Source organism: Bos javanicus, chromosome 11 (genome assembly GCF_032452875.1).
Source record: "Bos javanicus breed banteng chromosome 11, ARS-OSU_banteng_1.0, whole genome shotgun sequence".
Lineage (NCBI taxonomy): Eukaryota > Metazoa > Chordata > Mammalia > Artiodactyla > Bovidae > Bos > Bos javanicus.
This window is the reverse complement of record NC_083878.1, coordinates 87,378,087-87,450,175: the sequence shown is the minus strand read 5'-3', so window position 1 is coordinate 87,450,175 and position 72,089 is coordinate 87,378,087. Positions and strand designations below refer to the sequence as shown.

Sequence of the window (72,089 nt, the reverse complement as noted above, 5' to 3'; positions counted from 1 at the left end):
GATGTTTGTCTTTACTAGATGAAATTTTAAAACTCTTCGTATTCTAAGATTGTTTGTTTCAGGAAACCAGATCTCCATGGCTACCTTATTGATTTGTCTTATTTTTGGTGCTCCTAAGATGTCCCACCAATCTGTTTTTAAGACCTTTTAAAAAAAAAGATCTTTTCTTCCCTACTCTGGAATCAGTGGCCACAGGCAGGGCTGGCTTCGTGGGTGGGCAGTCTGTGCAGTCACAGGGGACCCCATACACAGAAGGGACCCAGGCTCAGTTTAGCACTCTGATGTCACCGTCTTGAAATTCTTATTAGTTTTCAATCCACATTTCCAGTTTGTGCTGTGACCCATGAACTATGTAGCAATACTGGCCATGGGAGGGTCACAAGCCAGGACTCATCCTTCAAGGACTTTAGGGCCCGTGACCAGAGATACGAACACCAGTGTTCTGTTAACTCTGCTTCCTGGGAGGGAGGGAGGAGCAAGACATATTTGCCTGAAGATTAGAAATAGAGAAACCAGCCCCCAGCAGGTTCTGCAACTTGGCTGAGATCTTATCACTCGAGAGCTTGAAAACTCCTGACTTATTTAAGCCACACTCTGAGCGCCTCACATGAATCTTACAAGGCTGTTTTGCTTCTGTTTAATTGGGGCTGTGCCTTCTGGCTGTTGATGTCCTCTGACAAGGCAGCTGTGAATCCAGAGGACTTTATTCAATCATCCACTTACTCATTCACTACGAAAACCTTTATGAAGCACCTACTCTGTCAGCAGAAAGAGTGGGCCCTTTGAAGAAGGGAGAAATGAATGACAAGGTACCCCCTCTGATTCTTGCTGGCCATGTGACCTGGTTTGACCTCCTGGGCCTCAATTTCCCTTCCCCTCTGATGAGAAGAGATGATGACCTCCCAGCCCAGTGATGAGATAACCTGAGTAATGGGCCTTTTACAGGCCCATCGAGTATTCATTTCTTTACCCTTCTCCCCAGCTCTGTGAAAACCAAGGCAGTCTTAGCCTCAGTGATGGACAGATCAGAGTGAAGCAGGCCTTGGAGCCCTCGGTGGTCCACATTTGATTTCCTCTTCCTCCAGCAGAAATATCAATGGAGCCCAGGGGAGAGGGGAGGCTCATGCATATGATAGGTGTCAAGGATGGCGTTTGCTCTTTAGACTAGCCCGGTGCTTTGTTATTAGCATTTAATAGGTCCCCAGAAAGCTTTGAAGATAATAATAGGTCTCCCCTCCCTTTCAACTGATGATCTTGACGTGATATACTTATGTCTGTAATAAAATTCAAAGGTTCTCACAAGGAGCCAAGACTTGCTCTTATCTTAAAAAAAAAAAAAAACTTAAAAGTCTAGTTATGAAAATTAAACTCACAGAGAGGAATGACCCAGGAATGTGTGCAAAGAAATGCCTCCTCTGTGAGCTGTGCCTGTTTTGTGAGATGAATGGGGGGAAGATGCAGTGAATGAAGCCTCAGGACAGCTTATGGCATTTGTATCTCATGAACCAGTTTACAGAGCATTTTTTAAAAATTATTTGTTTTCATGTGTTTATTTGGCTGTGCTGGGTCTTATTTGTGGCATACAGGATTTTTCAGTTGTGGCAAGTGGGATCTAGTTCCCCGACCTGAGATGGAACCCCGGGCCCCCTGAATTGGGAGTCTTAACCGTTAAGCCAGACCACCAGGAAAGTCCCCAGCGTCCTGTTTTCACCTCACAGTCTCAGTAGGTGTCTTGGTAGAGTCATCGTCTCCACATGCAGACGAGAGACCTGAGACTCAGAGAAGTGACTCGTGTAGGTCACACGGCTGGCAGGTAAGTTTCAGGGCCAAGATTCAGATCTGCACTCCTGATTGCAGAGTCTCTCTGCTCTGTTGCCTCCTAGAAACAGTACTTAGCTATTCCCACACTCAGCAGATCCTCTTAACTAAAATCTAGCTGAGCTGTCCTGGGCTCTAAGCCCTGGGATATTGAGCGCATCCGGGGGCGCGGGGGGTGTCAGGAGGAGGTGGTGGAACCAGCTTGGATGCTCAACTGTGGCCACACCCAGCAGATTGGGGGCCCCAGCCTGGCTGAGTGGTGGTCACATTCCAGAGATTTCCATGGCCAGGTCAGGTGGGAATAATGCAGCCCCTCAGGGTGGCCTCGTGGGGGACCAGTCTGCCCCTCTCATCCACTCTTGGAATTCTCTGCAGCCCACTCTCCTCCTAGTCAATACTTCATTTCCATTCACATGAAAACATGCTGCCATAGTTTACATTTTTACCCCTCTGCACCTTCCTACTCTTCCTTATAGGTCTTTACTGACTGTCAATCCTATTCCTCCGGCTCAACCTTGACCCCACTCCAACTCCACTGTCATCCTTAATGCATTACTAAAGTCTTGTCAACGCTGTTTTGCATCTGGTGAAGCCCTATGCTAAGCTCAGCTCTACACTGAACTCAATGTTGTTCAGTCACTCTTTTGTCCAACTCTTTGACCCCATGGACTGGAGCATGCCAGGCCTCCCTGTCCCTCACCAGCTCCCGGAGCTTTCCTCAAACTCATGTCCATCCAGTCGGTAATGCCATCCAACCATCTCATCCTCAGTCATCCCCTTCTCCTCCTACCTTCAATCTTTCCCAGCATCAGGGTTTTTTCTTTGCATCAGGTGGCCAGAGTGTTGGAGCTTCAGCTTCAGCATCAGTCCTTCCTATGAATATTCAGGGTTGATTTCCTTTAGGATGCACTGGCTTGATCTTCTTGCTGTCCAAGGGACCCACAAGAGTCTCTTAATAGCATTTGGCATTTCCTCTTTCTTGAAACTCTTCACATGACCCTGGTCACCACACTTCGCCCGTTTTCCTCCTTCACATCAGCTGCTCCTCCTCTACCCCTTTACTAGGCTGTTCTGCTCTTCCAACCTCCAAATGTCACAGGGCGCACGTCTCAGCCAGGGCTCTCACCTCTCACTCACTCGCTGATCTCACTCCCCAGGAGCTCTCATTTAGACCCAGGGTTTTAAATCTCATTTTTACACAATGATGCCCAAATCCAGGTCTCCAGTCAGAACATCTCTGAATTCCAGATTCATCTAGCTGTCATATTTCCTCCTGTATTTTTAATAGACATATTAAACTTAGCATGTCCCCATCTTGATTTTCACCCCAAAGCTGCTCATAACCATCTCCGCTTCACCATTCACCTCACGGTGTCATCCTTGATTCCTCCCTTTCTCACAACTACATCCGATCCATTGTTGCTCCACTTTCAAAGTGTATCTACATCCCACTGTCCACTGTGGCACTCTTAACCAAGTACAGCCCTCTCTGGCCTGGATTCCTGAAACAGCCTCCTGTGGACAGAGACTGTTGCCTGCCATACCAGTAAACAGAGGACGTTGTGGCCACAAAGTCATCAGGACCCCCTCTCCCCATGGTGCACCCTGAGGAGGTTCAGAATGGAGAGAACAGGATACTGGTGCTAGGTAGCTAAGGTACACATCAAAGGAAAGAGGTCAGTGAGCCCAGACTCTTGCATCTTTCCATACATCATAAAAAAATAAAGTGCTAAATTCATTAACTTCAGTTCAGTTCAGCCACTCAGTCATGTCTGACTCTTTGCAACCCCATGGACTACAGCATGCCAGGCCTCCCTGTCCATCACCAACTGCTGGAGCTTACTCAAACTCACGTCCATCGAGTCAGTGATGACATCCAACCATCTCCTTCCCTGTCGTCCCCTTCTCCTCCCACTTTCAATCTTTCCCAGCATCAGGATCTTTTCCAATGAGTCAGTTCTTCACATAAGGTGGCCAAAGTATTGGCATTTCAGCTTCAGCATCAGTCCTTCCAGTGAATATTCAGGACTGATTTTCTTTAGGATGGACTGGTTGGATCTCTTTGCAGTCCAAGGGACTCTCAAGAGTCTTCTCCAACACCACAGTTCAAAAGCATCAATTCTTCAGCACTCATTAACTTCAGATTCTGGTTTTTCTTTAGTGGAAGTGTTGGTTGCTCAATCATGCCCAATTCTGTATGACACCATGGATCACAGCACGCCAGCCTCCTCTGTCCATGGGATTCTCCAGGCAAGAATACTGGAGTGGGGAGCCAGCTTTGATGTCCTGACTACCTGGGATTTTTGTTTGTTTGTTTGTTTGTTTTTGCAAAAACTCCTGTATATCCTAGCTCCTCCCTTACCTCTTTGGAGAAGTCCCTCAGAGCTATGTGAGAGGCCATCTCCCAAGCTTATGTCTTCAGTATGTCTGCTGAATCAAGCATAGTTCTCAACTTGTAGGTTGTGCATTTTTTCAGTTGACACTCCCCAGTAGCCATCTTCATAACACGCTTATGCTCTGTGGCAGTTCCCTATACAGAGACTTGAATAACAGCTTATAGCACAAATTAGACCATGTCACTCTTCTGTTCAAAATCCTTCAATGACTTCTCGGCACATTTAGAATTAAATTGAAATACCTTCCATGGCCTCAGAAGAAATATTCAAAATACCCATATTTAACAACTGGTAGGGAAATAAATAGTCATATATATGTTTCTATGCAAATCACAATTTTAAAATACATTCTCTTCTATTTTCTAAATAAACCAAACCATATCTGTTTATATAATCAAACTGCCTACAGATGAGGTAAGTTGAAACACAGAGCATTTGTCAAATCAGTCTGACAATTTCCAAGTCATTTCTGGTTTTCATGTGATCTTTGGCTTAACATGTTCTCACTAATTAGATAATGCCCCTGTCGGAGCTATGATTTGACAGAGTGAGATGCCTCAAACTCTTCCAATAACTTCTCCATTAAATCAGTAGACAAGACACTATGTAACTTGTGGTCTCAAAATAGAGAATTTCTCTTAATAGGACGATATTGTTTGTGCTACTGAATTGTCCCTCAGCTTCTGTCGAACGCAGAGTAATTATATTCAGACATCTTCTGAATATCATCTGAGGTTTACATATCATCTGAGGTTCTTACATAGTCAACATCTTATTCCTGGCTAAACCACTGGAATCTACTCTACAGTATTTTATTGTATTTCATGAGGCTGACCTTTTAGAGAGGGTATGTCATGGTGGCCAAAACTGGGTTCTCCACCAAGCTGATGGGTTTTGACTCCTGGCTTGGCTGCTTACAAAAATTTTTATTTTTAAAGATATTTATTTATCTGAACAGAACATTTTACACTTCATTGCATTTTAATTTACAAAGCCATATGTGGCTGCTACCACTCTGGCAACCCAGCATCAAACTCTGAGCCTCTGTTTGCCAATCTATAAAATGAGACCTTCAATCCTTACCTCTCAGGAAGTTTGAGGGCTGAAATGAAGTAGATGGAGAGGAAGGAACCGAATGAACTAAAAAACTGATGAAGAGAAGCAAACGATCCCAGTCAGAAACTTTGGTTCATTTCTTTCTCCCTCACTGGTAAGTCCTGGTGATGAACTTACTGGGCTGAACTTTCAGTGTAGTGCTGTGTACAGAAATTTTACATCTCTTTGTTTTAGTTTTCTTGTCTGTAAAATGGGGCTGATGGTGATGATAATGTTCAAATGAGTTAAAGTGTTTAGATTGGTTCCTGGCCAAGAAAATGCTAGCTATGCCCTGGCTGTCACTCTCTAAGGAAACCAGGGCTGTCGGTGCCCTTGACCAGAAGGCTCCTGGAAGGTTTTTAACAAATGCTTGCCCCCAAATGAAAGTCAAGTTCAGTAAGGATGGTGAGAAGAGGGGCTGCACCCTGGTGTCCTCAAGCCCCTCCTTCCTCCACAGCCCACCCACCCTCCTGTGCAGCCCCAATGTCTGGTTGGTGCCTGTGTGGGGCCCCATTTTTCTGCTCCCCCCAGCTCTCCCTGCTCTCTTTAAGCCAAAGTCTCATGAAGACTGTAAACCCCCCAGACAGGCCCAGGTTCAGTGGGCACTCAGGACCAGGGGTCATAGCTGGCTGGCCAGCCTAGAGCTGATCCACCCAGAGTCCCATCCCCCTCCCTGGCGGGAGCCAAAGTTGGTGGTCAAGATGTTGGAACCACCAGGGATGCCTGGTATAACATGTGGAAGGGGCTGCATGGGTGCCCTGGCTGTATGTTAGCCCTGTGAGTCCACAAGAGCTTTAGCAATTGGCAGTCTAGACTTGCCCAGCTCCTGACCCCGATGCAAATAACTCGACCTTTCACCTATTAACCTCCAGCCACACAGGCTTCCTTTTGTTCCTCAAACACACCAAGTTCGGTGGCTTCAGGCCTTGTCACTCTCCCTGGGACACAGATTCCTGCAGGGGTGCTCACTGTGTTCCCATCTTGACTCGTCTGGCCCTTCTTCTGAGAGGTTTCCCTTGTGACCCCCAGCTGGGTCACCATAGACACCTACCTGGCTATATTTTCTAAAGCAGCCGTCCTCTCCCTAAAGTTATATTTTGTATTTGTCAGCTTTCTATCACTCTGCTGTAATACATATGGCTGAAACAATAGGCAACAAATAATCTTGGAAGATAGAGAGAATGCTGAAAATTTAGAAGAAACAAGAATGAGAACAAATCATACAGGCTTGCAATTTAGGCAGTTGAATAAAATATAGATGTTTCTAACAAGTCCCTGATTATGGCAGTCCCTAGACTGTTTCAAAAATGAAATGTGGGGGCTTCGCTGGTGGCTCAGTGGTAAAGAATTCACCTGCCAGAGCAGGAGACATAGGTTCAATCCTTATCTGGGAAGATCGCACACGGGGTAGAGCAGCTGAGCTCACACTTAACTACTGAGTCTGTAACTCACGAGCCTCAACTACTGAAGCCCAAGCACCTAGAGCCATGCTCTTCAATAAGAGAAGCCACCACAATGAGAAGCCCTCACACGGCACCTAGAGAGCAGCTCCTGCTCAAGGCAGCTAGAGAAAAGCCCACACGACAATGAAGATTCAGCACAGTCAAAAATAAACAAATATATAAAATTATTTTTAAAAATAAAAGTCCCTTGGACAGCAGGGAGAACAAACCAGTCCATCCTAAAGGAAATCAACCCTGAATATTCATTGGAAGGATTCATGCTGAAGCTGAAGCTCCAATACTTTGACCACTTGATGCAAAGAGATGACTCATTGAAAAAGACCCTGATGCTGGGAAAGATTGTGGGCAGGAGAAGAAGAGGGCGGCAGAGGATGAGATGGCTAGATAGCATCACTGACTCAATGCATGTAAATTTGAACAAAGGAGATAGTGAAGAACAGGGAAGCCTGGTGTGCTCCAGTCCATGGGATCACAAAGAGTTGGACACGAGTTAGTGACTGAACAACAAAATTTTTTAAAAATGAAGTGTGAAAAGAATTATTGAACTTCTGACGAGCTGAAAATAGGAAAAGGAGTACATCAAGACTGTATATTGTCACCCTGCTTATTTAACTTCTATGCATAGTACATCATGAGAAACGCTGGGCTGGAAGAAGCACAAGCTGGAATCAAGATTGCCGGGAAAAATATCAATAACTTCAAATATGCAGATGACACCACCCTTATGGCAGAAAGTGAAGAGGAACTAAAAAGCCTCTTGATGAAAGTGAAAGTGGAGAGTGAAAATGTTGGCTTAAAGCTCAACATTCAGAAAACGAAGTTCATGGCATCTGGTCCCATCACTTCATGGGAAATAGATGGGGAAACAGTGGAAACAGTGTCAGACTTTATTTTTCTGGGCTCCAAAATCACTGCAGATGGTGACTGCAGCCATGAAATTAGAAGACGCTTACTCCTTGGAAGGAAAGTTATGACCAACCTAGATAGCATATTCAAAAGCAGAGACATTACTTTGCCAACAAAGGTCCGTCGAGTCAAGGCTATGGTTTTTCCAGTGGTCATGTATGCATGTGAGAGTTGGACTGTGAAGAAAGCTGAGCACCGAAGAATTGACGCTTTTGAACTGTGGTGTTGGAGAAGACTCTTGAGAGTCCCTTGGACTGCAAGGAGATCCAACCAGTCCATTCTGAAGGAGATAAGCCCTGGGATTTCTTTGGAAGGAATGATGCCAAAGCTGAAACTCCAGTACTTTGGCCACCTCATGCGAAGAGTTGACTCATTGGAAAAGACTCTGATGCTGGGAGGGATTGAGGGCAGGAGAAGGGGACGACAGAGGATGAGATGGCTGGATGGCATCACTGACTCGATGGACGTGAGTCTGAGTGAACTCCGGGAGTTGGTGATGGACAGGGAGGCCTGGCGTGCTGTGATTCATGGGGTCTAGAAGAGTCGGACACGACTGAGCGACTGAACTGAACTGAGGAGCTGCTAACAAGAAGATGCACCAGGGAGCATATATTCTCAACAGTAAATAATTTTTGTTATGAAAGCAATATTTTTGGTAAAATTGTATCCATACAACAAGTGAAGGAGTGGCTGCTGTGACTAGAATGATAAAAAGACTGAGATTAGATTGCCTTCAGTGCTGTGGGCATAACCCATCCGTGGCCTCATCCACCAGCAGGAAGTGGCAGCAAATGCTGAAGGCAGGAGTGTGCCCGTCACTGCAGGATGCCATGTGTGTGTTAAGCCACTCAGACGTGTGCGACTCTTTGTGACCCCCATGGACTATAGCCCACCAGGCTCCTCTATCCATGGGATTCTCCAGGCAAGAATACTGGAGTGGGTTGTCATCTCCTCTAGAGGGGATCTTCCTGACCCATGGATTGAACCCACTTCTCTTTTTTGTTCTGCACTGGGAGGTGGGTTCTTTACCTCTAGTGCCACCTGAGAAGCCCAAGGTAGGTTAATGGATCTAGTTAATTTTTTAAACACAAAACTGTTCAGCCGTCACAGGATCACTACTGTAACCTGTAATGGGCTGAATCTCCGTGGAAGTCCTTCATTCCACAGTGATGGTTGTGGATATCTTGTGGCAAAATGCTTAAAAAACCTATCAGACTTACAGATAAGTTATCTTTTTTCCTTTTCACACCAAAATACAAGTGTCAGATTTGGACACGGGATGACAAATGGCTGTCAGTGGTATATTGCCCAGGAGACATTTTTGAAATTGTCAATACACCTAATGGAGTAAATGGGATGTTTTAACCAAATAAGTAGCTGAGTGACTGGGTGTGTTGAGTGGCCTTATCTTTATATTTAAGATCACAGACATCCAGGGGCCCCTAATGCTGCCTGATAATTTATTAGATTTCTGGTTTAATTCTCCCATTTCCAAGAGATAGTACCTCTGATTCCTCCTCAGACCTTCCATACCCCCGCTCCCTAACCTCACACTCAGCTGATGATGTCCCCTCTCACCAGAAATGATCAGAAAAGCCTTTCTGGGTATTCCCATAGTGAGTGTCTGAGTTGGCTCACACACTCTCAGTTCACAGAAGAATTGTCAATGAGGCCAATCCTTCTGCTTGGCCATCTCTCAGCTCAGGGAGAGCCCCCTGAAATTGTGCCCTCTCTCTTCTGCATCAGCACTTTTCTCTCCCTGAGAGTTCATTTCCATGAGCTTATAAATGTCTTAAAAAAGTGGGCTCTTTGCAATCCCATGGACTGCAGCACGCCAGGCTCCTCTGTCTTTCACTGTCTCCTGGAGTTCAAACTCATGTCCATTAAGTTGGTGATGCTATCTAACCATCTCATCCTCTACCACCCCCTTCTCCTTTTGCTTTCCAGCTTTTCCAGCATCAGGGTCTTTTCCAGTGAGTTGGCTCTTCCCATCAGGTGGTATCGGAATTTCAGCTTCAGCATCAGTCCTGGTTTGATCTCCTTGCAGTCCAAGGGGCTCTCAAGAGTCTTCTCCAGCACAGTTCAAAAGCATCAATTCTTCAGCACTCAGCTTTCTTATGGTCCAACTCTCACATCCATACATGACTCCTGGAAAAACCATAGCTTTGACTATCCAGACCTTCGTTGGCAAAGTGGTGTCCCTGCTTTTTGATATGCTGTCTAGGTTTGTCATGGGGCTTCCCAGGTGGTCCTAGTGGTACAGAACCCATCTACCTAATGCAGGAGACACAGATTCAATCCCTGGGTCAGAAAGATCCTCTAGAGGAGGGCACTACAACCTACTCTAGTATTCTTGCCTGGAGAATCCCGTGGACAGAGGATCTGGGCAGGCTTCAATTTATAGGGTCACAAAGAGTCAGATACAGCTGAAGTGATTTAGCAGGCACACACTAGCTTTGTCATAGCTTTCCTTCCAAGGAACAAGTGTCTTTTAATTTCATGGCTACAGTCACCATCTGCAGTGATTCTGGAACCCAAGAGAATAAAATCTGTCACTGTTTTCACTTTTTCCACTTCTATTGTCATAAAGTGATGAGACTGGATGCCATGATCTTAGTTTTTTTAAATGTTGAGTTTCAAGCCAGGCTGGGTCTTTAGCCATAAACAAAAAGACAAAAGTCCCCAATGCCATGGTGCTCATAGTCTAGTTCAATTACTTAAGAGTCGCTCAGTCGTGTCTGACTCTATGTGGACCCCATGAACTGTAGCCTACCAGGCTCCTCCATTCATGGGATTTTCCAGGCAAGAGTACTGGAGGGGGTTGCCATTTCCTCCTCCAGGGGATCTTCCTGACCCAGGGATTGAACCCGGGTCTCCTGCATTTCGGGCAGACGCTTTACCATCTGAGCCACCAGGGAAGCCCCTGGTGAACTTTTAGTTCAATACACAACTGCTGTTTAGTTGGATATTCGATTCTGTCCCCTCCCCATTATAATATTTCAACATTTGATATCAGGGCCATAATTAGAGGCTTATAATCAAGCTGTTCATATGACCAGTCTTGGTGCTTTGAACATAGATAAGAGTCTGAAGTTTCAGAGCCAAGACTGGTAAATGACAGCTGGAGAAGAGCATTTAACTAGCACCATGATAAAATAATAAGACTGAATACCCCACTGCACTGGGTGCCTCTTGAAGGCAGGAACTTGGTCCTGTTTATCTGTCCTTTCCCAATTCCTGGCACAATGCCCTGACACAGTGGTGTTTAATGACTTTGGGAAAGAAATGAATTGACAAGTGAAGAAGGAGTGAGCGAATACAGAGCTACTCCCTTGGTGATCTTAACTACTCTCATGACTTTAAATACCATCTAGGCAGAAAGCACACCCAAGAATATATCTTCAGACCAGAACTTGCCTCTGAATGCTAGACTCCTACATCCAATTGCCTTCTTATCCGACCTGCACGTCTTATAAGCATCTCTAACTTCATATGCCAAAGATCAAATTCCCGATTCCTCCTCTACCTCCTCCCAAACTCTTCCAACCATAGCCTGCCCCTACCCTGTCAAATATATCTTCACTCTTCCAGGTGCTCAGGACAAAAATCTTGAAGTCATACTTGACTCCCTTCTTCCTCTATAGCTGCTTGATGGACTTTTTGTCCATCAAGTTATCCTTATGGTTCCACCTTCAAAATACACATTTCCATGTCTACTTCTCACTGTCTCCCCTGCTTTCACCTGGTTCAAGCAACTAGGATTATTTTAATAGTCTCCTGACTTGCCTCCCAGCTTCTGCCTTTACCCCGGCAGTCCATTCTCCTCACAATAGCCAGTGTCAGTTACTTAGTTGTGTCCGACTCTTTGTGACCCCGTGGACTGGAGCCTGGCAGGCTCCTCTGTTCATGGAATTTTCCAGGCAAGAATACTGGAGTGGGTTTCCACTTCCTCCTCCAGGGGATCTTCCTGACCCAGGGATTGAATCCGTGTCTCCTGCATTGCAGGAAGATTCTTTACTGTCTGAGCCACTAGGGAAGCCCCACAATAGACAGACTGATCTTTTAAACACGTCAGATTGTGTAAATCCTCCACCTGCTTATACAGTTTCTCTAAGCCCTTATAACTCGATTTTGCCCCCACCTCATTTTCTACTCTCCCTTTAGTTCACCATTCCAGCCACTGGCTGACCTCCTTGCTGATCCTGAAATGATACCCGGGACTAGGGCCCTGGTCCTCACTGTTCCCTCTGCTGGGAATGATATTCCCAGCATGGTTCTTACTCCCTTGCCTCATAGGTCACCTTCTCAGTGAGACCTTTCTTGACCACTTCACTTATTTTTTTTAATTAACTTTTACTGGTATGGTTGCTTTACAGTGTTGTGTTACTTTCTATTGCACAGTGAAGTGAATTAGCTATAGGTATACCACATACGTGTATCCCATCCCTCTTTTTTTTTGGATTTCCTTCCCAATTTTGGATTCAGGTCACCACAGAGCACTGAGTAAGGTTCCCTGATCTATACAGTAGGTTCTCATTAGTTATCTATTTACACTTAGACTTAGTATCAATAGTGTATCAATACGTCAACCCCAATCTCCCAATTTGTCCCATCCCTCTTTGTCCCACCCCTTGGTGTTCATACTGTTGACTACTCCATTCATACTGTTGACCACTCCATTTAAAATTGAAACCACATTATGGCTCCCATTCTCCTTTATCTGTTTTATTTTTCCCTCCTTGGCAATCATGCCCATTTAATATACCATATATTTTCCTTATTTATTTTTTCTCTCCCCACTAGATTATAATCTCCATAAAAGAAGGAATTTTTCTTTACTGGGCTCACTACTGAATCCCAAGACTTAAAACAGCACCTGTTTAATGAAATGAATGTGTTCAATGAAGGGAAAACAATGAAACTAAATTTAATAAGTATTTACCATGCGAGGATCCCTTGCAAGGGACTCATGGGTAGTAGCTAATTTTTACAGAGGAGGCACAGAAAAGCTGTTATAAGAAACCCAGGTCTAATTCAACAATGTGTTCTTTCCTCCAGAACCTGGCAACTCTCCTGTGCTGTGAAAAGCCAGAAATAGGTGGAGAGTCCAGAGGGGTCAGGGTCCAAGCCATGGCACCCCTCCCAGCCCACATACTTAAGAGTGGCCAGGAGAGATCAGCTGTCAGTTCAGTTCAGTTCAGTCACTCAGTCGTGTCTGACTCCTTGCGAACCCATGGACTGCAGCACACCAGGCTTCCCTGTCCATCAACAGTTCCCAGAGCTTACTCAAACTCATGTCCATCGAGTCGGTGATACCATCCAACTATCTCATCCTCTGTCGTCCCCTTCTCCTCCTGCCTTCTATCTTTCCCAGCATCAGGGTCTTTTCCAGTGAGTCAGCTCTTCACATCAGGTGGCCAAAGTATTGGAGTTTCAGCTTCAACATCAGTCTTTCCAATGAATATTCGGACTGATTTCCTTTAAGATTGATTGGTTGGATCTCCTTGCAGTCCAGGGGACTCTCAAGAGTCTTCTCTAACACCACAGTTTAAAAGCATCAATTCTTTAGCGCTTAGCTTTCTTTATACTCCAACTCTCACATCCATACATGACTACTGGAAAAACCATAACTTTGACTAGATGGACCTTTGTTGGCAAAGTAATGTCTCTGCTTTTTAATATGCTGTCTAGAGTGGTCAAAACTTTTCTTCCAAGGAGCAAGTATCTTTTAATTTTAAGGTTGCAGTCACCATCTGCAGTGATTTTAGAGACCCCCAAAATAAAGTCTCCCACTGTTTCCATTGTTTCCCCATCTATTTGCCATGAAGTGATTGAATTGCATGCCATGATCCTAGTTTTCTGAATGCTAAGTTTTAAGTCAACTTTTTCACTCTCCTCTTCCACTTTCATCAAGAGGCACTTTAGTTCTTCACTTTCTGCCATAAGGATGGTGTCATCTGCATATCTGAGTTTATTGATATTTCTCCCCGCAATCTTGATTCCAGCTTGTGCTTCTTCCAGCCTGGTATTTTGCATGATGTACTCTGAACATCAGTTACATAAGTAGGGTGACAATATACAGCCTTGATGTACTCCTTTCCCAATTTGGAACCAGTTTGTTGTTCCATGTCCAGTTCTAACTGTTGCTTCCTGACCTGCATACAGATTTCTCAAGAGCCAGGTCAGGTGGTCTGGTATTCCCATCTCTTTCAGAATTTTCCACAGTTTGTTGTGGTCCACACAGTTAAAGGCCTTGGCATAGTCAATAAAGCAGAAGCAGATGTTTTTCTGGAACTCTCTTGCTTTTTCGATAATCCAGATGATGTTGGCAATTTGATCTCTGGTTCCTTTGCCTTTTCTAAAATCAGTTTCAACATCTGGAAATTGACAGTTCACCTATTGCTGAAGCCTGGTTTGGAGAATTTTGAGCATTACTTTGCTAGCGTGTGAGATGAGTGCAATTATGCGGTAGTTTGAACATTCTTTGGCATTGCCTTTCTTTGGGATTGGAATGAAAACTGACCTTTTCCAGTCCTGTGGCCACTGCTTAGTTTTCCAAACTTGCTGGCATATTGAGTGCAGCACTTTCACAGTGTCATCATTTAGGATTTGAAATAGCTCAACTGGAATTCCATCACCTCCACTAGCTTTGTAGTTATGCTTCCTAGGGCCCACTTGACTTCACATTCCAGGATGTCTGGCTCTAGGTGAGTGATCATACCATCGTGATTATCTGAGTCATGAAGATCTTTTTTGTATAGTTCTTCTGTGTATTCTTGTCACCTCTTCTTAATATCTTCTGCTTCTGTTAGCTCCATACTATTTCTGTCCTTTATTGTGTCCATCTTTGCATGAAATTTTCCCTTGGTATCTCTAATTTTCTTGAAGAGATCGCTATCTTTCCCATTCTATTGTTTTCCTGTATTTGCACTGACCACTGAGGAAGGCTTTCTTACGTCTCCTTGCTATTCTTTGGAACTCTGCATTCAGATGGGTACAGCTTTCCTTTTCTCCTTTGCCTTTAGTTTCTCTTCTTTTCTCAGCTATTTGTAAGGAAGGCCTCCTCAGACAACTGTTTCGCCTTTTCTCATTTCTTTTCATTTTTCGCATTTCCCACCGGCTATCGGAAGAGACTGAATCCGCTCAGCAGTAGGCGCCGCCCACCTTTTTTTTTTTTTTACTGTTTGGCTTCGGTTCCTAGAGCAGGAACGGGATGCTTTCTGGGAGGGGTGCCGGATTAGCGGAGCTTCCTTCCACCGCTCGCAGAGGCTTCCCTGCGGCTGTAGGAGACGGAAATCTAGAGTCAAGAGTCTGGGTTTCCGCCCGGAGGGCTCTTCCCGCCGCTCCCGGAAGCTGCGCTCGCTGCCTGGGTAACGGGTCCCGGGGCTGGAGCGGCTGAGGCGCCGTTATGGACCTGGAGGAGGCGGTAAGAAGTCCGGCTGCTGCGCGACCATGCGACGGGGCGGGAGGGCCATGAGGCTGAGGAGAAGGCGCCGGAGGACGCCAGCTGGCTGTGGAGGCGCTCTGGTCTCGAAGTGGGGCGGGTCAGAAAGGGATGGAGCTGGCGGGCCGTGGGTACCGGCGTGATGGGGGAGACAGGCTGGAGCTGCTGGCTGGGTGAGGTTGTGAGTGGAGACGGGGTGAGGTGTTGATCGAGGAGGGTGTGTTTTAGGGGTAGGATGAACTTGTCGGTTTTGTGAGGTGGCCGCCCTCGTGGCTCACCTGCTCTAGACTGGACAACCCGCAAGTTCCCTTTGATGCTGGAGGTAGGGCGAGGGAGGCCGGGGGCTGGAACCCGAATGCCCCCCAAGTAACCCCTGTAACCCCAAGTAAGGTAACATCTTCCAGCACCTAGTCTTTGGGAATCCTCGTCTCGGCCTTGCGTAGGGAGGGCCAAATTCGGGTGTGAGGGCACGGCCAAGATTTCACTAGTTACTAGTATAGGGTCCCTGAAAACTTGACCTGCTTTTGAAATCAATTGGCCGTGCGTTTTGCCGGTCTTTGATGAGAGTCCCTTGGACTGCGCGGAGATCCAACCAGTCTATCCTAAACGAAATCAGTCCTGAATATTCATTGGAAGGACTGGTGCTGAAGCTGAAACTCCAATACTTTGGCCACCTGATGCAAAGAACTGACTCATTGGAAAAGACCCTGATGCTGGGAAAGATCCAAGACGGGAGGAGAAGTGGAGGACAGAAGATGAGATGGTTGGATGGCATCACGGACTCAATGGGCATGAGTTTGAGTAAACTACAAGAGTTGGTGATGGACAGGGAGGCCTGGCTGCTGCAGTCCTTGGGGTTGCAAAGTCAGACACGACTGAGCGACTGAACTGAACTGAACTGAACTGATGGTGTTAGGGGAATATTGGGTAATTAGATCAATAATAATAAGAGTTCACACACCAAAGAGCTGAGAATTGATTATTCAGTGCCAGTCTATGTATGTACAGAAGCATCATGGTGATAGAAGGCTTTTCTCATTGTAGGTGCTGATAAATGCCTCTTGAATGATGGTTAACGGTGTGTAGATTCTGGGTTAATGAAATGAACAACTAGAACTCACAGTGAGCCTGTAGAGTTATGAGTAGGGATCTTGTCTGTTTTGCTCAACGTCACATCTCCAGCACCTAGTTAAGTGTCTAGAGCATACATAGTAGGTACTCCTTGGATTGCTGAACGAACAAATGGAAACTTGAAATAACCCTAATAAAACTCTGGTTCCTTTGTGGTGGGTTATGTGTTCTTAGTGTCCTGGAGGAAGTTCCAAACGGTATGCTGTTTAAGTCTTCTCTGTACTTAAATCTCATCATCTTTTTTCCTCACAGCATTTTCAAGTTTTATTTACTCATCTTCCCCCACCCCCCACTTTACCCCTACCACCTTTTTTCTTCCCCTTCCCACACACTGCGTGTTTTAGAAACATTTAATAGTTTAATTCCATTTCAAACTGCTCAGACGGAACTGCTCTTCTCCTTGTTTGTAGATAATAGTCTCTTTGGTATGTTTTCTATTTTCAGCGATTCTTTACTGATAGAGTAAAGTTGCAGGGAGGCCTGTAGGTGGAACTGCAGGGTTTAGGCGCCGTGTGTTAAATGTGATGTTCCTTTTCTCCCACAGAGAGAGTTCAGAGAGCGCTGCTCTCAGTGTGCCGCTGTTTCTTGGGGTCTTACTGATGAAGGCAAATATTATTGCACTTCTTGCCACAATGTTACAGAAGTAAGTAACAGGTCTCATTTATGAATTTGCTTGTGCTTTAAAAATTGAAATTTCAGCCTGATATATGGCATAGCACCTCCCCCTCGCCCCCGCCGCACCGCCAAATTGATCTATTTTTTATTACTAAGCAGTGCCCAAATACCAAGAATATAAGTCGTCCTCAAATGGTGACACAAGGGTTAAAGACTTTGTGAATTAGATTTAGGATGAGCTTCTGAAACTATCTTGGGCTATAAATATAAGTGTTTTCCTGATTCAGACTGTATGGTATATTTATAAGGGGAAGTAATTAAACTTGCACTTGGAAGATGATAAATTTCTTTTCATTAGTTAGTACTTATTTAAGAGTTTTAAACGTGCCATGATAGCATGGAGGTTTGGAATATGCAATGTTAGAGGACTATCCTGAGTACTGGAAATATACATTGTTATCATTATGTCTTTGCACAATGCCTTACACATCATGAGTGTTTTCTTATCCATTCATTCATTTCCTCCTCTTGACAATGTGTGAGATACACTATTATGCCTGTCTACAGGTGGGGCAAGTGGGCCTCATCAGGTGAGTGAGTTTGCCAAAGTCTCATGGCTAGAAAGTGTTAAGGCAGGATTTGAACCTGAGGCTTCTAACTCAAGCCAGTGTTCATTTAATTCCACCACACCTGCCTCTTAGGACAGAGGCTGACATCCTGTCCTGTGGGTCCGTGGTAAATGAGACTGCATTCACACAGGGAGTGCTAGGTCCTCTTCTCGTCACCACAACCCTCAGGACAGAACAACATAACCAAAATAATCCAGAGTGTGGACAGCCTGCTGTTGGGTGGGCTAAACACACCAGGAGTTTTCTCTCCGGAAGAGGATTTGCTCAAAGTCTACAGAGCCAGGAAGAGCAGATATACTTATTACCTTTGCCCTGTAGTCCTCCGGGATTTTTGAGAAAAGTGGTTAATGTAGCTTGCAACTATCATTGAGACAGTCATTATTCTTCATTCTGCTTCCCATTTGGTCACCCACAGTATTCATAAAATATGAACTCACTTGATGAAATTGTTGGGGTGATAATATGTTCATTACTTCATTTGTGGTGATGGTTTCATGGATATACATACACACACATCAGATCATACACTTTAAATATACGCAGTTGGGTCCTTTGCTTTGATGTTTGTTGAGGCATTAACAGTTTTTGGTTTTGTACCAGCAGTGCAAATGTAAACACGGTGAAGCAAGATGTGTATAATGGACTGTCATTAGCAGATGAAGACAGCATATACTTTTTTTGGAGAAATTAAACTATTAATACATTAACTAATTGCTTTCTTTTATTTGTCTTTGATAGTGTTTCTGTTTATTTCTGTCTGATAAAATCTGCTGCAGTCAGTTTTTAACTTGAAAGATCCTTATACCAGTATTTCCACACTTGAAAGGTACCAGCTTTGTATGGAATAACCTGTCAAGAGTGGAGCATTCTGGACGGTGGGCACCATCTTCCTACAGGCCCAAAACCTATCTCAGTGCCTCCCGTGTGATAGACAGAGCTGTGTGTTGCACAACCTCAGTGGTTCTCTTGGCTTTATGGCACGTTCTTCAGATAGAAAAGGACGTGACTGGTGTGGGCTTGGTGTGCCAATGTTTAAATCCACCTGGTGGGAAATGGCTGGTGAGCTGTGGTTAGACCTACGGAGAGTGAAGGTTGTGGTACAGCTTTCTGTGTTTTTCTGCTCCTTTCATTGCCCCTCAACTTACTCTTGTATGTAATTTTCATTTTCTAGATACCCATCATCTGAAGGAAGGCCTTCTGAATTCATAAAGGAATTAGAATGTTATCTTGATTGATTTTATACAGGAAAAATATTTTCAGATCTTAAATCTGGTCTATGTATAGACATTCTTGCAAGTACTTTATGGGTATTTAATAAAGGTATAAGCTAAGATCGTGTGAGTTTAACAGATTTATATGATCGTAAGAGCAGATTTACTGTAGTAAATGTAGAAATGATGAAGATGAAAGCTACAATCACCAGTGAGCTCAACACACATTTCAGTAGCTTCCATTTAGTCTTTTATATGAGAGACTGTCTGTATATGAGAGGGGCAAGGGGATACGGGTGAGTACCCCCAATCTTGTGTGAATGTGTTAATTAACTGTATAAATAGTCCACAGTATAACCATTCTGTAATTAGTTACAGCTTCAGTCTGGGTATTTAGGTTTTTTTAACTTTTAGATATTTTGCATTTTGTCTAATTCTTATTTTAAGCCTTCCCCCGCCATCCTCCCCACCCCCCACCCCCACCCCCACTCTTTATAAGTTTTACCTTTTTTTGTTGGATAATTGCTCTGGTGTGTGTTCTGAAATGTCTTACGTTCTCAGTGTGGCCAACCCCATCCACCAGAACGGCTTTGAATGTGGTTTCTGTGGAATACAGAGAGAATGTATTCCAAAAATCCTGTTGTTAGAGGCATTTCTTTTATTCTTAATGAAAGTTGAAGATAAATTCCATTCCAAATCTCTAGATTTAGACAAATACATAGGTAGTGTTCGCTCTTGGTTAAAAATCTTCACCTTTCCCCCATCACGTAGGGCTGATGCTTTTATTAATATATTTTGGTTGTGAGAGAACTGGAATCTTAGGTCCCAGCCCTTGAGAGCACTTGGAATTGAAGACTTTGGGGTGAACCGTACTCAGCAATAAGTCATTCTAAAATCTTACAGGTCTGATTAAGAATGAAAGTAGTACTTTTATAATTTTATAAAGCTGTTTTAGAGTATGATTCCAACACATAGAAAAGTAGGATGAAAGTAATCTGTGTGTAGCTCAGGCATTGCTGACTACAATAAATACAGAAATTATTTTAGTTTCAAAGTGGTTTGGGGTGGAGAAAAGGGTGAATAAATTTGACTTTAGGATTGATGTCAAACAATTAAAAACTGATTGAAAATAAAAGGTTATTCGTTTGACAGTAATTTATTTAGTATGTTTAAGACTGTTCTCCACACAGTTTTAGGTACTAAGAAGTTCTGAATCAGAAAATAACATAAAGGCTAACCAGAGTGTCCACTTTATCTAATTGTCCCAAAGTGCTATGGTCATTGGTCCTGGCATCCACCGTCTGGTTCATTACACACCCCAGAGCATGCTTGGAAACACAGTCAAGGAGAAGTGAAGTTACCTGTGTGGTCTATTTTAACGGTCTGCCTCTGTTTCCTGCAGAGATCTAGGGAAGTTATAGACACTGGGGCTATTCCTAATACTAAAATACAAGCCATCAACCGGGGACTTAAAAGAAAACGAAAACTTGGTAAGCTCTTTCTTCATATGTGCTTGTATTTTTCAATCATGTTTTCATTTTCATAATTTGGGTGTGTGCAATTGGAATTCTAAATAGATTCTAATGAAGTTGCCTGAATTTTAAGCCAAAATAGAATTAAAGTCGATAATTATTTTTGGTAAAATTGGAAGCAACTTCTTAAAGCATACTCATTTTTTATTCTGTTTATTATAGATGATTTGATTTTTCAGTGGTGCAACTACTATGCAAAAAATAATATTAGTCAAGGGAGCATATTTCTTTGTATCTGTTGGCATATGTTTCTCTATTCTGTATCTGTAATCTCTCATGATTTTCTGTGTTTTTAAAAAAAATTGCTTCTCTTCTGACATGTTTCAGCTATGGAGTTGTCAGATTAGGCAAGTTAAATATGATACTCAGCTTTCAGAAATCCATTTCTCACAGTGATTTTGAACACACCCTTTTATAATAGGGAAAATTAATTTCCTTTAAAATAACCTCAGCATGGGTGTGCTTTGAAAGGCAATCTATTTCATTAATCCAGGGAGTACATATAATTAACAGTTATTGAGAAGAATCTGAGGTGAAGTTTAGTTGATGCTTTTTATTTCTGTGACTGATTGCCTAGAGCCAGATGCTCAGGTTTGAAATTAGGCTAAAGATAATGGCGGACTCTTCTACCTAAGGTAGCTTTAAGGATACACACGTGAAATATATAATATATATAAATGTTGGTGAAATAACTGCATGAAATACATTGCTGTTCTTAGATGAATAACAGAGAATGCCTAGATGCCAACTCATGTTCCTGTTTAAACTTTAGTAGTGACTGTTTTTATTAGGCTAAAACCTGATTAATCTTAATTAAATTTAATTAGAATAAAACCTGATTAATTTGGGCTTGCCATCTAGGTAGTAAAAATTGTATAGTTTAAGCTTAAAGTGCTGAAAGAACATCAGGTGTTTCAAATTAAATGTTGAGAGTCTTATATTCAACCTCTTTGTCCTTACTTTCTTCATGTGTAAAGTAAGAGGGTAATACCATTTATTATAGAGAGTAGGAACCCAGACTCCGAATTTAAGATACAACTGTATTAGTTCGTCAGAACAGGGTGCATGAAGGAGAGAGCACACGTGGCTGGCTATTGCTTGGGGAGTTTAAACTCCCTCACCTTTGCAGGCTTCTTATTTTACTCCTATGCAAACTAAGACCCTTTCCAGAAAGTGAGTTAGTCAGCAGAGGTGGGGAGGCCTTGTGACACTGAGGTTAGGGAGGGGCACAGGAGCCCTGTGACTTTCTGCAGCGGGGAGGGCATCTTGGAGTCATAGCAGCAGACTTCAGAAGCATATTTTTTCAAAGAGTTGCAGTATTTGTCGACCTGGGAGGGGTAAAACGTAAGAGTCTTAACAGATTTGAGCATTTTCTTTTAACTGGTAGTTTTATTTAAGCATGTAGCTTTGTCCATTCCTTCAGAATCTCTTAAGACTGTTTTGAGGTTGCAAGAAAATAACCTATTAATACTTAAAATACATGGTGACTGGACCGAGTTCAATAAATCTTAGTTTCCTTGCTTTCAGTTTCACACTCGTACCTAGAACCGTCTTGATGAAAGGAGAAAGCTGTTGAGCAGTTCGTTTGCTTTGTGTGTTCTTGTTGTACGCCCTTTCCTGCGATCTTGGAGCTTCCCCTCTTTGCTTTAGTTCATTCATTCTCCAAATACTTATTGTTCCCTTTCTATGTGAGGTGGAACAGAGGAGTCGGAGGAGAAACAGTGGCTGAGTGTTGAGTATCCTTTCATTTAGGCTTCTGCTGGGCATTGTTCAGTACATTTATAAAACTTGTTTTCTTTTTTTAATGTGGTGACTAACCATTTTGCTGCCCTTATATTGATATTTCAGAAAAATTAAATTTACTTTAGCATTTGTGTATAGATTTGCCAGATTGGAAGCAAGAGTATAAGAATGGAAACTATACTCAGGGATATGAAAAAATTCCAGCTGAAGTGTGTGAAACACAATTGTAACTGTGCAGTAGCATTGCATTTAGTAAGAAACTCAGATGTCTGAAGTCTGTCATTTGTCATTTAGAGAAAGGCTGGGATTGGTATGTGTGTGAAGGTTTTCAGCACATACTTTATCAACAAGCAGAAGCCTTACAGAGCCTTGGAGTAGGCCCAGAGTTAAAGGTAAGTCCATTTGAGTTCACATGTTAACCTTTCATTTTGTTGTTTGAAGAACAGTAGGCTTAGAGTGGAATTAATAGTAGGGTTATCAGTAATAGCACTTGGCCTATTAGAAACAATAATTTTTCTGATAATTTTTCTTTAATCCTTTTGCAAGACCAGTAATCCCCAAAATGTGTTCTCTAGGGTGTAAATAAGCAGTACATCCAGAAGAAAGTAAGAAAGGTTTTAGTCTTCAGATAATTAGGAAACATTAGGTTAAAATAAAACAAATAACTTTGTGCACTTTTTGGTGCCTTTTATGTGTTAATGTGCTGTTTCATTTCCTAGGGGATGCAATGTGCAGTATTCACAATTTGAGAGTAAAATCCTCTGGTGTGTGTGAGGGGGTGAGATGGGGAGAGTAGCATTCATCAGGACTTCCAGAAAATGCACTTTGTGCAGTGATACATTAAATCAGTGGTTTTCAAACTTGAGTGTGTATCAGAATCAACTTGGAAGGCTTGTTAAAACAGATTGCTTGACCCCATTCCAGAGTTTCTGATAAGCAGGTCTGGAGTAGGGCCCAAGAATCTGCATTTCTAACAAGTTTCCAGGTGACGCTGATGCCGCTGGAGTCAGCTTAGTTGGAGAGAAGTTTCCATGTGTATGTGGAATGAGTGAAAGGACATCATATAGCACTATGCTCATAAATGAAAACAAGAGCAAAAAGCGAAGGAAGAAAGATCAACTACTGAAGTCACCAAGAGAAGATTGGTGAAGCAGCCTTTGCTATTCAAAGCAATGAGTGTCTGCAGCAGGCAGGCAGAGTGACCCATAGGCCAGTGCATAGCCCAAGTGTGAGCCTTAACCTTGACAGCCATTGCTTAGGTAAGATTGCTGGTAGCCTGCAGGTTTGTGAATCTGGTTTCTCCTGGCATAGGTATCCGATGTATGAGTGTTTTTTAATAAATGATTTCAGGTAGTTCCACCAAATAGCTTCAGTAGGGTTTACACCTATATAGCTTTCTATTGATACCTACTTCATCAAGATTAATCCTAAAAACAGTTTCTCTGAAATTAACCAATAAGTATGAGTGTTTAGACCTGACCAGCTAAATGGTACAGGAATGGTGTTATGATAACCCAGGCTCCAGAGTCAGAACTGACTCTAGATCCTATTCATGGGTCATTTTGGCCATGTTACTCAGTGTGTTCAGTGGTAAAACATGAGCTAATAACTGTTTTGCAGGATTGTGTTAAAGCTTATGGATGCCTTGTGCCTAGTAGGTGATGAATAAATGGAAAAGCTGCTTTGTTTTGTTTTACTTTTGCTTGGACAGAGGGTAGGAGGAGGAAGGGGGTGTCAGTAGGTCACTAAATACAATAGCAACTTTGCTCCTATCTAGAAGTGTAGTCACACATAAGTGACTTTCTTTCTCTGGATCTTAATTTACTTAACTTGTAAAAAGAAGGGATTCAACTAGGTGATTTTAAGGAACTAGTTCCTTCCTTTCCTAAAATCTAAGATTAGGAAGACTATATTCAGTGCTTCTCATACACCTGATACTGAAATGATAATTCTTTCAAGGAAATTTAAGTAAGAAAGGTAAGAATACATTTAGATGGAAGCAGTATGTAAAGTACAAGAGAATAGAGGTTCTGTGGTCTGGATGTGCCAGTATATTTTCATCAGAACCTGAAGCATTCTTGTTTCTCTTCCACATTAGAATGAAGTTTTGCATAATTTTTGGAAGCGCTACCTTCAGAAGAGCAAGCAGGCATACTGTAAAAACCCAGTTTATACCAGCAGAAGGAAAACTACGGTAAGTCACGTGTCTGACAAGTGGGACCAAAAGACATATCTGGTGAGAGATAGAAATGAAGATGAGGTTCAGCCTTACCTGAATTATGGTTTTCAGAGGAGTTTCAGTGAAGAGGTTTCATTTCTAGTCCAGAAGGACAGGGTCAGTGATGTAGGCATTGGATTTTTGACTTCTTATTTGACCAGTTGAAACATAAATTTGTGGTTAAGTTTCTAAATAGAGGTTTAAAGGAGTTTCTACCATTGTACTATTAAAAACTGTTTTGCAAATGTTATTCTTTTTGCTTGGAACACCTGCTTGCTTTACCTGGCATTTCAAGATTCAGCTCAGTTGTCATCTGGATCCTTCACCACCCCACCCCTGTCCATCAAAGCAGTTATGTTTTTAGCAGTTTGCTTTTCACTGCTTATTAAATGTGCCATGGATCATTTTGTTTGGAATAGGGGAGGATTCCACTGCTGGGAAATGCAGGTTTGATAAGCTTTGATGTGTTTTATGTGTGGTTCTTACTCTCTAGGACTGTCAAGGGATTCTGACTGTGTTTGACACACATTTGTTAAGAGCTTGGAAACTTGGCCCAGTGTTTACTTGTTTGGTTAGGGTCTCATAGGTTCCACACGCAGAGTTTAGTGAAAGAAATGAGACGTTTAGAAATTGCAGGAATGAAAAGTTTAGAAATAGCAGATGGAGCAGGAATAACGATAGTTCAGTTTTAAGCAGTAAGTTTGAGACAGCTATTGGACATCCAGGAGGAAATGTGGAGTCCTCAGATACACTTCAGTTCCGGGGGAGAGATCTGGACTGGAGATACAAATTTGGAAGTTGTCAGCTCACACTATAATCAAATCTAAAATACCACTGTTTGTAAGATGCACCATTATTTTTAAGTACCCCCAAGAAAAAAGAAAATGCTGCAAATTAAATTGTGCCATGACGCTGACTGTAAGATATTCCTGATTTCAGGGATGTTAAAATATGGAGATGGGGGAGTGCACATTAGAATTGAAAACAGTATACGTAGTAGATGGTATTTAAACTACAAGACCAGATAACATCCCTGAGGAGTAAAGACAGAGAAGAGGACCAAGACTGAGCTCTGAATATTCATTGAAAGGACCCAGATGCTGGGAAAGATTGAGGGCAAAAGGAGAAGGGGCCAACAGAGGATGAGGTGGTTGGATGGCATCAGTGACTCAATGGACATGAGTCTGAGCAAACTCCAGGAAGGACCAGGAAGCTTGGCATGCTGCAGTCCATGGGGTTGCAAAGAGGCGGACACAACTTAGCGACTGAACAACAGTGAGAGGTGGAATCGAGTGCACAGAGGGAGACGTTGCTGTAGATGGGAGCAGGGAAGGGCGCAGAGGCTGACAGAGGGCCGAGCGTGTGGTGTGGGAGTTTCCTTAGGATTGCTTCAGTTTTCTCAGTCATCTCCATGTATCAGCCAGCTTTATGGTTCCCTGGCCCCTTGTGGGCTCACCTACCAGAGGGGATGTTCTTGACAGAAGAAACAAGCATTATCCTGTCCCTGGGTTCTTTTTTCTGTCTCATTCTCTGTGAGTTCCTTTAATATGAGCTTTATCTCCTCACAGTGAGATCAAGTTTCTGGCCTACATGACTGAGAGCATGGCTTTTTGACTGTGATCAGCTCCCCAAGTCATGTCAGTTAATGAGGCCTTTAGGTAGCTGGCCAGCTAACCTTTCTAAGAGACATTCTGACTGCTATTTCGGCGATACACTTGTGAAAAATTAAATCATGGTAAGAGATAATGTATGATTGTCAAGCCTTAGTGTGTCTAGAGTCATTATTGACACTTGATGTTTTTATTGGTGTTGATGCTAGAGCTATAGGAGAGGTGTTTACAGAGAGAACTAGGCCTGTTGTGTCTGCCTGTTTCTCTGCTCATGCTTGTTTGGCGTCCTTATCTGAGAAACATGGCTGGGAGCTGCTGAGGAGCACGTGCAGAAGTCTGGCTCTCTTGGTCTCAGGGACCAGGCAGATGACTGCAGGTCTCTAGAGTGGTTCCTTCTCTGGTGTTTGTGATGCTCAAGTATTGTTTACAGTTTGTGGAAATGAATTATGTTGTAATTCCAATATAATCATAATTTATATTCTTTTACAAAACAGGTATTAGAAGATAATTTGAGCCATTCAGATTGGGAGAGTGAGCCTGAGCTGCTGAGTGACATGAGCTGTCTATCTTTTGCTGAGAGTGGAGCAGAGTCTCAGCCTGATGTCCGCACTCCAAAGCCTTTCCCCATCATCAAAGCATCACATTCAGGTAAAGATGACAAACTAACACTCTGGCTGTGCATCTTAGAAATAATGTAATGTAGTCCTGTCTCTTCATATTCCAAGGAAGGAAACTTGGCCTAGCAAGGAAGAATGATTTGTTGAATCATATGGCAAGGAGAAAGGTGAACTGAGTGAAATGTTAGGGCAGTTTTTAAAAAGGTACATTGTTTCCGCATGAGCTTTTAGGTGTGATTTTTAAAGGGAACTAAACAGTAAGGCTTCCCAGGTGGCTTAGGTGGGAAAGAATCTACCTGTAGAAGACCAGGGTTTGATCTCTGCTGGGTCGGGAAGATCCCTTGGAGAAGGGAATTTCTCCCCACTCCAGGAGCTGTTCTTGAGAATCCCATGGGCGGAGGAGCCTGGCGGGCTACAGTCCATGAGGTGTAAAGAGTCAGACATGACTGAATGACTAACACTTTGACTTTTCAAGCAATAAGTAGATCCAAAAAGGAGGCTAACTCAAGTAAGATAGCTGTGGGCTCAGAGAAAAGTTGTAGCAGAGAACTAATAGAACTTAGCCATGTGGTAAGATAGACAGGAGTCAAAGATAAGCTGCCAGTTTCTCTGCGTACACTAACGCAGGCTGAATCAGATCACCATATTGTGTGTGTGTGTGTGTGTGTGTGTGTGTGTGTGTACGTGCATGTATGTCTTACTTTCTGGTTTAATTCCATAATTTAAAATAGATAAGGAGTGTCTTTAAGGTTACAGATACAGACCTTCTCCTCAGAGCATTTATTCATGATTTTAGTTGTTTCTACATTACTTTTAGAAACAAAAACAAAGAAACGTGGTGGAAAACAGAGAAAGATTTTATTATAGATTGTGAAGGTCTTGATGTGTGCTACTAGAGTTGTTTGGGAGACAGCCTGCAAACTTCATGGTGTTAGGAATTGTTGAAGTCTGCATTACGTGTGGTTATGTAAAATTTTCAACAAAACATTTCTAGTATGGACTGCTTCTTTGCAAGCCCCTCACCCTCCAGAGATTAAAAAATTCCTTTTATCAGCATATCCATGTTTCTTTTTATTTTTTGTCATTTCCTTTTTTTTCCTTCAGCATATCTGCATTTCTTGATGGACTGCACAACGACATAGTTATCAAATAAGTTACATGTTGTGTCCAAAGAAGTTAGGTCGTAGGATAATTGGGCAGTGTGGCATGTGGGGTTTCCTTTTCCATGCCTCAGGCCACCTGACTCAAAAAATCTCAGAGAACTAGGACTCTGAAACCATCCAAGCCTTTTTAGTAAGACATCATGATTGTTTACCTATGTTAGGGATTTGCATGTTTGTTTCTTAGTAAATGATGATCCTTAGAGCTTTATTTTCATTTTTCTATTAAATGTAACTATTAAAACAACTCATTATTAATGCAAAACTATAAAATTCAGATATTCATGGGAATTCCCTGGCAGTCCAGTGGTTAGAACTTGGCCCTTCCACTGCTGGGGCCCAGGTTTAATCCCTCTTTAGGGAATTAAGATCCTGTAAGCTGTGTGGCCTGGCCAAAAAAAAAAAAAAAACAGATGTTCATAAAGAAAATAAACTCACGAGTTATTGTACCACCCCAAAATAACCACTATTACTGTATTCTTCTACATTCTAGATTTTTTATTCATATATATATAGAGAGAGAAAGCACGAGTTTTGTTTTCCAAAAATGTGAACTACTTCTTGATTCTTTAAATTTTTTTGATCAAAATTCTACATGCATGTTGATTCAAATAGATTTATAGGACTTGTTATACAAATAAAAATAAATTGCAGTCTACTATCTCCCTCAAATGTCCCGTTTCCCAGAGGCATTCATTTTCAACTTTTTTTAAATGCTGTATCGCTGTATCACATGCTTCTGTTATTACATCTTGATTTCTCGTTTTGCACATGAGTGATTAAATTCCCACTGTGGATGATGAAGCCTTAGCTCTTTCACTCATCCCTCACTGTCCCTCCCCACCCCCTGCCACATAATTACCAGTACACAATTATGAATTTCTCCTTCTCTAGTTTTCCAATATAATTTTTTGCTTGGTCAATTTTTTGGTGCTTAAATTGTAAATGTATATGAATGTTCATCAGAGCTGAGTCATATAGCTTACTGTGATTACTTTTTCTGTATATGCATTGGTTTTTCCAGAGTTGATAATTTGTTTGCTGCTGCTGCTGCTAAGTTGCTTCATTTGTGTCCGACTCTGTGTGACCTCATAGACGGCAGCCCACCAGGCTGCCCCATCACTGGGATTCTCCAGGCAAGAACACTGGAGTGGGTTGCCATTTCCTTTTCCAATGCATGAAAGTAAAAAGCGAAAGTGAAGTCACTCAGTCATGTCCGATTGGATTGCCATTTCCTTCTCAAGGGGATCTTCCCGACCCAGGGATCAAATCCATGTCTTCTGCACTGGTGGGCAGATTCTTACCACTGAGCCACCTCGGAAGCCCAGATTACAGATTAGTAATAAATAAATAGAAAGCTTGCCTGGAGAATCCATGGACGGAGGAGCCTGGTGGGCTACAGTCCATGGGGTCACAAAAGAGTCAAATACAACTTAGTGAAACTATGAATCTATAATGTGTTACTAATGTATCTCCACACTTCCCCTTAATTCTGACAATCTCTCAATTCCTTATTCTGTCAATTTCATCTTCCGTAATAGATCCTGGAACTTCTGAGCTGCTTTGATCGAGAATGATGTATCTCCAGACCTCTGTCTTGGGGATCTCTTTACCACCATCCCGAGAAGTCTGTCACCTGTCTGTGGTTAAATTTCTCATTTCTTTATCTCACTTCATCTTCTTTCTTGGTACACACCCTCAATTTGTGGAGCATCTTTTCTTATTTTGCTGAGAATATTAATGTTATTTCCCACTGATTTGAAGATTTGATGGTAAAGCGTCTTCCTACAATGCGGGAGACCTGGGTTCAATCCCTGGGTCAGGAAGATCTCCTGGAGAAGGAAATGGCAACCCATTCCAGTATTCTTTCCTGGAAAATCCCATGGATAGAGGAGCCTAGTAGGCTACAGTCCATGGGGTCACAAAGAATCGGACACAACTGAGCGACTTCACTTTCTTTGCCTTTTTATACTAGAGGGTTTCTTCAAGTGCTTAGCAAGCCTAAGAAGGCTAGTCCTGTTTAAGAATGGAGATTGAAAAGTTGATTGAAAGCTTTCTACCCACAGTAAGTCTTGTCACTTCTGCTCTGGTTTATTTTCTTGATGAACCTCCAGCATTGTCATCTTTAACTCTTTTACCCCTCAGCTGACCAGATTTTCCAGAAACATCTCTGAGGTTTTTTTTTTTTTTTTTTTTGAGGGTATAACCTCAACTGTCCTGGGAAATGGGTGGGAAGAAGGCCTCAGGGGAGGAGAGGGTCTCTGGAGGAGAAACTTCCCATTTTCGGGCAAGATTGGGGAGGAGCAGTCATTTGGCTGCATGGAGCTTGGGAAGGAGTCTGGGTGTATAACTTCTTAGTCAGGCTTCCAAGCAGTCCTCCTGGTGTTGGTCTTACTTCACACACTTTCCAGGGCTACTTGGTTTAACCAACTCCTGAGCCTTCCTTAGAGGTCCCCAGGGAAAATTACATTGATTTCTGCCTTCCCTACTGCTGGCTGTGAATCCAACTTTCTCAGCACTGCTAAGGCAATATTCACCTGTCCATTTGCTTTTCAGCTTTTAACATTTTATTGCTGTTATCTCTTTTTCCATGTTATTTGTTCTTGTATATATATATTTGTAAAATTAAAGTGGGACAAAACAGAAGCTAATGTGTTGTTTTCAATCTGCCATCTTAACTGGAAGTTCCTACATGTTTTTATATATGTAATATATAAAGAAGTTTTTAAAATAATATTTTATAGAAATCTGTGTCCCTGTATATTCTTTTAAAACCATAGTCGTCAGCCTTTAGCATCCACCGGAGGATGGTAGGGATGGAGGGCCGGTGAGCTCAATAATTTGCATCTCTACCGTGTTCTCAGGTGATGCTAATATACCTGGTCCAACAGCTGTACCTGGAGAACAGTCCAGTGCGTTTACACAAAGCATTGTGTACATTGTTATGCACTGTTTTCATTGCATGGAGTTAATTAAATTTCTATTCTAGTCACTTATGTTGTTTTAAATTGTTTTCTTATTATAAACAGTGTTGTCATAACACACCTTGACCCTGAACCTTTGCATGTTTTAAAAATCATTTCACTAAGATGGAATCTTGAAGTAGGGCTGCTAGACCATTGGTCACCAAATATTTATTGGGTTCCTTCTCCACCTGGAGCCTGTTCTGAGCTCTGTGGATGCCATGGTGAGCAATACTGTCTGTCTTCAAGCTCCATAGAGTGTCCTGGGAGGAGCTGGACAATAAATGCACACGTGAAAAAGAATAGGGCAGTTCCTGATAAATGCTATGAAGAAAGGATCTTCAGGATTTAGAAAAGGGGATTTTGAGGGATAAATAGGAGAGTTTTTGCTTAAGAAAACTTGGGAGTCTCTCAGGGTTATTCCTAGTCCCGCTTTTCCATCTACCCTCACTCCTGGCTTTAAACACCAGCTATATCCAACAGCTCTAAAATTCCTATCCTCTCAACTCTAGAATTTTATATTGAGCTGCCTACTCAGCATTTCCATTTGCATGTTTAATAAAGTCTTACACTTAACATGTGCAGGTCTGATATCTTGATTTCTCTGGTCAAGCCTGATCTTCTGCCTCCTTCCTTGTCTTAGTAAGTGACATCTCCATTCTTCTTGTTGCTCAGGCCCCAAAACCTTAGACTTCTACTTGTCTCCCCTTGTTGTCTCATACTTCACATCCAGTCCATCAGCAAGTCTTTCTGACTCTGCCTTCAGAATATGTCTAGGGTCCAGCTGCCCCTCACCATCTACAGGATCTCCACTCCAGCACGAGGACCCATTGCTGCAGACCTGGCATCATGGTCTCCTGTGTGCCGTCCCCTAATTCTATTCTTCATAGCAGCCAGAGTAACCTTTTAAAAATCATAAATGGGATTATATTGCTCTTCTGTTTAAAAGTTTCCAGAAAACTCTTATTATACTTAGTTGAAAATCTGAAAGACAGATCATGGCCAACAAAGCCCTTTAACAGTTTGGTTTCTTATCATCTACAATTCTCTGTGGTCATCTCCTGCCACTCCCCCCTCACCCATGGTGCTCTAGCCACACTGGCTTCCTTGCTGTTCCTTCAGGTTGACTCTGCTGATAGACTCTGTGTTCCTTCCCAGATCCTTGAGCCTTATTCTCTGATTTCAGCCAGGTCTCTGCTCAGGTGTCACCTTCCCCACAGGGCTTCTGGGACTACCCATGTGAAAAAGCACAGGTCTCTTCCCTTCCCATTACTCTGTATGCCCCTACATTGCTGTTTTTCCATGTTGCACTTAACCACTGTCTCTCAGGTTTTTTTTTTTTTTTTGGTCATTTACTGTCCCTCACTACTAGTATGTGAGTTTAAGGAGAGATGAGATACTGTACAGTCATTTCCCCAGACCTGGAAGAGAGGCACAGAGTAAGATGGACAAGTATTTGTGGAATGAATGCACCGAGGATGAAATGATGCCGCGGGGGAGGACGCCCGGAGCATGGGAGTGGGAGAGGTGCTACCTTAGCTATTTGGAGAGCCTGTCGGAGAAGGGGACAAAGGAATGACACGTTTTTGCTTTGCTTAGTAATTGTTTGTCCTTTTATTTATTTGAAAACTTGCTCCCGTTCACTACAAAAAATCCAGAAAAAACAGATCGCTCCTTAGACTCTCCACATACCCCACTCCCACAGAGAACTAGCACGTAATGTTTTGGCCAGTTTTCTTCCAAATCATTACTACCATTTATTGCCAAGTTGCTCTGTGTAAAGATTCTATCAATAATTTTAAGATATTTAAAATACCTCTTTGGATTTTGCTGTTTTTCTTCTTTTCTTGTCCAAAATAGTTGCTTACACTTAAAAAAAAAATCTCCATTTGTCCCTTAAGAAACGACCTCTGTCTGTTCTGGGTCTCTTGATGGAGTGGAATATTCGTTGCGGAAGGAGAAGGGGGTCATGAAGATGAGTGTACCACGGACGCTAGCCTTCTGCTATCTGTCATTACTTTGGCAGAGAGAGACAATTACTCTTTCAGATCTTTTGAGGTAAGCTGGGCCTCTTACGATGATGCTTTTGCTGATTATCTGTGTGACAGCCTGTGGATATTTTGGATTTTACCAGGAGGCTTCAATTAAGGAAGGGAAAGATTAGGTAGTCTGAATTCTGACTCTGAAATGTAATTCTCCCTGGGCTAAGAATTCATCTCCTGGGTTTCCTTATTTATATAGTGGAAATAATACTATTTATTTTACTTGGGGCATTAGAGAATTTATCATTCAATGTGAATAAAATGCTTTGAAGGTGAAAAGTGACATTTAAGTACCTGCACAGTATTATTAAGTATTTTTCATTTTTAAGAGAGAAGATGAATAGATGACCTTCACATGGCAAATAGTAGTAGTAGTTATACAAAAGCATACCTTGGTGTTGTTAAGAGCTAAAAGATAGGTTGTCTGTGTTTATAAGCTAAAATGGAAAACAAAGCTATTAGAAGAACCTGTTATGTGGATAGTTAGCATGTACAGTTTTCAAGATTATCTGCAGGGTTTTATAGGTAATGAATAAATTATGGTATGGTATGTAAGAATTTCTCATTAAATAGAAGATGTACCACAGTCATTAATGTGTTCATTTTTCCTTGCTCATTATGTGTTCTAAATAATAACATTTGAGTTTCTCAGTGTGTGGAGTGATTTTCAGAGAATAGATTTGGAACCAGAACCCTGGGTTCGAATCCTGGTTCTATCACTTACGTACTGTAGGACCTTGAGTAAGTTATTTAATTTCTTTCTGCCTCTGTTTCCTCATTGGTAAAATGAGGTTACTAATAATATCTGCCTCAGAGAGTTGAAACTACTTTCAATACTTAGTACCACATGAAAAGCACATCGTACCTGGTGCATAACAAGAACTCAGTTCTAGTGATTGTTGTTTATGTTTTCTTTATCGTCATCATCATCACTAGCACTAGGCCCTTTGATTAAATAAAGTGCCTCCAGTAAATGAGAATAGTGCCTTTGAATTTGGCCACATCAACCAAATAACAAGGCTTTTCTCAGATGTGATTAACTTGACATGCAGATAGTCCATGATTCAGTGAATTTTACTGTTACGTTAAAACCTCATCTTGTTCTGTCCGCCCTCCTTGGTGATCTCACCCTTCCCCAAGGCTCTAATTACCATCTGTACGATGACGACTCCCAGATCTGGATTTCCAGCCCAGACTTGTCTAGTGAGGGCCAGACCCATATATTCACATAATCGGCTGCCTGCTGGATACTCCTTCATCATCTTTCTCCTCAGTTCATCTCTTCCTCCACTGATTGCCTTCTTCACGAATACCCTGTTTCATCTCATACAGGCACCTGAGACCCATCCTTGGCTCTTTCCTCTCTCTGCATGTAGTTTAATCAATATGTCCTCTCGATTGTACTTCCAGAATAACTCTGAGAACCATGTTTCCCCCATTCCCTCTGTCTCTGTCTTCACCTGGATTACTTAGCCACCTCCCAGGTGAATCTTGTGCCTCTCCTGTCCATTTCCTCCTGGTAACCTGAAGGATCTTACAGGAAGGATCGCGTCACTGGGGCTGGATGAAAGGGTAGCTATTCTATACAAGGCAATCTGTAGGTGGGTAACAAAACTCCCCGAGAAATCTAACCAGGAAGAAATAATAGTTACCCAGAAATAATAGAGAAAATTATTCGCCCAAAAATTCTTCTCAGGGAGAATATTTTATGTGGTTGGAGGGATGGGATAAAATCCTACACGTTTGTCTGTCTCTCTTCCCCTCTTCTTCTGCCTCTCTCCTCACCCCTCTGTCTCCCTCCTTTTCCCCTTGCTTTTCCTTGCTTCCCCCTCCAAGGGGAATTGTAAACTGCCTTCAAGAAGATTAGATCTAGTTAGCTGGAGGGCTTTTATTTTGTTCTGTGGGACATGTAAGTTTGAGACCTGGTTTAATTGCTTGAAGGAGTAGAAGAAAGACTTTACCACTCTCTCCTGCTTTTCTTGGAAAAGAGCTCTAAGTCACAGGTTCTCAAAGTGTGGTCCTGACCAGCAGCATCAGCAGCTTCTGGGAATTTGTTAGAAAGGCAAATTCTTGGACCCATTCTAACCTTCTGAGTCAGAAACTCTGGGAACAGGGCCTGGTAATCAATCTCTGTTTTAATAAGCCGTCTGGGGATTCTAAGGGATGCCAAAGTTTGAGAACTATTATTGCTACACCCTGAATAAACTATTTAAAGAACATTGATTTGAAGGGCCTACATTATTAGCCTTTCCACAATACCCATGTATCTTATACTGATCCTGTATATCACTTCTCTGTTAAATCCTTTAGCAGCATCCTCCTTAGATTAATTCATAACCCTTGAGGAGCCTTTAAAGGACCCTGTACTTAACAATTATAATTAAGTAAAAACAGCCAACATATATACATTCCACAAATATTCGTTGAATATCTACTATTGGCAGGTGTTGTTCTAGAGTCCAGACCCTTGAAATACATTTGTGAACCATATAGATAAAGTCCCTGCTCTCCTGAAGTTTAAGACTAGAGGAGAGGACAGATAAGCAAATACATAAATAAGTGAATCAGACAAGGGAATGCTGTTCAGAAGATTTAAATAGGGTGATGTGATAGAGAATGACCAGATGGCTACTTTATTTATTTTTTTTAATTTTATTTTTGAACTTTACAATATTGTATTGGTTCTGCCATATATCGAAATGAATCCGCCACAGGCATACACGTGTTCCCCATCCTGAACCCTCCTCCCTCCTCCCTCCCCATACCATCCCTCTGGGTCGTCCCAGTGCACCAGCCCCAAGCATCCAGTATCGTGCATCGAACCTGGACTGGCGACTCGTTTCATATATGATATTATACATATTTCAGTGCCATTCTCCCAAATCATCTCACCCTCTCCCTCTCCCACAGAGTCCAAAAGACTGTTCTATACATCAGTGTCTCTTTTGCTGTCTTGTATACAGGGTTATTGTTACCATCTTTCTAAATTCCATATATATGCGTTAGTATACTGTATTCGTGTTTTTCCTTCTGGCTTACTTCACTCTGTATAATAGGCTCCAGTTTCATCCACCTCATTAGAACTGATTCAAATGTATTCTTTTTAATGGCTGAGTAATACTCCATTGTGTATATGTACCACAGCCTTCTTATCCATTCATCTGCTGATGGACATCTAGGTTGCTTCCATGTCCTGGCTATTGTAAACAGTGCTGCGATGAACATTGGGGTACATGTGTCTCTTTCAATTCTGGTTTCCTCAGTGTGTATGCCCAGCAGTGGGATTGCTGGATCATAAGGCAGTTCTATTTCCAGTTTTTTAAGGAATCTCCATACTGTTCTCCATAGTGGCTGTACTAGTTTGCATTCCCACCAACAGTGTAAGAGGGTTCCCTTTTCTCCACATCCTCTCCAGCATTTATTACTTGTAGACTTTTGGATTGCAGCCATTCTGACTGGCGTGAAATGGTACCTCATAGTGGTTTTGATTTGCATTTCTCTGATAATGAGTGATGTTGAGCATCTTTTCATGTATTTGTTAGCAGATGGCTACTTTAGATGGGTTATTAGGGAAGGCCTCAGTGAGAAGGTGGAATTTAAATTGCACTCTGAATGAAAATAAAACCAGCTGTTGAGTATCAGAAGTACTAGCATTCCAGGTAAAGAGAGTTTGCTAGTGCCAGGCCCTAAAGCGGTTGCAAGCTCTGTATGATCCAAGAGCAGAGGAGGCTGATGTGATGGGATTTCGAATTTGAAGGAGTAGGAGGAAGATGAGGGCAAGGAGATAATAAACAGGACCAGACATAGGTCTTTGTAAACCAAGTTAGGAGTTTGGATTTTTTTTTTTTTAAGTATAATTTATATACAATTCACCCTTTTAAAGTATACAAGTCAGTGGTTTTCAGTATATTCGCAGGGTGTGCAGCCGTCACCTCTATTTCCTGGATATATTCATCACTCCAAGAGGAAACCCCATACCCATCAGAAGTTTGCCTTTAAGTGTGATAGTAAGCCACCAAAGAGTTTAACAGGAAAGACATGATCTGATCTGGTTTATGTTTTCAAGATTGTTCAGGCAACTATGAGGAAAGTGGATTCTAGGTAGACACGAGTGGAAGCAGAGAGACTGGGTGGTCTTTTCTATACTTAGAACAAGAAGAGGTAGTGGCTTGGACTAGGGTGGCGGTGATAGAACTAGAATGAAGTGAAGGGGTTCAGGATATGTTTTCTGAGTGGACACAACTTAACTCTAATGCAGTGCTGCTTAAACTGCCTGTAATGAATAACTAGTTTGTTAAATGTCAGTCTGTCACAGATTGAAGCTTTTGGAAAGTAAGATAGTATTATAAGTAGAGAGTATCTCCAGGGGTCATGACTGGAGTATTGGTTTCTTGGTTAGGAGGGGCGAATGAGACACTGTCAGTCCACCCCACTGCTCTTTTTTTATCCCTGTTTTTCTTTTTACCATTTCCTCCTACCTAACATACTGTATATTTCACTTATTTGTTTTGTCATCTTTATCTTCTCAGTGCAATGTAAACTCCATGGGAACAAGAATATGTTTTTGTTTTGTTCACTGCTGTGTCTCAAATAGTGTTGGGTATATATTATTGGACTTGATAAATTTCTGTCCAATGAATGAATGACTTGTAGATAAGTATGTATGAATACTTATTTATATTTATGTGCTAACTTCTTCAAACTCAGTAATTTACTCAAAATAGTTGACCAGTTACTATGTACCAGACATTGAGACAGTGGTAAACAAGTGTTTCTTTAATTGTTCTTCCAGTGACAGGTACTTACCGTGTACTGTCATAGGTACTGGGGACCAAATGGTAGGCAAGGAGGTATTCTAACAAGGAAAACAGATCAAAAGGTCTCCCTGAAGAAGTGATTTAAAAGATGAGTAGAAACTAATCACGTCAGAGAAACTAGGGATAGACAGAAGGAATGCCATATCTACAAGCCTGGTAAATTGGCAAATAAGATAAACACACCTTTTAGAAATATTTTATCTATTTGGGCAGAAACAGAAGGGATTATTAGATAATCAACTAAATCTTGTCTCTGCACAAGGGAATAGAAATACAGATATTTTCAGGTTAATTATTCTTAAATCTATTTGAGATATACAGTATACTCAACTGCTTCTTACCTTGTCTTTGAAATATAACATTTTCCCCTCTTTTGTTTACTTTGCCAAATCAGTACATATCTTATATTGAAACTTTTTCAAAAATACAGATTTGTTGAAGAAGAACATATTCCTTACATACATGCTTTTCAGCATTTTCCAGAAGAGATGAAATTATATGGACGTGACAAAGGAATCTTTGCCATAGAGGTAAATTATTTTCTTTTTTACTTTGTAGTCACTTATGAGACATTAGAGTAATTGGTGATTTATATTCGTCTCCTGATTTACTATTTCATGTTGAAGTTTAAAAAAGTCATCCACTTTTTGTTCTATTCAAATATGGAACAGTGATCATATCTTAATAAAGAGTAGAACTATTATTTGTATTTTCTTTTTGTGGTTTCTTCATTGTTTAGGCTGTTCTCAGAATACAGCTTTAGTGTGAGACGTGTGCACTGCCAATAAGTGTACTGTTGAGACGAAATTTCAGAAGTTTTATATAGAGAACTTGAACTAATTTCAAATTTAAAAAAACAATGTATGTTGTTATTATTTGCTCACTTTGTTGCTGTGGAGGAAAGAACTGAAAGTGACTATGTTAGGGCTTCCCTGGTGGCTCTGATGGTAAAGAATCTCCCTGCAGTGTGGAAGACCCGAGTTCAATCCCTGGGTCAGGAAGATCTCCTGGAGAAGAGAATGACAAACCACTCGAGTATTCTTGCCTGGAGAATCCCATGGACAGAGGAGCCTGGCGGGCTGTAGTCCATGTGATTGCATAGTCAAATACGACTGAGCGCCGGCACTTTTGTTTTGAGAGGCACTATTTTAAGTCCTTTGTTTACATTCGTCCTCCTCTAGCTCTCTTTTCATGTTTCCAGTGGAAGATCTTCTGTTCTTTTAATTATGAGTCTTTATCACTATTTATAGTACTCAAAGGTTATATTCCCTTTGTTCTTCATCAGGTTTTCAGGGTACTAAATATTAATATTAAATATTATCCTGCATTTGCCCACTTAAGGAATTCTTTTCATAGGCTTTCTTAACCTTCACAGCCTTCATGTTGTTTTCAGTTTATTTAAGAGACATTTATGATCCTTACTAAACCTCTGCATGAGTATGGTTCACCATCTTCCCAAATTATACATGTGAGTAAACACCTCAGAGTGAAGTGTTAGTCGCTCAGTCGTGTCCAATTCTTTATGATCCCATGCACTGGAATTCGCCAGACTCTTCTGTCCATGGGATTCTCCAGGCAAGAATATCGGAGTGGGTTGTCATTTCCTTCTCCAGGGGATCTTCCTGACCCAGGGATTGAACCCAGGTCTCCTGCATTGCAGGCAGACTCTTTACTGACTGAGCCACCAGGGAAGCTCAAACCCTTCAGAAGGTAGAATTGTTTGCCAAGGTCATTGTACATAGTAGTCTCAAACTCGAAGTACAGCCTTCTGTTCTTTTCCCACCCCCCTCATTATGTTTTGTATTGTATAGTTTCTATGGTGATGTCTTCAAATTCACTGATCTTTACTTCTTGAATTTGTAATCTGCTGTTTTTTTCATTTCAGATTCCATGATTTTCATTTCTAGAAATTCCATTTTAGCCTCATTTTTAATTTTCTCGCTATGTTTATGTTGTCTTTTTCATCCTCCAGTTTATTGACAGTATTTGCAGTAGATGTTTGAAGGTTCTCATCTATGGATTCTGTTACCTCTGAGGCTGTTGACTGGTTTCTCTCCTGATTGTGTGGCATGTTTTCCTGCTTTCCATGCCTGGTGGTTTTGATTGGATGCAGACAGTTTGAATTTTGTGTTGATGGATACTGGATTTTTGTTCTGGTGTATGATTAGGTAGCTTGGATATCAGTTTGATCATTTAAAAGCTTGTTTTCAAGCTTTTTTATGGCTGTTCCAGAGCCTTTATTCTTGGACTAACTTAGCTCCTCCTACTAAGTGATGTCCCTCTGAAAGACTTTACCTAGTGCCCCCACTATTATGAAGCCTCTCCACTCCAGCTGGTGCCTTTTCTGAGCTCTGAGAATTGTCTGGATTCATTGGGGGAAAAGATCCAGTGATTTTTTTTTTCTCCCCTGGCCTCAGGTTTTGGTTTTTTTTTTTAAGCATGCACAGTTTGGTACTCAGCCAAAGACTTGAGAGGACCGCTTTGCAGACCTCCAGAGTTCTCTGTGCATCTGCATCCTCACTCTTACTCTGTCTGCAAATTACAGCCACCCCAGCTTCCAGGAACTCTAATCCCTCTCTAACTCAGCGAGAACACGGGGCTCTGTTTCATTCCCTGCTCCCTGCACTGCTGGTTGCAGACTGCCTCCAGGCAACATCCTGCAGCCATTTGTTTCTCTTTCAGGGCATATCATCCTGTGCTTCCTGTTTTCTAATGCCTGAAATTGTTTCATATATTTTTTCTTAAAAAATTTATTTATTTATTTACTGTATCGGGTCTTAGTTGCAGTAGGCAGGATCTTCGTTGCATCTTGTGGGGTCTTTTGTTGCAGTACATGGACTCTGGTTGGGGCATATGGGCTCAGTAGTGCGTGCAGGCTCTCTAGTTCTGGGCCGAGGCCCCAGAGCGCACGGTCTCAGTTGTTGCGGCACCTGGGCCTTTCAGTGGTGCTGGCTTCGGTAGTTGCAGCGCTCAGGGCATGTGAGATCTTAGTTCCCCAAATAGGAATCAAACCTGCATCCGTACATTGCAAGGCAGATTCTTAACCACTGGGCTACCAGGGGGAAGTCCCCTTATATATTTTTTCCAATTCTCTGTTTATCATGGGAAGTCAATTCCGAAAGTAGTTAGTGCTTTAAGGGCAGAAATAGAAGTGTTCCAAATACTACTTTTTAGACATTTAGAAATAAAGTCAATATTCAGATGCTTTTTAGCTGATTGTTACCTAAACAGTTCTTTCTTGAATGCCTCAAAGTATCCAATTGCTCATTTATTCCTGGATTTTTTTGAAAATTATCATCTCTATTCACAAATATTGTCTAATCTTTGCTTCTGAATTTTCTACCAGCTGGACCATGTTATTGGAGGATCATGTTTATAAACTTTTGTTTATACAAAATTCTCACCCTAATAACAATCTCTTTTGTTGACTAGTTTTAAATTAATCTTGAGTGAGGAGGCAGGAGTAAAAGAGGGTAATGATTTCTTATAGAGATTTTGATAGAAAGTATAAGCTTAAAATAAAATGAGACTATATCTGGATAACAATAACTATTGCACTTTGCCTTTTTCACTTGTATCTTAGAGAGCTTTTTTTTTGGAGGAATTAGCCTCTCTCTCTCTCTCTCTATATATATATATTTTATTTTTAATTGGAGGATAATTGCTTTACAATGTTGTGTTGCTTTCTGCCATTCAACAGTGTGAATCAGCCTTAAGTACACGTGTCCCTTCTCTCCTGAACCTCCTTCCCACCCCCATCCCACTCCTCTAGGTTGTTGCAGAGCACTGGGTTGAGCTCCCTGTGTTACACCGCAACTTCCCACTAGCTATCTGTTTTACATACAGCAACATATATGTTTCAGTGTTACTGTCTCAATTTGTCCCTCCCTTTCCTTCCCCCACTGTGTCCACAAGTCTGTTCTCTGCCTCTGCGTCTCTCTTCCTGCCCTGCAAAGAGGTTCATCAGCACCATTTTTCTAGATCCCATATATATGCATTAATATACGATATTTTTTTTCTCTTTCTGACTTACTTCACTCTGTTAAAAGGCTCTAGGTTCATTCACCTCACTAGAACTGACTCAAATGTGTTCGTTTTTCTGACTGAGTAATATTCCATTGTATATATGTACCACAGCTTCTTTATCCATTCATCTTTTGATGGACATCTAGGTTGCTTCTGTGTCCTAGCTATTGTAAATAGTGCTGCAGTGAACATTGTGGTACATGTTATCTTTTTCAATTACGGTTTTCTCAAAGTAGATACTCAGTAGTGGAATTGCTGGGGCATATGGTAGTTTTATTCCTAGTTTTTGAAAGAATCTCCATACTGTTCTCCATAGTGGCTGTATCAATTTACATTCCTACCAACAGTGCAGGAGGGTTCCCTTTACTGCCCATCCTCTCCAGCATTCATTGTTTGTAGATTTTTTGATTATGGCAATGACCAGTGTGAGGTGATACCTTATTGTAGTTTTGATTTGCATTTCTCTAATAATGAGAGATGTCGAGCACCTTTTCATGCATTTATTGGTCATCTAAATGTCTTCTTTGGAGAAATGTCTGTTTAGGTCTTCTGTCCATTTTCTGATTGGGTTGTTTGTTCTGGTATTGAGCTGCTTGTATATTTTGGAGATTAATCCTTTGTCCATTGATTCATTTGCAGTTATTTTTCCCATTCTGAGGGTTGTCTTTTCATTTTGTTTATGGTTTCTTTTGCTGTGTGAAAGCTTTAGAGTTTAATTAAGTCCCATTTGTTTTTATTTCCATTACTCTAGGAGGTGGGTCATAGAAGATCTTTCTGGGATTTATATCAAAGAGTGTTCTGCCTATATTTTCCTTTAAGAGTTTTATAGTCTCTGATGATTACATTTAGGTCTTTAATCCATTTTTAGTTTATTTTTGTGTATTTAGTTTTATTTTGTGTATAGTTTATTTTCCTAACAAGGAAGTATTCTAATCGGTTGATTCCTTCAGCTCCATTTTACTTTCTCAAGATTGCTTTGGTTGTTCAGACTCTTGTGTTTCCATACAAATTATCAGATTTTTTTGTTCTAGTTTTGTGAAAAACGACATTGGTAATTTGATAGGGACTGCATTGAATCTGTAGATTGCTTTAGGTAGTAAAGTAATTTTAACAATATTGATTCTTCCAATCCAAGAACATGGTATATCTTTAGAGAGCTTTTTTTTTAAAATAAACTTTTATTTGGGAATAGTTTTAGATTTATAAAAAAGCTGCAAAAATAAAAATATATCCTTTACCCAGATTCAAGTGTTATTACTATTTTATCCTACAGTTTTATTCTTTGTGCTGTTCTATCACTGTATCTATCTCTGCAATTCTATTTCTGAATCATTGAGGGTAAGTTACATTTATATGGCACATCATCCCTAAATATTTTAGTGTATATTTTCTAAGAACAGGGATAATCTCTTCAGTTCAGTTGAGTTCAGTCACTCAGTCATGTCCGACTCTTTGTGACCCCGTGGACTGCATCACGCCAGGCCTCCCTGTCTATCACCAGCTCCTGGAATTTACTCAAACTTATGTCCGTTGAGTTGGTGATGCCATTCAACCATCTCATCCTCTGTTGTTCCCTTCTCCTCCTGCTCTCAATCTTTCCCAGCATCAGGGTTTTTTCAAATGAGTCAGTTCTTCACATCAGGTGGCCAGAGTATTGGAGCTTCAGCTTCTGCATCAGTCCTTCCAATGAATATTCAGGACTGATTTCCTTTAGGATGGACTGGTTGGATCTCCTTGCAGTCCAAGGGAATCTCAAGAGTCTTCTCCAACACCACAGTTCAGAAGCATCAGTTCTTCGGTGCTCAGCTTTCTTCACAGTCCAACTCTCACATCCATACATGACCACTGGAAAAACCATAGTTTTGACTAGACGGACCTTTGTTGGCAAAGTAATGTCTCTGCTTTTTAATATGCTGTCCAGGTTGATCATAACTTTCCTTCCAAGGAGCAAGTATCTTTTAGTTTCATGACTGCAGTCACCATCTGCAGTGATTTTGGAGCCCCCAAAAATAAAGTCTGACACTGTTTCCCCATCTATTTGCCATGAAGTGGTGGGACCAGATGCCATGATCTTAGTTTTCTTTTAATCTTTGTATAACTGCAGTTAACTACTAACTTTAACTTTTTATTTTTCTGGAAGCTGCACAGAATAGATATGCCACAATTACCTCACTAGTTGTCTATTGATGGAGATTAGTGTTTAAGGATACAAGGCTAACAGGCTAAAGAAGGCAGCTAGGTGATGAATAAAAAACAAACAAATAGAACTGGAAACAATCTAAATGTCTGTCACCAGAAAAAGGGATAAAATGTGACATAGTCAGACATGGTGTATTAAATAACCTTAGATACAAGCAGCAGGAATGAACCTAACATTCTGTCGAGTGTGAGAGGCAAGTCTTAGGAAACTATGTACAGTATGATGCTATTTTTGTTAAGCTCAAAAAAGAAGTTAAACTAAATATGTAGGTATATTTATATGTTTCCTGTGGTCACGTATGGATGTGAGAGTTGGACTGTGAAGAGGGCTGAGCACTGAAGAATTGATGCTTTTGAACTGTGGTGTTGGAGAAGACTCTTGAGAGTCCCTTGAACTGTAAGGAGATCCAACCAGTCCATTCTGAAGGAGATCAGCCCTGGGATTTCTTTGGAAGGAATGATGCTGAAGCTGAAACTCCAGTACTTTGGCCACCTCATGCGAAGAGTTGATTCATTGGAAAAGACTCTGATGCTGGGAGGGATTGGGGGCAAGAGGAGAAGGGGACGACAGAGGATGAGATGGCTGGATGGCATCACCGACTCGATGGACGTGAGTCTCAGTGAACTCCGGGAGTTGGTGATGGGCAGGGAGGCCTGGCATGCTGCGATTCATGGGGTCGCAAAGAGTCGGACACAACTGAGCAACTGATCTGCTCTGATATGTATGATAGAACTATTTTTTTAAAAAGTTCATGGTAAGCAAAATTCAGGATAAATAGTTGCCTCTGGAGGGAGAACCACAGAGGGAGTACTAAAGGAGGAGTCCATGGGCAGATGTAGCAGTTGATTTGTTTGTATATTCTTTGCATCCCTAGCTACTCTTTGACAGTAGGAATCATGTAGTACTTCTATTTGTCATCCTTAAGACTTCATGGGCTTCCATGATGGCTCAGTGGTAAAGAATCCACCTGGTAATGCAGGAGATGCAAGAGATGCAAGTTTGATCCCTGAGTCGGGAAGATCCCCTGGAGTAGGAAATGGCTATCCACTCCAGTATTCTTGCCTGGAGAATTCCATGGACAGAGGAGCCTGGCGAGCTTTAGTTCCCGGGGTCGCAAAGTCAGACATGACTGAGCAGGCGTGTGCGCACACACACACACATAAGACCTCATATATAATACAGTTCTCTATACATGGAAAAGGACTCTGTGTTTGTGGATTAAATGATTTGAAATAGCTGAAAAACAGAATTAAATACTTTATTTAGAGAAGAGTTCAAATAGATTTGTTGGGGATTTTTTTCTACCTGAATAGTAAGCTTTCAGTCTGCTTCTTTTATATTTATTATGTATCAGGAGGCTATTCGTGGCATTTGGCTGAAAAAATAAAAGAGCATTCCACTGATATTTTAGTGGTAAATGCATAAGGGATGTAATTTCTGCTTATAAGTAAGGACATTTACAAACTCAATTTATGGGTGTGTCAGTATCACTCATGAAAACCAGCTTGTGAGATTAATAATCTTATCAGTTCTTCGTACTGCTCACCCATATACCGAAACCAATAGTAAATTACCCTAGTCAGAAAATGTATGTTTGAGGCTACATGGATGACTTTTTTTTAGAAAAATAATACCTGATGTTTGCAGAGTGAAGCCAGTGATTTCATGTGAAGTGTCTGTGACTTAGTTTGATCCTGTGTCAGTACCCAGCGTGCTCAGCCCAGGCCTCCCCCAAACTCTGCTTCCCAGGAGAAGGAATGAGAACCAAGTTTTGTACTTGCCTAAGGAAAACTGAGTAATGACAAAGGTTGTGCTGTGCTTAGTCGCTCAGTCGTGCCTGACTCTTTGCGACCCTGTGGACTGTAGCCCACCAGGCTCCTCTGTCCATGGAATTCTCCAGGCAAGAATACTAGAGTGGGTTGCCATGCCCTTCTCCAGGAGATCTTCCCAACCCAGGGATCGAACCCAGCTCTCTTGCATTGCAGGTGGATTCTTTACCGACTGAGCCACCAGGGAAGCCCAGTGACAAAGGTTAGCCTGCTGCAAAAATAATCATGTAACCCTGCCAAGATCAAATGGAAATTATTTGGGGATTGTCTGCTCTTCTGGATACCAGCTTTTAATATGCTTCAGTACAGATGGGTGAATTTAAATGTAGGTATTCCACAATAAGCAGAGTGTTTGGAGGACAGATGCATTTTAAGAAGGAGAACTTCGGTAGGTTTTTCCCAACTCTGATCCTGAGGCCAAACCAAGTGACCCTCTCCTGTTCAGTTGGTCATCGGTTCATAAATTTGTTTTTGTTCATAAGGTTTATCTTGGTCTGGGCAAGTCGACAGCATGTTTCTAAAATGGTCTTATCCCCACGACCAAGACTATATTTCACGTAAAGTAATGTATTCACCATAGGCTTTCAGAAGACTAGATTTTAAATATAAAAAAGTATATTTCTTGTTACTTCTAATAGATTTACAACAATTAAGTTAATTCTAGCAGACCAGAAATGCGAATTGAACTGTTTTCTGAATCATAATGCGTGTGGAATTCATTTTATCCTTCCTCCATAAGTAATATATTACAGTGCTTTGTCATCTCTTCTGACATAGTTTTATTCTTTATTAATTTCCCTTTGCCATAGAAAGCCTTATTTTAGGTTTGGGTTAACAGGTGCATGTAGCATTAGCTTTTTCTCAGCTGAATTTTTGCTTCGAAACAACAATAAGTAAGGGTGTGGCACTGTGCTTTTTTTTTTAATAGCAAAGCAGGAAGTTCACCTCTGACAGGGTATTGTAATCAGGTTTATCACAAGAGCCTGCTGTTGTGTAACAGAAACTCTAGCTTGTCCTTACCTGTCTTCAGGCATTGCTTCATGAAGGAAAATAAACTCAGCGGAATATTTGTGAAATTCAATAAAATGCTTTCCCAAGCACGCCATTTTTAATACATGCTAGAGCAATTGATTATACCCTTGTGGTCTTTTAAAAAACATATTCACCTTGGGATTTCTTAATATTGTAATTAAATGGATCTATAGCCCTCTAGAAGCCCTATGTGTCATATTTACTATACGTTTTAGACACATCCTCCACTGTGGCTACTAATAGTACATACTCTCTCCCCCATCTCCCCTACATTTTTCAAGAAAAGTGGAGAAGGTTTGGGATGCCTTCAGACGACTGTTTATTTAGTTGACAGGCAGCTTTTCTTCATTGTACGCTTTGCGTTTGCTCACAAAAGTGCATTCACTATTCCATAGTATGTTGAAACTTTTAAATGGAAACAGCTTTTCGTTAACAAAGGAAGCATTTTCTTCCCTCCCTTCATGTCTTAGCTTTCTCTACTAAGTCTTGGCTTCTTCAGCAGCTGTACCTCCACCAGAAATGACAAAAGGTGCGATTGTTCTAGGAGATGGTGATGAAGATAATGCCAGGGGAGTTTTGTGTGTGTGGGCTGCTTGGGACTGTTTTTCTTCTGTGTTTGGTTTTGTTTTGTTTTTGTTATTCCAGAAAGTTGAGCACACCTTAAAAAAAAGAAACCAAAGGGAGGAGGGAAAAAAAGGCTTTAAAGACCCTTGAACCTTCATCCTGTGTGAACTATTTCTTTCCATTAAATTGTTCTGTTAATATTCAGGTGGGCCCAACAACAACAAATCTGACAAAACTCACTTTACAACATAGGGGAGTGGAATCCAGAGTAGAGAGTATTGATGTGGTTTGTTTCTTCTTCCAAGCGGGCCATGGGTTTGTCTTTCTGCCATTACTCTGACTTGAGTCGAGTTCAGAAGAGGAAAACAGGTGTGAAAATTAAGTTTTAGAATTTCCAACCATCTCCTTTTTCTGAGTTGTGATTCCCAACTCCTGGGAGGTAAACTGTTTCATTATCTTTATTTTTTAATTTGAAGATAACCTCCTCCTCTTTCTTTTTGCCTCTGTCTCTTCTGCTGCTTTATTTTTGAGTCAAATTTCTGAAGTGTGGTGCTGATATGAAGCTTCATTTATTTCTAGCAAAAATCTTTCAGTTCATCTGGTAGAATAAACTAAAAATTTATTCTTTTTCAGAGACATCATCTTTGTATAGAGTACCAGATAAGCAAATTGCTGCTTAAGCCAAAGTTGGGCCTAAACAGACTTTTCTCTTACAGGTGGAATTTATTCTGCCAATAACTTTGTGGAGCTACTTGTGTATTTTCAGCCTTGTTTTTTTTTTTTTTAAATCTTTATGTGTTTTAAACCCACAGACCAATTTCTAAACAGTTAGTATGTAACATACTTATTATTCTACCATGGTCCTCGACAGTGATTCTAAGGCCTCTCAAGAATTAGTCATTTCGTCATCCCTCACTAGACTCAGCAAGAAGCAATAAAGAGGAACCTGGAAATCCATTCTGAAGTACATCTCCAGCTTTGTGAATGTTGATGAACAACATTCTGATCTCCTCTCTGAATGAGTGAAAAGAAAAGATGCAATGCTGGTTCAGCCAAACCCACTGAGTGGCACTTTGCCATGATGATTCATTTTGCCTCAGAGCAATCTTACGCCCTTTGTGAAACTAGGTCCCTGATGGTTTAAGGAAGAAAAAGACTCCTTCAGAGCTATCAGTCACTCTCTGAGCCCCTCCAGATGACTGTCTCGATGGATCAAGCTTTAATACACTCTGAGTCTTGAAACTTTACTCCATATTTTTTCACCATCTTCCTCTGTAGGCCGCATGTCGCTCTTGGGATTGTTTGTGCAACCTCTGTTAGAGTAATCATCTAGCAGGTTTGAAATCTACCTGAGGGAAACTGAGACGAGTGTAATGATAACAGGTGTTCTCAGGTTCCCTCACTCCCACTCCCTTCCAGGATTACTACTGCTAGGCAGCGTGAATAGAAACCAGCTGACATGCTCTTTTGTTCCTGGCTTTCTGCAGCATCTTAGCCATCGCTGGAATGTGTGGGTGCAGTTCTCTCATCAGGCTTGTGAACTAAAACCATCTGAGGGTCTCTTCCAGGCTCCAGGAAGAAGGAGAGGAGAGCCACTTCATTTTATTTTATTATTATTTTGCACAAGAATATTGTGGAGAGTTTGTTTAAACTACAGGTTCTTTTAGACCTAGTATTAGGGCTGGATTTATGAAGTCTGGTGTGGGATTGAGGACTTTTAAATCAGCGTCTTGCAAGTGGTTCTGATAGAAATGTGCTCTGAGCAATACGAACTAGTCTTTTCATCTCTGCCTCTGTCTATCTTATGTTATTGTATCATGTTCCACACAAAAAAAATTAGAGGTAAAAGTAGACTAATTAGGGGATAACCAAAGACCAATATAAAACAAAGTACTGTTATACCTAAACTCCTTTGTTTTTCTGGGCTCCAAAACCAATGCAGATGGTGATTGCAGCCATGAAATTAAAAGACGCTTACTCCTTGGAAGGAGGGTTATGACCAACCTAGACAGCACATTCAAAAGCAGAGATATTACTTTGCCAATAAAGGTCTGTCTAGTCACGGCTGTGGTTTTTCCAGTGGTCATGTATGGATGTGAGAGCTGGACTATAAGGAAAGCTGAACACAGAAGAATTGATGCATTTGAACTGTGGTGTTGGAGAAGACTCTTGAGAGTCCCTTGGACTGCAAGGAAATCAGACCAGTCCATCCTAAAGGAAATCAGTCCTGAGTGTTCATTGGAAGGACTGATGTTGATGCTGAAGCTCCAGTACTTTGGCCACCTGATGCAAAAGCTGACTCATTGGAAAAGACCCTGATGTTGGGAAAGACTGAAGGCAAAAGGAGAAGAGGGCAGCAGAGGATGAGATGGCTGGATGGCATCACCAACTCAATGCACATGAGTTTGGGTGAATTCCGGAGTTGGTGATGGACAGGGAGGCCTGGCGTGCTGCAATTCATGGGGTCGCAAAGAGTTGGACACGACTGAGCGACTGATAAACTGAACTGAAACATGCAAAGTTTTAGACAGTATTCTAGTAGTCCCCTTATTCTCCTTAACACATTACAAATTCCAAATGAAATATAGCACAAATGCCCAGCAACTTTTATGACATCTTTCCTTTAGGTGTGTTCTATACATGCATACATTTTTCTGAAAGTCAAAATAAGACTATTCTAATACAGTCATTAAATGTTTACTGTAATTATTTTATATCCATGTTTTGGAATCTTGTCAAAATTCCAGCCTGCTTCTGCTCTCCAGGCTAAGGACAATGGCACGAACACAAAAATGTGATCCTGTGATGACGTTCTCTACAACGGTGCCGTGTCATAGTCCTGCCAGTCTCCTGCCCCAGGTCGGATGCTTTGCTGAGCTGGTGGTGCAGGCCCCTAGAGTGGCCTGGCTTGGTTGGAATAGGGCCAGATGTGTGGGGAGTCCGTAGCCAAGCCCTGTAGAGCCAGTTGGGCCACCATTTCACGTGATGTTGGAGGCAGAAGGTAGCGGATGTCAGCGTGGATATTTTGTGTTTGTGTTCAGTCGCTAAGTCGTGTCTGACTCTTTGCAACCCCATGGACTGCAGCACACCAGGCTCCTCTGTCCTTCACTATTTCCCGGAGTTCACTCAAATTCATTTCCATTGAGTCAGTGATGCCATCTAACCATCTCATCCTCTGCTGCCCTCTTCTCCTTTTGCCTTCAGTCTTTCCCAACATCAGGGTCTTTTCCAATGAGTCAGCTTTTTGCATCAGGTGGCCAAAGTATTGGAGCTTCAGCATCAACATCGGTCCTTCCAATGAACACTCAGGACTGATTTCCTTTAGGATGGACTGGTTTGATCTCCTTGCAGTCCAAAGGACTCTCAAGAGTCTTCTCCAACACCACAGTTTGAAAGCATCAATTCTTTTTTGCTTACTAGATTCCTTTTCATTAATGATCTTAAAATTACTTGTCACTAATTTATTATCCATTAAGTTGGTTTTCTGAGATGATTATTTTTCAAAGAGGAACATTCACTGCTCTAGTGTTTGTTTGTTTGCAGGTAAAAGTACTTAATTTCATCTCCTACCTGCATTATTTAAAAGGATTGTCGCTTTAGTCATGTCTGACTCTTCGCAGCTCCATGACTAGAATTCCTGTGTCCATGGAATTGTCCAGGCAAGAATACTGGAGTGGGTTGCCATTTCCTTCTCCAGGGGATCTTCCTGATGCAAGGATTGAACCCCAGTCTCCTGCATTGTAGGCAGAGTCTTTACCTCTTAAGCTACCAGGGAAGCAGGATTAGGGTTACCATAAATCTTGTTAGTAATGTTAATTGTTAACTTGAGAAGATACTTCAAATTCTGGGCAAAATGAAGCAGATATCTAAATGAGTTGATTTTATAAAGATAAAAAGACAGCTTTTCCAAAAGGTCACTGAGAGTATATGTTTTCATTTTTAACTTTTTTTTTTTTTTGGATGGGGGGGCTCTTTTCAGTTTATTGCATGTAGGAGTTACACTAGTCCCAAGTTAAAAGCAAACCCCAAATTATGGTTACATTATACAGGCTGTGAGGTTTTTAAACTCGTGACTAGGGACAGAAGGGAAATTCTACTCATTGCAATGAAATCCTCACTTAAGCTTCAGTAAGCCAAAAGCACTTAAAACCCGTGAACCTTCAGGTGGTCGTCCTTAGCCAGTCCAGTCTCCACCAGGAACTGGCATATGTTCTTGTGCTGGTCACCCTGTAGCTTAATTTCTTCTCCGTATTCTGGATGCTCAATTACAGTACCATTGCACGCAAATTTCTTCTTAAACGTCTTCACTAGTTTCTTTTTATCGTAATCATCAGTGGTCTCTTGGACAGTAGTAAGGGTCTTCCTGCCGTTTCTCTGTTGAATTCTTATATGGATATAATCCTCAGTGCCAGCAGGAAGCAGATCATCACCCTCACTTGCATCAACAAAGGGTCGAAAGAGTGAATGTTCTGGATAGGGGACATAAAGTATGATTCCTTTTCCTCGGTGGAAATGGCCTGCGGAAGGTGGTGGCGGGAGAAAGCGGACGGCGGGACAGAGCCTCCATCGGGAGGCAAGGGGAGGCCGCTGAGTCCCTGGCGGCAGCTCAGTGACTGGGTCATTTTTTCCTTTTTAAATTTACAGATTAAAATAGAGTTGTTAATAGTATTTTCATATACAAATAGAATTACTCTACCTGAGCATTTAGAAACAGACTTAAAAGGCCACATTGCTATTTGGTTAGAAATTTACTTTGTATTCTTCAGCTACAGGTTGATCATATGTTAATAATATAGCATAAACTGAAAGCCTTTTTTCCCTAATAAAACTCAAATTTTTCAGTAGAGTTCAGTTGCTCAGTCGTGTCCGACCCTTTGTGACCCCATGAATTGCAGCACACCAGGCCTCCCTGTCCATCACCAACTCCTGGAGTTTACCCAGACTCATGTCCATCTAGTCAGTGATGCCATCCAGCCATCTCATCCTCCGTTGTCCCCTTCTCCTGCCCCCAAACCCTCCCAGCATCAGGGTCTTTTCCAATGAGTCAACTCTTCGCATGAGGTGGCCAAAGTATTGGAGTTGCAGCTTTAGCATCAGTCCTTCCAAAGAACACCCAGGACTGATCTCCTTTAGGATGGACTGGTTGGATCTCCTTGCAGTCCAAGGGACTCTCAAGAGTCTTCTCCAACACCACAGTTCAAAAGCATCAATTCTTTGGCACTCAGCTTTCTTCACAGTCCAATTTTCACATCCATACATGACCACTGGAAAAACCATAGCCTTGACCAGACAGACCTTTGTTGGCAAAGTAACGTCTCTGCTTTTGAATATGCTATCTAGGTTGGTCATAACCCCCCTTCCAAGGAGCAAGCATCTTTTGATTTCAAGGCTGCAGTCACCATCTGCAGTGATTTTGGAGCCCAGAAAAATAAAGTCTGACACAGTTTCCACTGTTTCCCCATCTATTTCCCATGAAGTGATGAGACCAGATGCCATGATCTTCGTTTTCTGAATGTTGAGCTTTAAGCCAACTTTTTTACTCTCCTCTTTCACTTTCATCAAGAGGCTTTTTAGTTCCTCTTCACTTTCTGCCACAAGGGTGGTATCATCTGCATATCTGAGGTTATTGATATTTCTCCTGGCAATCTTGATTCCAGCCTGTGCTTCTTCCAGCCCAGCGTTTCTCATGATGTACTCTGCTTGGAAGTTAAATAAGCAGGGTGACAATATACAGCCTTGACGTACTCCTTTTCCTATTTGGAACCAGTCTGTTGTTCCAAGTCCAGTTCTAACTGTTGCTTCCTGACCTGCATATAGGTTTCGCAAGAGGCATGTCAGGTGGTCTGGTATTCCCATCTCTTTCAGAATTTTCCACAGTTGATTGTGATCCACACAGTCAAAGGCTTTGGCATAGTCAATAAAGCAGAAATAGATGTTTTTCTGGAATTCTCTTCCTTTTTCTATGATCCAGCGGATGTTGGCAATTTGATCTCTGGTTCCTCTGCCTTTTATAAAACCAGCTTGAACATCTGGAAGTTCACGGTTCACGTATTGCTGAAGCCTGGCTTGGAGAATTTTGAGCATTACTTTACTAGCGTGTGAGATGAGTGCAATATTGCAGTAGTTTGAGCATTCTTTGTCATTGCCTTTCTTTGGGATTGGAATGAAAACTGACCTTTTCCAGTCCTGTGTCCACTGCTGAGTTTTCCAAACTTGCTGGCATATTGAGTGCAGCACTTTCACAGTGTCATCATTTAGGATTTGAAATAGCTCAACTGGAATTCCATCACTTCCACTAGCTTTGTTCATAGTGATGCTTTCTAAGGCCCACTTGACTTCACATTCCAGGATGTCTGGCTCTAGGTCAGTGATCACACCATCGTGATTATCTTGGTTGTGAAGATCTTTTTTGTACAGTTCTTCTGTGTATTCTTGTCACCTCTTCTTAATATCTTCTGCTTCTGTTAGGTCCATACCATTTCTGTCCTTTACTGAGCCCAGCTTTGCATGAAATGTCCCCTTGGTATCTTTAATTTTCCTGAAGAGATCTCTAGTCTTTCCCATTCTGTTGTTTTCCTCTATGTCTTTGCATTGATCGCTGAGGAAGGCTTTCTTATCTCTCCTTGCTATTCTTTGGAACTCTGCATTCAGATGGGTATATCTTTCCTTTTCTCCTTTGCTTTTCGCTTCTCTTCTTTTCACAGCTATTTGTAAGGCCTCCCCAGACAACCATTTTGCTTTTTTGCATTTCTTTTCCATTGGGATGGTCTTGATCCCTGTCTCCTGTACAGTGTCACGGACCTCTGTCCATAGTTCATCAGGCACTCTATCAGATCTAGTCCCTTAAATCTATTTCTCACTTCCACTGTATAGTCATAAGGAATTAAAAGTTTAGATACTAAAATACTGGTATCAAAATAAATACAATACAAAGAAGGTTGTAACCTCAGGCAAAGTAAAATTGGACATAGTTATAAATTCTGGAAATTTACAGTTTGTTTTCTGTAAGTAAGTCAAGTCGCTCAGTCATGTCTGACTCTGCGACCCCATGGACTATGGCCTGCTAGGCTCTTCTGTTCATGGGATTTTCCAGGTAAGAGTACTGGAGTGGGTTGCCATTTCCTTCTCCAGGGGATCTTCCCAACCCAGGGTTCGAACCCAGGTCTCCAGCATTGCAGGCAGATGCTGTACCATCTGAGCCAGTACCATTATAATGTATTCCCTTGTGCTTTATAATTGCATGTAAGCTGAACATACCAAAGTAACATTGAACAGAGAAGTATTCGTCCCTTCACTTGGTTCCCAAACACCTTCACACGTTTAGAAAATGGGCAAGACATGACAGAGCAATATTATTGGTACAAATTGTTGGGAAACAGATTTTCACTTAGAATAAGGAAGAACTTTGTAATGATTAAATGCATTACAAATTGAATAGACTACCTTCAGGAAAGGTATTGAGTTCCCATCACTGGAGATTTAAAAGAAGAGCTAGACATACAGCTGCTAGGGGGTGTTGTAAATTTAGACCAGATACCTTTAAAGGTCTTGCCAACTCTGAATTTGCTGCTTGGATGATTTCTCGTATAGCGTGATGTATGAAGTGATTGTTACACAAAATAGTTTACTGAAGTTTCTCTCTTACCATGTTTATTTAAGCTAGACATACATACAGAAAAGTGAACATATCACAAATGTACCCAACCTGATGAACTTTCATTACCTGAACCAGCCCCCTAGATCAAGAAACAACGATCTCTGCACCCCAGAAGCTCCATCCAATCCCCACTTCCAGTCGTGATCACCTGCACCCTGAGAGTAATCTCACTCTTGACTTCCAGTCAACTTTAATAAATATTGCCAAACAGGTTTCCAGAATGTTTGTATTCTGGCCTAATTTTAACGAGGTCCAACCATGTCAGAAGGAGAAGGCAATGGCACCCCACTCCAATATTCTTGCCTGGCAAATCCCATGGATGGAGGAGCCTGGTAGCTGCAATCCATGAGGTTGCTAAGAGTCGGACACGACTGAGCGACTTCACTTTCACTTTTCACTTTCATGCATTGGAGAAGGAAATGGCAACCCACTCCAGTGTTCTTGCCTGGAGAATCCCAGGGACAGGAGAGCCAGTTGGGCTGCCGTCTATGGGGTCGCACAGAGTCGGCCACGACTGAAGCGACTTAGCAGCAGCAACCATGTCAGAAATGTTAGTTTTTCTGAAATCCCATAGATCTTTAAAAAAAAATCTTAGTTGTAGCACTCAACAGCTATCTTATCCTATAGTTATTTTTGAACACTGACCTCCTTTTCTAGAGTATATATTCCTTGAAGAGATCACTTTATTCATCTTTATATTTCCCGAAGTATCTTACATAGAATAGACTCTAAATTTAATATTTTTATGTGAATGGATAAGTAAATGAGGAAAAATTATATGTAGTATCAATGAGAAGAATGTTTAGAAATTGCAGAAATATAAATAGCATACCAAATTAACTACAAGGCTGCTCTTAAAATGAACAGAATTAATTTATTAATATTGGCTCATACATTTTCCCTAATTCTGTAAGATACTCTTTCTTATAGGCTAACATGTGAGAAAATAGAAAGCTGAATCACACGTTTCTAACTAATAGACTTAAGCCCTGGTGTCATCTCCAACATAGAAGCATGTGAATGTTATGTGACACTGAACTGAATCTGTTAGCTGTGAATTTGAAGGTTGGCGAGAGGGTGCTGGTTAGGGAAGGCGAGAGGGAAGTCCTGCTTTCCTGGGATTATGACAACATCATAATTCCAGTAGGATTGCAGCTTTATCCCAGATTCTTCCATGATTGGCAAGAAGTAATGGTTTCACTATATCATGGGTAAGGCCAGTAAGAATTGTTTGAGCCAGATAGAATTTTAGTGGCTTTTTAATTTATCACTATTACTGTTTAAAACAGCTCAGTGAGGATATTTGGGGTTTATGGGTGTTTCTACTTAATGTTTTTAATCTATACTCCAAGTTTTATTCAGTGAATACATGTTATTTTTAAAATCAGAAAGTAGTTTTAAAAATAATTTATGTTGCAAAAATTGCTACTTTGACTATCTCTTTCATTCCAGTCTTGGCCTAACTATGAAGTTATCTTTAAAAAAATAATTGAAGTTGCCACATTTTTAGATTTGCCACGTTTTCCAGACATAACTGAAAACTGCTATCTTCATCCAAACATCTTGTGTATGAAATACTTGATGGAGGTCAATCTCCCTGGTAAGTGTGAGGTATATATGGTGAGTAAGCCTTGACTTATTGAATTATTATGAAAAATGTATTGAATCCCCTCAATCAGAGACTATTAGAGTCACCTGACAGGGTCCACAGTAACATGAAGGTTAATTTCAAAATTCTTTCTTAAAATGTTTTGGACCATTTAAAATGGTTAAAAGGACACTCTTCAGAAGTAATGAGTTCTATTTTGGATGAAAGGGATAAGCTTGAGAGATAATGTTTGGTTTTTGCTGAATACAAGTAACACATGATTCAGTATGTATTATTAATTACTTAGGAACCTCCGCCAAAAAAGGGCAGCACTCCTCCATTCATGAAGCATAATTATTAAAGAATTCTAATTTTTAAAATCCCAGAAGTTAATCTACAGTGATATTTTTATTGTTTAGTAACATATTGCTGTTTCCAGTCCCTAAAGCAAATGGAAATGAAGGTCTGGTAGGATGCAAAGGCAGCCTCACTAGCCCTTCTTCACAATACACCAAGACACAGGTCACCCCAGCGGAATTCGCCGATGGAATCTATTCCTGAATTTCTTGCTAAACTAGAAATGTGAGAAATGCAGGGTTTCTATTCTTAACAGAAAATACAAACATGGCGTGACTATATTATTGCTTATGCAATATAAAAAAATGTGATTGAATATATTTTTAATAGGAAAGGAAAAGACATGTTGTATGAAAAAAACAATATACAAAGCTGCACATATAATTTTAGCTATAAAAATAAACATAAATTGGAGTAACATATATACACAAATGTAAATATTAAGTCTTATAAAATATTTTTTAAAGAGGAAAAAATACACTTCTCAAAATGTATCATTTATTAAGCTAAGGAATGTATGTCTCTTACTGTAACTTCAGAAGTCACTGGTTCTTTGATTAAGATTCCAGAATTTGGGAAGTCTGATTGCTGCACTTTAGCAAGTTACATATATTGGTTTATTGTTTTGGATTTTGGTTTTTTGATTTACTTTTGGAGTGGTTTTTTTCAAAATATGGCAAGTTCCTGTGTTCTGTTATATACTCCAAAATCCTAAGCTCATAATGGGGAACACTAAGATATGGAAAGAATGCAAGGAATTTCCAAAATATAACTGGCTCAGGCTGGGTTATGGCAAGTGTTTAGCTCACGTAGTTGCTATTGGACAGAAATGATGGTGGCAGTGTTTTCTGACCAGTGTGTGTAACTTAGTAGTATTTCTCACCCAACTCTTCCTGAAAGTAACAAGTAGAATTAAAACCACTATAATATACAGAGAGAGACTGCTATCATCTGACGTTTTAAAGTGCTGTTTTAGAGACCATTTTAAAAAGAGCCAGGTTAGAGAAATTTTACTTCTCACAAAGTGTTCAATAGAAATAATTTGGAATATAGATAAAAAACTATACACAAGTGTTATTGACCTTATTTTTAATACTGAGAAATCAGAAATAAATATCCAACGGAAAGGTAATGTTTAAGTAAATATTTTGTATATTAAGTGGAACCGTGTGCATCTTTTAAAATCATGTTTGTGAAGAGTATATAAAAGCATGGGAAATGTTTATGTCATAATAGAAAAGGAAATAGGCCAAATTATAAATTATATATAATATAATCATAGCTATATAGTTAAAATATTCGTGAAAATATTGGAAATAAATTTACCCAAATATTGAAGTGCTATGTCTAAATTATAGTAATGCATTTTTTCCTTCTTTGCACTTTATGTATCTTATAAATGTCCTATACTGAGTTTGTATTACGTAATAGTGGGAGGAAACAGTAAACAAAATAGATCTACAAACTAAGATGTGGTGGTCCCTTCACCTTAGAAATTACATTCTAAAATGTGACATTGATTGGCCTCCTACCCATGAGATTATAAGAAGACTTCTAGAGTATTGCCATTTTCAAAGCTGAAAGTTTGCACTCTACAGTTCTCTTGTGCTGTTGATCAAAAAGAAGAGATCTGTGTACTTGGCCCTTTTTCAAAGAGAGGTTTTTGGGTTCCCAGAAAACTAAAGGTGGTTTTAAGCATGCTGGGGCAACGAATGCCCCTCCTCAGTGCCTTTATGTATGACAATGTCGTCTCTGGAACTGAGCAAAAAGCAGCTTCCAGCAAGCATGTCACACACACACACCCTTGCTGAGTAAGCACTGCCTCTTTTGTGGCTCTGACTGAACTCCAAATACATCCCTTAGTTTTGTCCCTCATCCTGGGACTGAGAAGCCGGCCAGAGAGAATTCCTGGCAGCTTTCATAATCATGTCTGTTTAATTTGTGGGGAACCCTGTAGAGTTTCCAAAGTGCCTTCATCTGTATTACCTCATCTGTGAAGGTGGAAAGGGAGGACGGGTAGGTGTGCTCATCTCAGATGAAACGTAGGCAAGCTGAGTGACGCCTGGCTGCTTGACGGCCGAGGCCTCACATAGTACTCCAGGTCCCATAATACTCCAGGTCAGAATCTTCGTTTTTCTCTCCTGTCCTGGCTCCCTTCCTCATAATTTCTTCCATTTGCTTTTTATTACTATGTACTTTTAGTATAAGAGAAGCAATTCAAGATATTAATTTTAAATAAATAGGGGAGACATTTTTCAAGAAATACCATTTTTATAGTAATACATTCTATATATAATACTATATAGAGAGACATGTATGTACTGTATGTAATATTATTTGTACTGTTATAAAAGTATTGTATATTACATTAAGAGAATAGAATCAATAGAACATAATGACTGACAGTATATAGGAAATGCAATACAACTTATTATGCTCTTGTAAAGAACAACTGTTCTACTTGAATTTAATCAAAACATAGGTACTTCAGTTAGTAAGTAAAGAAATTTGCTTAGTAATTCAGAGTTTTCAAAGTATAATTCACTTGTCCTGTCTTTTATGTCCTATGTTTATCCTCACCATAACCCACTTTTACAAATGAAGAAACTGAGGTTGAGTGGCTCTAGTCCGGAGTCACAAAGCTCATGATCAGAAGGCCTAAATATATAGGCTGTAGGTGTTCTGGCTCCAAGTCCCAAGTTACTCAGCCTTGAATAACAGATGAGTCTGTGCTGAGCGTGTAATTTCTTTGGGAAAGCAGTGCAGCGGGCGGGATGCACACTGGAAGGCCAGGCGCCCTAGCTTCCCGAGTGAGTACATATTAGAGAAGCCCTTGGTCTTACAGGAAAGTTAGTTTCAGGTAAATGCAAATTGCTGTAGAAACACAGACCAGGAGTGTGGATGAAGCAATAGAAGATGGATGTGTGCCTGTATATTTGGTGCCAAGATATGTGCCATAGATAGCAGGCATTTTGGGAAGTCAGAATAGGAGAAGATAAACCTTGCCAGGATTCGACCATTTGTTTTTCTATACACATTTCATTTTTTGGTTTATTTATACACAAAATGGTATACCTCAGAGTTCTGGCATAGTATCATATTTTAAGATAAAGCTTATCTCATGGATGTATACATTAGTATCGTCTCATTAATCAAAGAATTTAATTTCACATTTTTCTGTTTTGTTCTTCAACAGATGAAATGCATAATGTAACCTGCCTAGTGGTAAAATCGACTGGAATAGGAGAAGTGGATTTTCTAAGATTTGATCCTATAGCTAAAAAGGCAAAAACTGTTAAATATGATGTGCAAGCTGTAGCTGTCATTGTAGTGGCATTGAAACTGCTCTTTTTATTGGATGACAATTTAGAATGGTAAGTGTGTGTACTCTTAGGAGGAAAAAATTGTATGATTTTCCCCTACTAATTCAGAGTAAGGGATTCTATATCCTTTACTCAGTAGAAAGTAGAGACTGTCAGTTGTTACAGAACACTGACTCGTAGCAGCAGTTACTCCTTACCTGATGTTTTGGCTCAGGTATTTGTCAGAGATTTCATTCTCCTTTAGAAAGTTGTTTGGATCGTGTTTTCTTCCATTTTTAGGAAGATACACATGTGTCTCTTTCTCCTGAGTTTTAAATCATCATACACAAATTCTAAAGAGTCACTTAGCACTTCATCTGTGTACCTTTTGGTTTCTGGCACTATGTATCCTCAAAGATTATTTTGGAAAGTGAAAGAATCTTAAAATGCCAACAAAGAGTGGCAGTGTCTTTTTCCCTATTTAAGTGCTTGCTTCTGCATTAAAAGTTGGCATCAGTTTCAAGTACTGTTCTATACTTTTCTTTCGGAAGAATTCAAAATTTAACTGTCTTCAAATGAATGATTTCCAAATAAATTGATTTGTTTATTTGTGTCTCCAGGTCTCTGTCTAATATTGCCAAGAAATATAATGAAAAGAACAAAGAAGGTACTTTTTTTGTTTTTAGTCAATCAAGTGATTGTAAAAGGTGAATTAAAAGATGCAATAAATATAGAGAAGAAGAAACTTGTACCTTGTATCAGACTGTTTATATGTATAATTATCTAATATATCTTCTATTCTCAAGGAGGTAATAGTCAAATCTAGGATAAACAGACATGTAAAAAGATGGTTTCAATATGTGGAATCTAGAAAAATAGTAAAGATCTTATTTGCAAAGCAAAAATAGAAACACAGCTGTAGAGAAGAAACGTATGATTACCAAAGGGGAAAAGGCAGGGGGATGGGGTGAATTGGGAGATTGGTATTGACATATATCTACACTACTATGTATAAAATAGATCACTAATGAGAACCTACTGTAGAGCTGCGGGAGCTCTGCTCAGTGCTCTGTGGTGACTTTAATTGGAAGAAAGTCCAAAAAAGGGGGATATATGTGTATGTATGGCTGATTCAGTTTGCTGTACAACAGAAACTGACACCACAGTGTAAAGCAGCTATATTCCAATTTTTTTTTTTTAAGGTAGTTTTGGTGTAATAAAGGGCCACAGTATAGGTGAGAGCTCAGAATGGAAGGGAGTGACAGCAGATTGCTCAGGAGTCATACTAGAGCGTGGACATAGTCAGTCCCTCCATAATTTCCAAGGGCTGGCATATACATGTTTAGTCAGATCAGTGAGTAGAGACTCAAATGAGCAACATGTGTTATAATAATGTGACATATTTGGTTAATAATCATGGATTTCATTTCTTTCAGATAAACCATGGTTTGATTTCAGAAAATGGTACCAAGTTATGAAGAAAGCTATTGATGAGAAAAAACAAAAGTGGGAGGAAGCCAGGGCAAAGTATGTTACCTCTTCTAGCTTTAGATTCACCGACTTTATTTTTCAAGTCTATTGCTTTACATATGAAAGCTCGAGTTTCATCAGTTCAGACTCACCAGCATTATGACCCTTTTTTCTAGAATTAACCCCTCTGTCTAAACTTTTTAAAATATTTCTATTAACTATTAGTGAGTGAGTGAAAGTCGCTCAGTTATGTCCGACTTTTTGCAACCCCATGGGCCGTATAGTCCCTGGAATTCTCCAGGCCAGAATACTGGAGTGGGTAACCTTTTCCTTCTCCAGGGGATCTTCCCAAACCAGGAATCAAACCGGGGTCTCCTGCTTTGCAGGCAGATTCTTTACCAACTGAGCTATCAGGGAAGCCCTATAATGTCCTTTTAGGGGCGTCCCTGGTGATCCAGTGGTTAAGACTCCACACTGCCAACGTGAGGGAGGCAGGGTCCATCCGTGGTCAGGGAACTAAGATACCACATGCCACACGGTGTGGCCAGAAGATTTAAAAAATAGTAATATTAGTGTCCTCCTCCTGATCCAGAATCCAGTCCAGGGAGCTGTATTGTACCCAGTACTCGTCTTTTCGTAATCTGCATGACTCTTCTCTGCGTTTCTGGTATTCCTCCCTCTTTCGTTTCCCACAGTGGCTCAGTTCCCATCTGCGCTTCCCACTATTACAGAAGACTGCAGACGTCAGCCTGTGTCGTCTATAACTGGACTGTTCCTCCAGAATAAAGTTCCCTATAAAAATCCAAACAAAGCAAAGCAGAAAGAGAGTAGCATGTTTCAGTCAGTCTCACTGTTTGACCTGGAGCTTTCCTCCTCACGTAGGTCCATTGTTGTTGTTTAGTCGCTAAGTTGTGTCCAACTCTTCGTGACCCCCATGGACTGCAGCACGCCAGATTCCTCTGTCCATGGGGTTTCCCAGGCAAGAATACTGGAGTGGGTTGCTGTTTCCTTCTCTAGGGGATCTTCCCGACCCAGGGATCAAATCCGCATCTCCTGAATTGGCAGGCGGTTCTTTACCACTGAGCAACAGGGAAGCCCACCCAGGTCCACCGTGGCAGAGTAGAAAGAGCATAGCATTAGAGACAGTGCAGGGGTGAATCCTGATTGTTTAAAACCAGCTGTTTAACTGCGGCCTCAGTGCACTGAAATGTAGTCAGCTCATAAATTTTCAGAGATACTGTGTTATGTAGTAGAGGGTACATTGCTATAGGTTTCTGATTTGAACGGGTTTTATATCTGTTCTTGGAACTTTGAGTCTCTGTGAAACTTTGAAGAAAAGGTTAACATTTCTGTAGTTTATGTCATTTTGCAACAGTACTCATTTGCTCAAGTCATTTTATATCCCCTGAGAAAAATCAAGATTCCTCAAATTAGTTAAAATGATAACTCCAGTTTCTTCATCAGTAAGGTAAGGCTAATAATGCCTCCTTGATATTCTTAATCAAGAACTAAATTTCAGTGTTTGCAGATAGAATTAGATTATTTCTCCCCTGAATTTAAGAGAGCTTTTAAATCGAGAAACAGACTTCTGGGGATGAATAAAGTGCTGTGGGAGAGAGGATCCTTGCTGAAGAGGGGAGGAGATGGGCAGTTTCTTCCTGTTCAGGTTGGACAGATAGTGAGGGTGAGCTTCTGGCAGCTGTGGGCACCCGGGGAACGGAGGCCTTCCTCTTTTCTGTTGGAGAAGGAATGTCTTTAGTCATTGGCTCTCAGCAGGCACAAGAGTAGCAGCGAGAACATAGGCTGTCCTGAGTTCTTAGGTAATCTTGGAGAACCAGCCATCGGACCTTTCTTTTCTGGTGCCGCTGGGGTGGTCCCGGCCAGTACTGAAAGGCTAGGTATTCAGAGGCCATGCCACTTGGGCATCTCAGGGTTGAACAGGTGCCCATTCGTGAACCCAAACCAGGCACCAACTTACACTTCAGACATACCTGTTAGAGCCCAGATTCTTCCTGCAGTGCCTCAGTCAGCTGTGCATCAAAAGGCTCACTGACTTGTAGCTACTTTAAGGGAGAATTTAGTGACCAAAGAACGTATGTCTAGTTTCAAAGTGGCATTTTCCAGATGGACACCAGGCCTCTGGGAAGAGCTTGTCCAGGGGATCTGTTACCAAGATCCTTCGTAGAGTCTGTGCTTTGGGATGACTGAGATGACTTCTAAGTCACTGCTGACTGCTCTGTGGGCACAGGGCTCCCATGTATGCCCGTCACCTGTTCTGCCCTTCCCCATCTCTGTTGTTGACATAAATTTCTAATTTTTCTCTCTATTCTTCTAGACATCATCTTCCATATTGTCAGGTAAAAGTTGTTAAAGTATTTTCTACAGCACAGCATAGGTCTCTCTATGCATGGGATTGTGAGCAACACTAGTAAACTGTAGTTGAAAACCTAAAAATAGCTTTAGAGAGTGCTTTGACTGCCAGTTTTCATGGAGGAAAATTTAAAAGCATGTGCAGATCTTTGCAGCCTTTTAAGTTAGGCAAAAATTTTCTCAGATATGATACCAAAGCCATGATCCATAAAGGAAAAAAAAAAGACAAGTTAGACTTCATCAAAAGAAAGAACTTCTCTTCTAAAAATACTGTTAAGAAAAGCTACAGGCTAGGAGAAAATATGTTCAAATCACATATCTGATAGAAGGTTTATATCCAGAATATATGATTTGTATCCAATATATGGTTTGTATCCAGAATTATTTTCGTATAATAAGAAAACAACTCAGTTTTTTAAATGGGCCAAAAGTAAGTTCACACAGAAACCTATATATGAATATATAGAGATCTGTATACTTCATTCACAAGAAAACGAATGAAACCTTGTGGCCCAAAACTGGCAACAACCCAGATGCCCTTCAGGTGGTAATGGGTAAACTGTAGCATATCTGTAAAATGAAACACTCTTCAGTACTAGAAAGGAACAGACTTCTGATACATCCAGAAATATGAATGAATCATAAATACATTATGCTAATGAAAGACTCAAAAGGTTACATACGGTCTAATTTCATTTATATGATTTTCTGGAAAAGGCTAAGCTGTAAGAATAGAGAAACAGATTGGTGATTGAGACCAAGTTTAACTGAGGATCAGGGGAGGAGTTGACCTTCAAGAGGCAAGGGAGATTTGAGAGTATGGAACTGTTCATGGTGGTGATTATACAACTGTATGTGTTTGTCTAAACTAGTGCAGCTATACACTGAACAGGGTTGGTTTTACTACATGTGAATTATACCTTAATATACAGCAGTGGGGAACCAAATCTCGAGGGAAGACTGGACAGACAGAGCATATAGGACCTTGTGGCTTCCTGGAGAAAAGCCACCTTGTGGCTTCCTGGCTTCGTGCTGGGCCTCTATTGTTTGTAGTTTTGAAAAGAGGTAAACAAAGTAAAGTAAATGCTTAAAGAAGGACTGTCTGACGAGTGTTAATCATTTTGATGGCCCACCTTTCCCACCTTCTGGGCGTATAACCTCAAGGAAGTGATAACACCTCCTTGACTGCAGCGTAACTGCTGCCTGTATGGCATTTACTATAAATGCATAAGGAAATCTGTCTAGATGAGGCAGTCACAAGGCGTTTTTAATAGTGGGTTTATCTAGGGAGTGGGATTAAACTGTTTAGGGAACTTCTTTATTATTAAGAGATTTTTTTACCTTGAATATATTGTCACTTTTATTATTTGATAAATAACAAAAAGGTGTTTGAAAGAATCACAAATGGCAAGCTCTCTGAATATTTAAATGTGGTATGATTTAGTTCACATATAATTTTCAGGAAGACCATAACCTATTCACCGTGATTACACCTCTGCATTAGAAGGCAGGCACTTACTGTTCACTTTGCACAAGTTATCAGCGTCAGAAGTACCACTACCTTATCTGCAGCAGAAGGGTGTTTGGCCAAAGACAAGGAGGAACAGTTTCTTAGGTGGCCTCACTGTATGAGAACAGGCGACATGGGAATTTTATGATGATGGTATAATCAATCATTTCTTCGTGATCTTATGGCATCTGGGAGGTTTTGTGTGGAACTTATCCTTCCATTGACTTCCTGCCTCCTGCAGTGCCACCCTCTTACGTCTAAGTCATGAGTGCTGTAGAGACACGTGTCAGCAGGTCATTCTAAGAAGTATTATATGAGTATCAGGAATTTCAGATAGTGCCATTGAGAAACTTCTCTGAAGTGTGTTGAGGCCCATTTCATCTCCATCCTGCTCTAAATGCGTCTTTATCTTGGCAGGTTTCTGTGGAAAGGTGAAAAGCCACTCTACTACTCAGCCATTGACAGGCCGGTAGTGTATAAAAGAAGAGGTGAGTGGGGTTTCGTCTCGTTAACACCAAGTAACAGCCCAGCTGTAGAAAAGCTAAGTGTTTTAAATTGAAAAGTGAATGCATAAGTCCTTTTCTCAGTTGTTTAACAAGTGTCCCATTGCACATCCAGAGAAACGTCCTTCTCTGTAGGAAATGTCCATAGAAATCTATTTCAGGAACATTGCAATATTCAAACAGAACTTAAGTTCTTGCCAAAATCTTAAATGCTATATACATCTATACTCTCAGAACTCTTTATTTGGAGAACTGCTTTTTTTGGTTTTTGGTGTTTTTTTGTGTGTGGTAAAATACACATAACATAAAACTTACCTTTTAGCCTTTTCAAGTAGTTCCTCGCCATCCCTCTTCCAGTGTCAGTTTCCCCTAGTTATGCTCTTATATCACCATGGAGCGTTTGTCAAAACTACTAAACCAGCGTTGGTGCGTTACTATCAAGTAAACTACAGACCTCGTCATTTAACGTGAGTTTTTATTTCATTTCTTTTCCCTTCATTTCCAGAAATGGTGGTGAGTCTTCAGAAACAGTTTAGCACACTGGTGGATTCAGCACCAAACGTTGAAAAAAAAAAGCCTTCAAGTTTTCAGTTCAACTGGACTGAAGAGGACAGCGAGAGGCCTTGTTTCCATGGGCATAGCCTCCAGGGAGTCCTGCAGCAGAAAGGCCAGTCCCTGACAACCAAGAATTCCCTCTACTGGCTGAGTACGCAGAAGTTCTGTAAAAGGTATGCAATGCTCTTAGAAATAATGGGATAAAAACCACCCTGAAACCTCTGGTCTGGCCTGAAGCAGTAGTCTTTTCTCATTAAAAAAAAAAAAGGCCACCTATGATTTAAAGGAGTTGGTCATAATGAGAGGCAGATGGGTTATTGGTTGGACTTTAGAAGATGGTGAGCCACCCAGACCCACACATGGGACAGGAAGTTAGGACCTGATGCGTTAGTACCATCTGCTTTATCTGCCTGCAGTCGGTCCTCGGGGGTTAGTGGGGAACCTACACCTTTGTGCTCTTCACATGACACGATCAGTGCATTTTTGGATGTTTTTAATGGGTATAATCCTGTAACATAAGACAGTTAGTTACAAATGGACCTTGTTATAATCAGAGATGAAACAACCAAGACTTTTTTCTCTGCATGAGTTATAAGGCTAAGCAATACACTGTATGCATCAAGCATGGTTATCACCATGGTTTTATGTACCAAAATCGTCTGTCAAATTACCTTGCCTATTTAGTCCATAGCCTAAAACCACATAGTAAGCAAAAAAGGGTCCAGCTAACCAATAAAATGGCTACTGAGTCCGTAACTAACGTATATACACTCTTCTCAGGAGGCCCTTTAGTCCCTCACTCTGCTGGGAGGTGTGTGTCCATCAGGCTGAGTTGTCTGATTTCCAGATTCCTCGCCATCAGAAGATGCAGAGTAGGTGGGAGACTGAGAGGTATCTGCTGCTGAATGTCTTGACAGCAAATATAAGTGGTACCCGTTTGACAAACAATAGAGGAACCAGCCGCAGAAGCAGACAAAAGAACTCAAATTACAGTGGTCTGAAGTTCATTCATGACACACAATAGCTCCACAGGACTAAATAAACTTGACCCTGTATCTGCTTTAGCATGTCCCCAAATTATGTGCATTCTCTTTGGGTTTGTTTTTCTTACCTGTATTTTCTAGTATTTCCACAATAAAAGTGGACAACTTGTCACCATATAATTGTAAAGGCTTTTGAAAATAGGCTGAATGTTCTCTGATTAATAATAACCAAATAATATATAACTCAGTTTTAAAAGATGTCTATCCAAAATGGTTAAAATGAAATCTTTTGATCCTTAACAGAGCAGATCTTCAGCTATATGGAGAATTTTGTTATGCAGGAGGACTCAGTTTTGAGGGTTCAGAAGAGACAGGCATTGTACTGGGAAATAATTTTGAGAACACTCAGGCCTTGAGAACTAAGCAGAGAAAGGCTGTGAGAGCCCTTCAGATCATGAGGGTATTTATCCTTCTTGTCTGAGGCGGAGCTAACAATCTGGATGAATTTAAATGATTGTATGTTAAATTTGGTTTTATCACTTAAAACTTTAGGAAAATTTAAATTTTCCGAGTTTATGATAAGGGAAGTGAGTGAAGTGAAGTAGCTCAGTCATGTCCAACTCTTTGCGACCCCGTGGACTGTAGCCTACCAGGCTCTTCCCCCCATGGGATTCTCCAGGCAAGAGTACTGGAGTGGGTTGCCATTTCCTCCTTAAAAGATACTGTTGTTGATTCAACTTAGAAATAAAAAGTCCTACTGTACACCTTTTCTTATCTTTTTGTTGTAAAAATAAAACTTTCTTTATGGTCCCTAGGCAAGGGAAACAATATTTTTACCCTTTTTGTGATAATATTTTGTCTGAAAGAATCTTTCTTCATAGAGCTAAAATTAAAAATTAGAAAAGAAGAAAAGAGGGCACCTTATTTGTGAGAATTCATATAAATGGCTTATACTCTGTTTCCATTAAACTAATCAATGCACAAACATTTGAGGCTTTTAAATTTCCTACTAGTGAACATAGTTGGGTATTGGCTTTTTTGTATATTATTAAAATAGGCTTAAGATTTTAAGTGAAAATTTAAAAATCAGTTTTAAAGGAGTATAGGGAAAGTGAACATTTTTGAGCCCTTACTTTGTGCCAGCTATTGGATAAGTGCTTAATATATATTCTCATTCAATCCTCTTTTCCATCTTATGAGGTAGTTATTTTTTTCTGTTTTGCAGATGAAAGAACCAAGAGTAGTTATCCATAGTCACATCTGATGGGTGTCTGAGCTCTATGGTGCAAATGCAAGCATTCTTTCAGGAATTTAGGGCCATATTTGTTAACATAAATCATTGTCTAAATGCTTATACCATCTATATATTGTTCACTTGTTTAAAACTATTTATTATGGAAAACTTCAAGTATATTCAAAGGTAGAGAGCACAGTATAATTAACGCCCCCTACCCATAGTCACCCTCACATTAACAACTTTCCACGTGGCTAGACTTGTTTTCCCCATACCCTAGCCAGCTCACTGCTTTACCCCTCTACTCCCAGATTATTTGGAAGCAAGTCCCAAACTTCATAATTTTCTTAAAGCCAGAATACTATTAATCTGACATTAAAAACTAGTAGTAATTCCTTAATCTCATCAAACATGCAGTCAATGTCTAGATTTTCCTGATTGTCAACAGTAAGTTTTTAAATAACTCAGAATCCACATAAAGTCTTTACATTGCCGCTGGTAGAGATAACCCTTAAATGCTTTAGTTCATAAATTCCCCCTTTATCTCTTTTATTTCCCCCTTGCAGTTTACTTATTGAGTAATCCAGGTCATGTGTCCTGTACAATTTCCTGTAGTCTAGATTTTGCTGATTACGGCCCATGACACCTTTTAACGTGTTCCCCTTTCCCCCTGCTTCCACGTTGGTGTAGGCAGAGATTGGCAGAGTTACTTAGCAGTTTTCATTAGTGTTTTAGAGATTTGATCAGATTCAGGTTCTACTTATTACTTTAAAATAAGCAAAATTGCTTCATTAACTCTTCCTTCTATAATACAGAATTGCAACATACATTATTAAGCCTGGTATCCTATTTTGGTTGGGAGCTGGGGATTATTTTGCTGGTATGTTTTCAGTATGTCCAGAATCTCTCCCTGTGTGCTTTTGTTTGCCTTGACAGTGGTAAGAGGGGGGGCCCACCTGGAGTGGAGGAGGAGCTGTGAGAACTGGCTATGGACTACCTGTGTCCCACGCCTGATGGCCACAGACAGTGCTAACATTTTTTTCCTTTATAAAATGTAGGATTCCTTCCAGGTTGTTCGTTTCCTTCTAGCTCAGAGTACTATCTTAAGTCTAACCATATACAGTTTTTAGGTTATTTGGGGGATATTCAAGGGACCAGTGCATACCTTTCTAAATGGCTCTTTAAACATGGTGTCTTTTTTCTTCCCCTTCTAGCCATTGTAAGCATGTGACAACCTACGAAGAATCCAATTTTTCTCTGAGTTACCAGTTTATACTAAATCTCTTCTCCTTCTTGCTGAGAATAAAGACTTCCTTTCTCCATGAAGAAGTGAGCTTAATAGAAAAGAGACTTTTTAAAGCAAAATATAATAAAACAAACAAGAAATCTTCAAGATCCAGGAAAACAAGAAAATATTGAAAGAAATGAAGTGGAAACTTGCCAGGGAAAATATTTTAATAATGAAAGTAATGTCATTGTAATATAAAATTCTAGAGAATGGTGGAAAATAGAGTTTTATTGCGTACACGTACATACATACAAATACCTATATCAAACAAAAATGTATGTTGGAAAACAGGTGAAATTTATTTGAATTTATTTTTAAATTATGAATGTTCTCGTTAAAATGTTAAGTAAATGGTATCCAGGAATTTGTATTCTTTGTATTTTAAAAAAACACTTATTTATTTATTTGGCTGCACCGGGTCTCAGTTGCAGCATGTGGGATCTTTAGTCGTGGCATGCAAACTCTTAGTTGTGGCATGTGGGATCTAGTTCCCCAGCCAGGGAGGGAACCTGGGCCCCTGAATTGGAAGCTCAGGGTCTTAACCATTGGACCAGCAGGGAAGTTGCTTCATTGTATTTTAAAGCTAAATTTTCTTTTTAAACTAGATCACGTCCTTACTCTTTACACCCCAAAGTAAATCCCAGGTGGATCAAAGATCTAAACGTTATAATCTTTTGTATATACATGTATAAAGTCTTAGAAGAAAACAACTGTGAATGCTGTGATGATCTTGGAATGGGGAAGGACTTTTTAAGATGTCTCAAAACCAGAAAGCAAAAGGAAAAGATTAATAATATGACTACAAAGTCAAAGGCAACTGAAAAGCTGGGAAAATACCATTATAGTGTACAATGAACAAAGGGATAAGTCCTTTAATATATCAATAGTGCTTGCAAAGTAACAGGAAAAAGATGGCTGAACAAAGGATATGAAAAGCTAGCTTTCTGAAAAAACAAAAGACAAAGGCCAAGCTAAAAACAGGGTAGTCGGTGTCACTCATATTAAATGCAAGTTACAGAGATGTTTCCCGCATATTAGGTAGGCAAAGATTATACAGGTGTCTAATACCTGGTGTGGATATTGGAAAAAGGCATTCTGATTTCATCATTCGTTTATTTGTGCAATCAATACTTACTGAGCAACTTCTGTGTTCCAGACACACGCTAGACCCTGGAGGTACAGTACTGAACAAGGCAGGGACAGATAGTATACAAATAAATAATATTGGGCGCAATGAAGTGCAGTGAGGAAAAGGTAGGGTAAGGGATGTGTGATCAGGTGGGCCCTTTAGTTCAAAGTAGATGAGAAGGACGGTCTGGAAGTGACATTTGAGCTGAAACCAGCCTGTGTGAAATGCAGTCGAGGGGGCAGGCCGTGTGGCCATCCAGGGGGAGATCATTTCAGGCACAGGACACGGTACTTGGCGTCTACCCGGGAAAAATCAAAGCATCTTTCCACACAAAGACTTATACACAAATATTCACAGCAACTTTATCTGAGATTGCTAACAGATAAACAGCCCAAATGGCCATCAACAGGTGAATGGATGTGGTATATCCATACAAGGGAATACCACTTAGCTGTAAAAAGAAACAAACTATTGAAATAAGTCACAACACCAGCTAGAGAGTGGGGCAAGAGATTGAGGGGGCTATAGAAGAAACATGTCTTTATAAGACTTAAAAAATTGCCTTCCAAAGACCTGAACCAGAAAATTATTTGTATGTGAGCTTTATGGAATCAACACCATGATCTGAAGTGCTGTAGTACTTGAGCGGAGTAAAGAGCTCAATTTGCTAACAAGCCCTCCAGGGTGATTCTGATACACAGTAGAGCAACAACCACTGCCCTCAGGGCCATCCACACAGCGCCCAGCTCCACCTGCGCCCTCCATATCTTCGCCGGGAGCAGGGGGGTACTTCTGGAGCCCTTCAACCCTCGGGGACCCTCGGGGCTGAGCAGCCATTTCTTCTGTGCTGGTATCACCCCACTCGTGTTGACACAGGGCACCCTGTAGGTGGTCTCTTCAGGCCTTCTCTGCCTAAACACTTGGCTCAGCTATTTCTAAACGACAAAGGGATATGATTAGGAAATAAGGCAGAAGCGGGCACAGTGCCACAATGGTTGTACGAACAGCACCCAATAGGAGCATAGAAGGGGAAGAGACACCGCTGGGTGGAGGACAACCTTTGTTCCCCAGCAGGCTGCCCC

At 40.9% G+C, this 72,089-nt stretch overlaps 1 protein-coding gene and 1 pseudogene across 2 annotated transcripts; one reads left to right on the top strand and one right to left on the bottom strand.

Moving 5' to 3' along the window:
- Positions 1 to 14,929: 14,929 nt before the first annotated feature.
- Positions 14,930 to 70,242, top strand: TAF1B (TATA-box binding protein associated factor, RNA polymerase I subunit B). Of its 2 annotated transcripts, XM_061433338.1 has the most exons (15): positions 14,930 to 15,104; positions 16,798 to 16,896; positions 20,111 to 20,198; positions 22,278 to 22,375; positions 24,082 to 24,177; positions 26,306 to 26,459; positions 32,453 to 32,609; positions 37,841 to 37,940; positions 56,171 to 56,318; positions 59,860 to 60,037; positions 60,586 to 60,632; positions 61,402 to 61,492; positions 65,733 to 65,803; positions 66,324 to 66,546; positions 69,805 to 70,242. In XM_061433338.1, exons 1-15 carry the CDS (start codon positions 15,087 to 15,089, stop codon positions 70,007 to 70,009), a joined length of 1,773 nt encoding a protein of 590 aa, XP_061289322.1. In that variant the 5' UTR covers positions 14,930 to 15,086; the 3' UTR covers positions 70,010 to 70,242. The 2 variants fall into 2 exon arrangements, with proteins under 2 accessions (XP_061289322.1, XP_061289323.1); XM_061433339.1 differs by lacking the exons at positions 14,930 to 15,104; positions 16,798 to 16,896; positions 20,111 to 20,198; ... (3 more) ...; positions 32,453 to 32,609; positions 37,841 to 37,940 and adding an exon at positions 45,708 to 45,790.
- On the bottom strand, positions 51,121 to 51,545 carry LOC133257457 (eukaryotic translation initiation factor 1-like; annotated as a pseudogene).
- Positions 70,243 to 72,089: the final 1,847 nt, after the last annotated feature.

What these genes read in the sequence shown, in the direction of transcription:
- TAF1B (XM_061433338.1), top strand. An exon ending in CATCAAAGCATCACATTCAG is followed by an intron (nt 26,460 to 32,452) that starts GTAAAGATGACA and finishes TTGTCCCTTAAG; the next exon opens with AAACGACCTCTGTCTGTTCT. An exon ending in ACGCAGAAGTTCTGTAAAAG is followed by an intron (nt 66,547 to 69,804) that starts GTATGCAATGCT and finishes TTCCCCTTCTAG; the next exon opens with CCATTGTAAGCATGTGACAA.